This window comes from Hyaena hyaena, unplaced genomic scaffold (assembly GCF_003009895.1).
Source record: "Hyaena hyaena isolate Hyena2069 unplaced genomic scaffold, ASM300989v1 scaffold_745, whole genome shotgun sequence".
In the NCBI taxonomy this organism is placed as follows: Eukaryota; Metazoa; Chordata; class Mammalia; order Carnivora; family Hyaenidae; genus Hyaena; species Hyaena hyaena.
This window is the reverse complement of record NW_024081376.1, coordinates 109,304-181,392: the sequence shown is the minus strand read 5'-3', so window position 1 is coordinate 181,392 and position 72,089 is coordinate 109,304. Positions and strand designations below refer to the sequence as shown.

Here is a 72,089-nt window from a genome sequence, read left to right as displayed (position 1 = left end):
AAAGCAATTTGGGGTGTTACTTTAAGCCTAATGGAAGAGCTCCTTGCCCCACCCCTCTGATGAGCCAAGGTCTCCTGGCTGACAGTCCCAAGGCTTAGTGATAAGTTTGCTGTAGAGAGAAATGCCATGCTGCATGGGAGGGGCCTCCCAGCCACAGCACCTTCTCTTCTAGTGTGTGGCAGAGGGGATAACCTGTCAGCATACCACATGGCCATGTGGTTTGTGTGGCTTTCCTTCAGAACAGAGGTGGCCCCGGCCTCCATACATTTCATTTCCCAAGTGTATCTGTGTGTGTTTGTATGTGTGTGTGTGTGTGTTGGCGGTGGTGCTGTCATGAGTGCCAGAGCCAGTTTCTCTCTTTGAGACAGCTCAGATGGGCCTCGGCTGGGCTTCCTGCCTTGCTGGAAAGTGGGAGGTGAAGCCTCAGAAACATACTTTGTGGTATCAGTGCAGATGGAGATACATTGTGTGTGTGTGTGTGTGTGTGTGTGTGTGTGTGTGTGTGTGTGAGTGTGCGCTGTGCCCTGGACAGTCCTGTCTTCTGAGATAGGATGAGTGAGCCTCCACTCTCGAGCCCATTTCAACGGACAGGAAAAGTTAGAGAAAGAAGAGCACACTTCCAGAGTCAACAGCTAATAACAGGGAGAATCACCGCAATGACAAGGCTACATACAGGTGTATTGACCAACAGCTCAGTCCAGCCGTCTGGCCATCCTCTCCAAATTGCCAGCATGTACGTAGTTACCTTGGATCCGTCAGATCGAGCTGAATGCACCCGCTGAATACCACAGGGACTCTCAGTTGCCACTATATAGAAGGATCACCCAGCTGAGCCCTACAAAAAATTGTGAGGACTAATAAAATAGTTGCTGTTTAAACATCTTAAAAAACACATAGTGAAATGCACACTGATTACAACAGCCTCCCAGGCTGGCTTCCCACTATTCCATTTTCACTGCTGCCAGAGGGCTCTCTCCAAGCACTGCCCTTTGTGGGTGGAAGTTCCCTGATAGTTGGGGTACCGGGTTCAGATTCAGCAGTCAGGCATGAAGTCCCCACATCTGCCCCTGTCCTCCCCTTCCAGCCTGTGCCCTGGGCCCCACTCAGCCCACATTTTCTGGGCCCTGTGCTTCTGTGAACCCGCTCCCCCTCTACCCTTAATCCTATCGGCCTGGCTCAAGGTCCATTTCTCTTCTCCACCCCCCTCTGGCCTCCCTGGCCCTGCCCATACCAGCCATTTTGTACGTGTCCCAAGGCTGTCCAGGTCTGTTATCTTTTTGTGATAATCACATCTCACAGGTGCCTAGAACTTTCCAACTGACAAAGCACTTTCACAGGATACGCTCATGTATTCCTCATGGCAACCTTACAAATCAGGGATCACTCGCCCCACTTTGTAGATAAGCCTCAGAGAAGGTAAATGCCGACTCTGATTCTAAATCACCCTGTTCGTGGAAGCTGGACTTTCTTTCCGGGTCTGACGTTTCCTAACTCACGCTCTCTCTTCTGTCCACATTGAAAATTCCACAGGAGAGTCCTGTGGGCACAAGGGGGGTTCCTGAGTCCCAGACAGGAGAGGCACTTGGCTCTCTGGCTCTGTCAAACCCTTTTGGAAAAACAAGTCTCTCTAAAGACAACCGATGCAGCGATTTATCATCAAGCTTCCAGAATTAGAAAGAGGAATTTGCATGCCTGGATGTGGGTTGTTGGTTTTAGGAGGTAGATGGCGGTCAAGAAAGCAAGGTCACTTTCTTGCCCTCTCTTTTCTGTTGACTGCTCCCTACCACCCCTGTAAACTGGGAGATCCCCTGCCTCTTTGGATGGAGGAGGGAGAGTTGAGGTTTCCTCTGCCCGAGGGGCGGGTGGAGAAGGAACGAAAAGGCTGTGTGAAAGGGGAGGACGCTCTGTGTCTTTCCAAAGATGCGAACGGGGAGAGGGACTGCGGTGGCCTGGAAAGGCACCCCCAGGACTGAACCGCCTGGGAGGACAAGATGCACCAAGGGTACATCTGGGTCCTGACGGCGGTACCGCAGCGCCACCTGCTGGCACATAGGGAGAACACATGTGCTGTCTTGAATGGGGCGCTGGACAGGATCCCAGAGCACCTCCTAAGCCAGAACCGGGGCCAGGTGTTTTTTTGTTTTGTTTTGTTTTGTTTTTTCTAGAAGAGAGAGAGAGAGAGACAGCGTGAGCAGGGGAGGGTCAGAGAGAGAGAGAGAGTCACAGACTCTGAAACAGGCTCCAGGCTCTGAGCTGATAGTCAGCACAGAGCCCGACGCGGGTCTCAAACGCACAAACCGCGAGATCATGACCTAAGCGAAAGTCGGACGCTTAACCGACTAAGCCACCCAGGCGCCCCATGGGCCAGGTGTTTTTGCACAGTAAGTGGCCAGATCACTTTGCTAATCTTCCCACCAATTATGCCTAGCAGGAGATATGGAAGAGGCTCAGAGAGAGCAGCTCTAGAAGAAGTTGGTTCCTTGCTGGGATGAGTCAGAGCTGGTTCCAGCAGTGGCTCCTCATGTCCTTCTCCAATGCCCTTAACCCACAACAACCTGTGTCCCCCTTGCCTCCTGGGTGATCCTCTGTGTGTTCTCCCACTGCGTCATTTTGCGGGCAAATATAAAATGCCTTACGATAGTGTAACTTACTGAGTACCTGCTCTGTGCCTGAGGCTGCTTATTAATTTTTGAGTATTCTCACTAAGCCCACAGCAACACTGAAAGGCAGGGATTATCAATCCCATTTTACAGAAGAGAGACTGATTCTTGACGAAGTGGAGTAATGCATATAAATTCACCCTGCTGTGCAAAACAGAACTGGGATTCACAACCTAAAGCCCTTAAATCCCTGCTTTCCTGGGAGGAACTCTTGATTTTTATCATCATTGTCTTCAAACAGCCTATGCTTTGGTAGAATAAAAAGTTTTGCAACCAGAAAGATCCCCCATAAGACAGTAGTAAGTTTTCTACCAAATTCAGATTCATTCTCTCTTCATGGCTTAAATAAAAATGGGCATTGTTATTGCCACCATTATCAACATCATGTATCCCACAAACAAATAATGAATGCTGTCACTGTCATTTTCATAGTCCAGCATGAATTGTGGCCACTGTCTGCCATCAAGGTCACTCTCATTCCCATCAAGGTCACTGTCACTGCTATTCTCTGATTTCTCTGATTAGGGTGGGCTCTTCTTATCCTTGCCTGGAGGCCTGGACCCTTATTTTCTAGTTCTGCCCATTGTTCATGTATTTATTCATTCATATATTACTGAATATTTATTGAGCTCCAATTATGTGTCAGGCACTCTGATGAGTACTGAAGATATAGTGGTGAAAGGCTATGCTCAAACAGAGCCTGTAGTCTGGAAGGTAAAATAGGTAATAACCAAGTAAACCTTACAAGTATTTGACCACAATCTTAATAAGCGCTCTGAAGGCAGGACTGGGATACTATGGTAGCAGTAAGTCCCCTGCCTTAGTCTTGGGGCTCCCCTCTCTGCAGCCTCCCTCACAACCTCCAGCCCATGCTGGCTATGCACTATGGGAAATCTTCCAGCCACGGGACCCTCTGTCCTGGGTCCTCAGTGACATTTCCAAGTTCCTGGGATTTCATTGCTTGCTTTCAGTTGCCTCATAATTTGTATTGTTTTGTGAGTCTTCCCGAATTATAGTTTTTAAATCAGAAGAAAAAGTGCCCCTTTACAATCTGGGTTCAGAAAATTCATGTTATACAGTCTTGAATTACTCTCCAATTGTATCATATAGGTGTTTGTGCCCTTCAGACTCCATTGAGGAGGATCTCCACTTCCATCCAAGAGAGGAAGGGACTAGATTTACCTGAAACAAATAAATAAGAAAATATATAAAATGATGGTTCTCAAAATACAAGACACCAGGCAATGAAGAGCAGTGTCCCTGTCATGGGAAACAAATGAGGTGAATCCTACAATTTTCACATCTTACTGACTTGAGAAGTTCTCCAGGCTATAGCACAGAGAAGGGGAACCCAGCCAGAGCCCAGAAAATTCCCTGAATTCAGGAGATGGAGTTAAAAGCCCAGGGAAACCAAGGTGGCCAGAGTTTTCCAAATATATATATCAAAGAAGCAGAGAGCTGCCCATGGAACTCTGAAGATCCACACAGGGTTCCCTTCTAGCACTCAGCAGAGTACTGGTCAGGGCATGAGTATGAAGCTACTACCTGAAGCTGAGGAAGGGGAACATCTGAAAGGAATAGAGAGCAGCGGAGAGCATACTCAAAAGGCTGGAAATAGTGATTGTTCCCACCAGCAAGAAAAATTCATAAATTATAGTGCATTGGGTAGACTATTTGAAAGGTGTTGTCTGAGTAATGTGAAATAATTAGCCCTATGTGAGGCACTGCCCTAGACCTACCTAACAAATCATAAGAAGAATATCCAGGAGCATCTGGGTAGCTCAGTTGGTTGAGCATCTGACTTTTTATTTTGGCTCAGGTTATGATCCCAGCGTTGTGAGATAAAGCCCTGTGTTGGACTCTTGCTGAGCATGGAGCTTGCTTAGGATTCTCTCTCTCTCTCTGTCTCTCTCTCTGTCTCTCACTCTCTCCCCCCCCCGCCCCACTTCCCCACTCGCTCTCTCTCAAAAACATTTTTTTTTGAAAGAATGGCCAAAAAGATTGATGTTTTCAGTTCACCTAACTGAATCCCAGACCAAGGTACAAGAATATGCATAGAAATACCAAAATATTCAGCTGCCAAGAAAGTAAAATTCACAAACTGTGGCAATCAAATATTAACAGGCATGAAAATATTATTAAGAACAAGAATAATCAATCGAAACTGACCCAGAACTGACACAAATTATTAGAATTAGCAGAAAAGGACATTAACAGTGATTATAACTATTTTATCTATTATAAAAGTTAAGTAGAGACATAGAAAATACAAGAAAAGGCCTAAATCAAACTTCTGCAGATGAAGATTACAATGTCTGAGATTAGAAGTATACTGGGTTAGATTTAACAGCAAATTAGACTCAACAAAAGAAAAGATTAGTGAGCTTGAAGCCATAGCAATAGAACTTATTCAGAATGAAACATAGAAAAAAGTTTTTTTAAAAAAGAGGATCAGTAAACTGAGGGATGACTTTAAGTGGCCTCAAATATATGTAATAGGAGTCCATGAAGGAGAGTGGGGGGTGGGGAAAGAAGTGGACAGAAAAACATTTGTAGAAGCAATGGACAAAAGTTTTCCACATTCACTGAAAACTATACACCTATTGATCCAAGAGGCTTAACAGATCAAAAGCACAAGAAATGTGAATAAAACTACATCAAGGCACATCATAATAAAAATATTCAAAACCTGGGGCACCAGGGTGGCTCAGTCGGTTATGCGTCCAACTTCAGCTCAGGTCATGATCTCGGTTCTTGGGGTCGGGCCCCACGTCAGGCTCTGTGCTAACAGCTAGCTCAGAACCTGGAGTCTGCTTCAGATTCTGTGTCTCCCTCTCTCTCTGACCCTCCCCTGCTCACGCTGTCTCTCTCTCTCTCTCAGAAATAAATAAAAATATTTAAAAAATATTCAAAACCCAAGATAATGAGAAAAATCTTAGCTGTCAGAGGAAAAAAGACATTATGTGCAGAGGAACAAAAAAGAAATGAGTACAAAAGATTTCTCATCATAAAGGTAATCAGGAATACACTGGAGCCAGTCTTCAAAGTACTGAAAGAAAAAAAAAAAGGACAATTTAAGGTTTTATACCTAGCCAAAAATATCTTTCCAAAAATGAAGGTGAAATAAAGATTTTTTTTCAGAGAAACAAAAGATGTGAAAATTTGACATCAGCAGAAATGACAAAATGCCTTTGATGGGTGAGCTCATTAGTAGACTAGACATGGCTGAATCTCTGGGCATAGGAAGACACATATATACTGAAAGTAAACGGATGTAGAAAAACATACCATCCTATCAATAATCAAAGGAAAGAGAATAACTATATTCAGACAGAGCAGACTTAGAATAGGGGATGTTATCAGGGATAAAGAGGGGGCATTACACAATTACAAAGGTGTTGATTCTCCAGGAAGACATAACAATCCTTATGTGTGTGTACCTAACAAGAGACTGTAAATATATGAGGCAAAAACTCATGGAACTCCAAGGAGGACCAGATGAATCCACTATTATAGTTGAAGAATTCAGCAGCCCTCTATCAGAAATGGACAGATTTATCAGGCAGAAAATCAGTAAGGACGTAATTGAATTCAACAGCACCATCAGTCAACTGGATATCGTTAACATCTGTCAACAACTTCAACCCACAATAGCAGGATATAGATTTTTCTCAAACTCACATGGAACATTCACCAAAGTAGACCATGTTCTGGATCATAAAACACCCCTCAGCAAATTCGGAAGAACCAAAATCATACAGTGTCTGCCCTCAGATCACACGATGGAATTAAACTAGAAATCAGTAACTCAGCAAGGTAGCCAAGTGCACACTGAGCATTTACCAAGGTAGAGCATACTTTGCACCACAATACAAGTCTCAATAAATTTAAAAAGCTTCAAGTCATACAAAATATATTCTCTGATTACAATAGAATTAGATTAGAGATGAGTAACAGAAAGATAACTGGAAAATTATCAAATATGGAGAAACTAAATAACCTATCATTAAAGGAGGAATAACAAAGAAAATTTAAAAGATTCAAAAATTTGTGGAATGTTGCTAAACCAATTGTTAAGGGGAAATTTATAGCATGAAACACCTATATTGGAGAAGAAAGATCCTCAAACAATAATCTCAGCTTCCACCTTAAGAAACTAGAAAAATAAGTAGAATAAAGGGAATAAATAATAAATATCAAATAAACGGAAATCAATAGAAAACACAAGAACAGAGAAAACTACAACAAAAACATTGAGATGATCAATAAAATTCATAAACCTCTAGCTAGACTCACTAAAAAGAAAAGAGAATATACAAACTATTAATATCAGGAATAAGAGAAGTGATATCTTTATAGAATCAACAGATTTAGAAGCCTAGTTGGTTCATAGTATAAACAATGTTATACCAATAAATTTGACAACTTACCTGAAATGGACAAATTCCTTGAAAGATACAAGCAACTCACTTAAAAAACTAAAGAAGGTAATCTGAATGGCCCTGTATCTACTAAAGAAATTGAAGTTTATTTAAAAAGCTTCCCACAGTGAAAACTCAAGGCCCAGGTAGCTTGACAGGTGAATTCTTCCAAACATTTACAGAAGAAACAATACCAGTTCTTTTTTTTTTTTTTTCTTCTGTTTTTATTTTTTTTTCTTTTTTACAAATAGTTTATTGTCAAATTGGTTTCCACATAACACCCAGTGCTCATGCCCACAAGTGCCCTCCTCCATGCCCAGCCCCCCTCCTCCGCCCACATCCATCAGTCCTCAGTTTTTGTCAGCATTCAAGTGTCTCTCATGGTTTGACTCTCTCCCTTTCCCCCACCATTTCCCTCCTTCTTCTCCCCTTAGTTCCTCAGTTAAGGTCCTCCTAATCCTCCTATACGTGCAAACATATGATATTTGTCCTTCTCTGCCTGACTAATTTCGCTCAGCATAACACCCTTAAGGTCCATGCATGTTGCTACACATGGCCAGATTTCATTGTTTCTCATTGCCATGTAGTAGTATTCTATGGTATAGATAAACCACATCTTCTTGATCCATTCGTCCGTTGATGGACACTTCGGCTCTTTCCATGTTTTAGCTATTGTGGAGAGTGCTGCTATGAACATTGGGGTGCATATGCTCCTATGCATCAGCATTTCTGTATCCCTTGGGTAAATTCCTAGCAGTGCTATTCCTGGGTCATAGAGGAGTTCTATTATTAGTTTCCTGAGGAACCTCCACACTGTTTTCCAGAGGGGCTGCACCAGTTGAAACAATACCAGTTCTACACTAAATCTTTCAGGAAATTGAAGAGGATGAAAGATTCTCCAAATCATTCTATGCAACCAGCAGTACCCTGATACTAAAATCAGACAAAGACTACAAAAGCAACTACAGATCAAATCCTCCATGAAAATAGAGTACAAACTCTACAAATGTAATCAAATCATCCAATGGTCCATATTAAAAAATGATACATCTTTATCAAATGGGGTTTGTGCCTGGAATGAATGTGGGGTTGGTTTAATGTAAGAAAAGCAATCACTGTAATTATATTATATTATATTATTATATATTTATTATATATAATTATATAATTGTATATTTTTCTATATAATATATGTTGTATATTAACAAACTATAAGAGTAAAACCCTATGATCATCTCAAGAGATTCTAAAAAAGCATTTAATGAAAATCAAACATCCATTCCTGAGAGAAGCTCTCAGCCAACTAGGAATAAAATTAATTTCTGCAACCTTACAAAGGATATCTATGAAAACCTACTTAATGTAAAAAGACCAACACTTCTCCTCTAAGATCAGGAACAAGACAAAGATATCTGTTTGAACCACTGCTCTCCAACATGGTACTGAAGGTTATAGTAAATGTAATTAGGTAAGAAAAAGGAAAAAAAGAAAGTCATCCAAATTGAAGAGTTAAAAACTATCTTTATTCACAGATGTGACTGTTTATGTGAAACATCTGATGGAATCTACAAGCAAGAACTAGAAAGTTAGTTTAGCAAGTCTGAAGATTAATAAACAAAAACCAATTGTATCTCTAGGTTAGCAACAGTCATAAATTGAAATTAAAGTAACATTTACAGTAGTATCAAAAATATTGAACACTCAGGGATAAACCTGACAAAATATATGATCTTTACACTGAAAGCTACCAAACATTCCTTAGAGAAACTACAGGGACCTAAATAAACAGAGAAATAAGTGTTGTTCATCAGTCAGAAGATTCAGAATTGTTAAGATATCAATTCTTTCTAAATTGATTTATATAGAAAGAATAGATTTAATTTGGTCTAAGATCTGAGATTTGATCTGAGATTTGATATCGTCTCAATCAAAATTGCCACAGGATTTTTGTAGAAACTGAAAACCAGATTCTAAAATTTATATGGTATTGTAAAGGACGTATTATATGGAAATGTAAAGGACATAAAATAGCCAAAACAACTTTGAAAAAAAAGGAAAGGAGAACAAATTTGGAGAACTAACACTATCCAGTTTCAAGAGTTATTATATAAACCACAGTAATAAACCAGTGTAGTATTGCATAAACATATAAAAATAGGTCAATGGAATAGAGACTTCAAAATAAAGTACATTCACACATATATAGACAACTGATTTTTTTTAAAAGGTGCAAAGGCAATTCAGTGCAGAAAAGACAGTCTTTTCAGCAAATGATTCTGAAACAGTTGGTATGCATATGCAAAAGTATGCTTCAATCCATGCCTCATATTAAAAAATTAATTCAAAATGCACCATACAGCTAAGTGTGAAATCTAAAACTATGAATCTTCCAGAAGAGACCATAGGAAAATCTTTGTTACCTTGGGTTAGGCAAAGCCTGACCCATGAAAAAACATATTGATAAATTGAACTTCATCAAAATTAAAAACTTCTCTCTTAAAGATGTTGTTAAAAGAATACAAAGGCAAGCAGAAACAGGGAGAAAATATTTGCAAATGTATTTTTAGTATAGGTTTTGTATCCAGGATATATAAGAATTCCTGAAATTCAGTAAGAAAACAAACAACCCACTTTAAAAATAGACAAAAGATTTGAATAGAGAATTCTCCAAAGAAGATCCATGAATGGCAAATAAGACATGAAAAGATGTTCAATATCATTAGTCATTAGGCCAATGACAACTAAAACCTTGGGGTACCTGGTTGGTTCAGTTAAGTGTCTGACTCTTGATCTAAGTGTAGGTCATGATCTCACAGTTTGTAGGATCAAACCCCATATTGGGCTATATGCTGACAGCATGGAACCTGCTTGGGATTCTCTCTCTCCCTCTCTCTGCCCCTCTCCTGTTTGTGTGCGTGCATGCATGTTCTCTCTCCCTCAAAATAAATAAGCCAAAAAAAAAAAAAAACCACACTAAAAACTGCAATAAGATACCACCATACATGTATTAAAATGGCAAAAAAAACTGACCACATCAAGTGTTGGTGAGGATGTTGAGGCAACCAAACTCTTGTACACTGCTGGAGGAGATGCAAAATGGTACAATGACTTTAGAGGATAGTTTGGAAGTTTCTTGAAAAATTTGATACACCTAATAATATGATTCAGCGATCCCACTCCTAGATATTTTCTTAAGAGATGAAAACATATGTGCAAATACTTGTACACAAATGTTAATAGTTTTATTTCTAATAGGGCAAAAGACTGGAAACAACCCTAAAGTCCCTCAGCAGGTGAATGGCTAACAAATTGTGGCTAACAAATATGTGGCACACCCACATAACGGAATATTATTCAGCAATAAAAAGGAACAGTTATTGATACACATGACAACATGGGCAAATCTTAAAATCATTATGCTGAATAAAAGAAGCCAGACAGAAAAAGAGCACATACTTAGGATGCCTTTTTATACAACTCCAGAAAATGCAAGCTATTCTGTGAGGGAGAAAGCAGTGGTTGCTTGGGGGGAGGAAGTTGTACAGGCTGAGTAGAAGAAAGGGATTCCCAAGGGTCACAAGGAAACTTTGGAGACAGAAGGAATGCTACACAGCCATGGAACAAGATGAGAGGAGACTAGAAAGATGCTGATGCTAAGAGTAATAGTAATGATGCTGTCTATCATTTGATGGGCACTGACTGTGTGCTTCATGTCTGTTAACCCTTGCTCCTGTCCTATGTGGAAGCTGTTATCATTTCATCTTAGGAGGAAATGAAAGTGATGAGGAGCCACGCCAGTCAGAGTGGCTAAAATGAGCAAATCAGAGAACTCTAGATGCTGGCGAGGATGTGGAGAAACGGGCACCCTCCTGCACTGTTGGTGGGAATGTAAACTGATACAGCCCCTCTGGAAAACAGTGTGGAGGTTCCTCAGGAAACTAACAATAGAACTCCCTTATGACCCAGCAATAGCACTGCTAGGAATTTACCCAAGGGATACAGAAATGCTGAGGCATAGGAGCACATGTACCCCAATGTTCATAGCAGCACTCTCCACAATAGCTAAAACATGGAAAGAGCCTAAGTGTCCATCAACAGACGAATGGATCAAGAAGATGTGGTTTATCTATACCATGGAATACTACATGGCAATGAGAAACAATGAAATCTGGCCATGTGTAGCAACATGGATGGACCTTGAGGGTGTTATGCTGAGCGAAATAAGTCAGGCAGAGAAGGACAAATACCATATGTTTGCACGTATAGGAGGATTAGGAGGAACTTGACGGAGGACCAAGGGGGAGAAGAAGGGCGGAAATGGTGGGGGAAAGGGAGAGAGGCAAACCATGAGAGACTCTTGAATGCTGACAAAAACTGAGGACTGATGGATGTGGGGGGGAGGGGGGGATGGGCATGAAGGAGGGCACTTTGGGGATGAGCACTGAGTGTTATGTAGAAACTAATTTGACAATAAACTATTTGTAAAAAAAAAAAAAAACAGTTACTAAAGAAAAAAAAAAAAAAGAAAGTGATGAGGAGCAAGGGCTCATACAGCTAATAAGTTGTGAAGCTAGAATTTTAACCTACATCTGTATGATCCCAAAGCTCTTAACATGAAACTGCCCCCCATTCCCAGGCCAGTAGACACATGTGAAGACATGCATGTTCACCTGTACACATACAAGACCGCATAAACACACGCACGCACACACACTCACTTTGCATATACACATATGTGCTTGCATACATGCATATTCATATGTATTTGAATACGTGCACACAAAATGATCACCCATGCACATACACACATGTATGCAGACACCTATGTCCCCAGAAGACACTTACATATACACATACACATTTGCATGACACATCCAAACACACACATTTGCACATACACATAAGCACACACACTTAGGTCATGCATCTAAGAATCTATATTCTGCTCTTTTGGTTCTGGTTTCCAACTGCTGCAAACCACTGCCAGCCTCTCCTAGTCCAGGCCCCAGGAATCTTCAGGACACTGAAAGTTCTGAGACCAAGGTGAAATTATGCTCAGACCCCTGATCTGGGAACTGCATGCAAGTCAGGGCAATCAGATGCATCACATTTTCTCATGAAAGAAACTTCTGACAGGCTTATTAACCTTTGAAAATACCAGCTCTCTGTCCAAAGGACTTCCGGAATCCAGATCGAACTGAAAAATAATCTTGTGACAGACCACCCGGTTATGAGCTGATGGGAATTACTTTCAACCCAGGCCAGCACGTCCCTCTGACAAAATGTTCCACATACCAAACCTGACAGCAGCCGGCTCTGGGGAGCAAGAGAGCCAAGTGTCAGCTATTATAGATTGTATCCCTGATGGCCGTGACATGGGGTGATTACTCTAGGCCTCCGTCATTGTGGGGGCATCTGGGATGGCAGGAAGGAGCTGGCCTAAGTGCCTTTGACATTTATGTCACTGTGCTATAGGACAGAGGGTCTGCCTGTTATCACAGACAGATGTAGCCTTGGCCTCTGGCAATCATTTTCTGTCTTGAATGCTCAGTTTGGGATAGAATTATAGTTGAGCGGGTGCTGTCAGAAGCAAAGAGACAGAGTATCGTGTGGAAATTTGGAGATAAACTGATAACTCCAGGGTTGGAGGAAGTGACTCATCCACTCCCACTGTTTCAGGGTGGAAGACAGTCTTCCTGCTTGCTCTTTTTTGGGTCACCTTCTGGACTCAGAAGACAGTCTGTATCATTTCTGGAAGTCTCCGTGTTTTTCCTTACCCCAGGAAACACATGTGAAACTACTTTTCCACCATAATAGCTGCCAGGGATCCCAGAGTGTACCTTGTGTTTGCTTTGAATAAGTTGGATGGCCTTGGGCAAACCCAACTTTGGAGCCTCAGGTTATATGTATAGAAAATGGTCGTATTGGTGCCTGTTCCGTCTGCCTCGCCAACATGCCATGAAGACCAGCAGGACTGATGAGAAGACAGTGCCTTCCGAACGAAGGGATGGCGGCTGTGCTTTGTCACATCTTTCCACATCCTCACCATGACTCAGGGTATTTCTTCTCAGATGCAAATTTGCTCAGGCTTCTAGGCACAAATGTTTTCCGTCTTCCTCTAGAACTATCAGAAATAACTTCCAGGCTTCCAGATCCTGGTTCCTCTTCTCTTGCATGGCTGTGACTGTCCCACCGCTCGGTGGCCTGCTATTCCTTCAGGTTCTGGTATCACGGTCAAGTGTACAGGCCCCAGCAGCACCATCAAACTTCTTGTTCCTGCAGCTACCAACACAACCCAGCTTTTTCTCAACTAATGACTGCTTTCTGTTGCTCGGAGAAAAGAGGCAGAGAGGAAGGAAGGCCTTCTGGTTCCTTCCACAAGACCTATCCACACTCAACTCACCTTTAACTTCTTGCTTCCTGGTACAAAGACTGCTTCCCATCAGTGGCCAGTGTCCCCACTGAGTGTCTTGTTCTCTGCAGCTTCCATGGGAGCCTCCCATCATTACTTGTCCCTTATCATTTCACTTCTTGCCTTGTTATCCATCTCTTCGCAGTGCAAAAAGGGGCTTTGGCCATGGAGTCTATGTCTGTAGGACCATGTTGGGAATTTGGACCTGAACTGGGGCAGGGAAAATACACTCTGGGTGAAGATATAAATGGGACAGATGTGGTCCTTGGGGAAGAGGATGTTTTGAAGACCTGTTGAAGTTTCAAGTGTTTGCTGGAGATTGCAAGGGCTCTTGGATTTTCCAGGTGGTCACTTTTCTTTCTCAGGCCCTGTCCTTCCTCTTTCCATCGCTCTACATCCCTCTTCCAGTCTTCTGCCCCCAGATCCTCATCTTGAAGAATTCTAAAATTCCAGGGAAAAATCCCAGTCCCTTTAGGAAAACAATGAAAATTCAGACCCCCGTAAAATCACTGACAGTTGAGTAATTGAAATGTCACTATACTTTTGCTTTACAAATAATAATACACACTCTTGCTCCACAGAGCTGGTGATTCCAGATTTGACCTGATGAATCCTACCACTGGATGCATTTAGGGTGTTTTAGGACTGTCAGAGGGCCCGCCCTCTCCATTTCCTAGGGAGTGAATAGGACCTCACCTAGGCCATTCTGTTTCTCTTGCCAGGAACTTGGATTTGATGGAAAGCAAGTAGTTGGAATCAAGACATTCTGACAAGAGCCTCCTGGAGAGATTTCTCTTGAGTTCTTGCCTCTGGGAACCGTGGAGCTTCCATCCTTCAAGGCCTTCCTGCAGCTTTGGTATTCAGCTTTCCCTTTAACTCTGTAAGATAGTCAACATCTTTCCCAACACCTCCATCTCTGTTTTGACAGGAAATATTTCTGTGGCTTATAACCAGATAACCTTAACTGATAAGCTTTCCTTCTGAGGATCTTCAGACAGGCACCGACTTGCTGCCACGCAGCCCATCTTGCACCCATCCCATTTACGAAATGCCAGACATCAAATCCTCAAAGTCCTTTATCCTCAAAGTCTGCAAGGTAAGTGCTCTCATTATACCCATTTTGTAGGTGAGGAACTGATATTCTGAACAATGTGGGCAACTGTCCAAGGTTAAAGGTAGAACTAGGAAACTTGGTTAATACTTGTCAGTAAAACTTATTGTGGCCCAAGTAAAGGAGATTAATGAAAGGGCCATGGGAAGGTCTCTGGCCAAGACAGCACCTTTCCTCATCTCTTTCTTTCTCAAAGCACACAGTCAGCCATCTCTGCTTCTGCTCCATCTTCCAGCCTTTTTCTGTTCACTGACTTTCTCTGCTCACTCATCAGTGAATATATTGCCAAGAAAGGCAGCTCCAAATCTAACTATAAATAGTAATTAATTTCAGGGTTCTACCACCAACTACAGTTTCCATGTTTCTTAGTTTAAATAGTAAGAGAAAATATGGTGCTTTGACAGCTGAGGTAGGCTGAAAAATATCCTTCCTTCCCCAAAGATATCTACCAGTAATCCTTAGAACCTGTGAATGTTTTATAGAAACAGGGTCTTTATAGAAGTGATTAAGTTAACTATTTTAAGATGGGGAGATTATCCTAGATTATCAGGGCAGGTTCTATCAGAGTGAGGGAAAGGAAGATTGGGCACAGCCAGAAGAGGTTAGGTGAAGGTCAAGGCAGAGATTGGAATGATGCGGCCATAAACCAAGTAACGCTTGCAATCACCAGAAGCTGGAAGAGACAAGGAGTAGATTCTCCCCTAGAGCCTCTGAAGGGAGGATACTTTGCTTTCAGCACAGTGATACTGATTTTGAATTACTGGCATCCATAACTGTGAGAGAATAGATTCCTGTTGTTTTAAGCCACCAAATTTTTGTAATTTGTCACAGTGGCTACAGGAAAGGAATACGGCAGCTAGTGGATTCATTCCCCTTACATTAGGTGTCCACTCATTGTCCAAACAGTGTTATCCAGGGGGATGTTGATATGAAAACATAGCCAGTGAGGCCTATCCTCTCAGCAGTGCCTATGAGAATGAAGTAGGTGGTTGATTCTTAGAGAAAGGGCATGGGCTGGGAGACACTTGGATGCATCTCACTGACACTCACTGACACCTGCTACCTGCTGTGATGTAGGTGTGAGCAGAAGTGTGGGGAAGCATAGGGCAGCAGCCATGCCTGAATGCAGCACCAAGCCTAGGGCTCTCTCCTTCCCTACCCAAACAGGGAGTCTGTTCAGAAACAGAGGTCTTAATACGCAGTGGTAGAAAAGAGGTAAGGTTAGAAGATAAATCTACCTGTCCAACTAACTCAAACAAGTGTTAACATCCTTCTTTAGCCAGGCCTTGGGATGAGTTCTTAGCACAAGATTTGCACATCCTGGACAGCTGGAAAGAAAATAACAGGATCATTTAATCATTCATTCAGTCATGTATTTAACAAATGTTTGCTGTGTATAGACATGTACCAGGTTAGGTGACATATGTAGAGTGATTATCTTCATGGGATGAGAAAAGTAAGCAGATAAATGAGCAAAATAATCACAAATTGAGAAATGGGTTATGAAGTAATGAGGTAAGGTTCTCAAGACAGAATGAAGTGTATGAGTTGATATGAAGGTGGTGGTGGCAATCAGTTATATTTGGCATGGGGGATGGTGTGTGATAACGTGGAACGGGTAAATCGAATAGGCAGTTGGATTTAAACCTGGGGCCAGGAGAAAAGGTTTGGACAGGCAATGGAAATCGGTTAGAGCCATGGAAACGAAGGAAAGGTCCAGGAAGAAAAAAAAAAAACATATAAGGGAGATGTTGTAAGTTTTATCTTTGGCTGTACGCATACAGAGGACACGAACATCTTCCACATGTAAAGAAGCGGATTACAAGAAAATTGTAAAGGGGCGCAGTCTCGCCTTCCACCTCTCTCAACCGGACTACACTTCCCAGAATGCCGCGCGAAGCGCGCGAGACCCGAAATGGCTCACAGCCGCTTCCGGCGCCGACGGCCCCGGACAATCATGGCGACACTCAGAGCGTCTGTGTCGCTGTGGAGCCTCCTGACAGGTTCTCGGAGCGCCGAGCGGGTTTGTTTCCGGGCCCGAACTCGGCCCCAGCTCGGCACCCTGCTCCAGCCGCTGCCCGGGCCCTGCGGGGCGGCGTTGCCATGCCGTCGGCTTGGCTCTGAGGCGGGTAAGTGACCCGTCAGATGTCCCCGGCGCGTATTTATGGGAGACCCAGAACCTGCTTGTGGCTGAAGAGAACCACGCGGACCCCACCCCCTTACGCCAGTCTCCCGCTTCTCTAGCAGTGCACTCTTAGGCCCAGCCGGCGCCGTCCTGTACCTTGTACCTGCAGGGTCTGTCATCGTCTGCCTTTGTAATTCCTTCTCGCACTTAACTAACGGTGCTTGAGATCGGCTCCTTGCTATGTTCGGCACGGTGGTATGTTTAGGGGATACGGCCAACTAAACGGGTTTTTCTTCGAGGGAACTCGTGGCTCAGGGGGGGAGTGGCAGTGCAGTGTGACCCAGGCGGTGGATAGGGGAACGCACATAGGTGTAGCACTCTAGGTGGGAAGGGTTCCTGGAGGTTGTGACGAGCGCCGAGACCTGGCTAACCGTGCTATAGTGAGAAAACAGGAAGCATTTCAGGCAGAGGAAACAGCATAAGCGAAAGTGAGCAAAATGAGACTGAACACAGTTAGTTTGGAAACCCGTGTTTTATGTAGGATTGATAAGGGTTGGTTATGGCGTTGGCTCTACGTTTAAAAGAAATCAGTGTTGGGGCGCCTGGGTGGCTTAGTCGGTTGGGCGTCCGACTTTCGCTTAGGTCATGGTCTCGCGGTTGGTGGGTTCGAGCCCCGCGTCGGGCTCTGTGCTGACTGCCGGCTCAGAGCCTGGAGCCTGTTTCAGTCTGTGACTCCCTCTCTCTCTGACCCTCCCCCTGCTCACGCTGTCTTTCTCTCTCTCTCCTAGAAATAAATAAAAATCTTAAAAAAAAAAAAAAAAGAAATCAGTGTTGCTTCTCAGGTTTCTGACTTGCGCAGTTGAGTGGAGAGTAATCCCATTTATACCAAGACAGAGAAGATCAATTGTAGGAATAGGCTTTTGGTGGGGAAAGGGGGAGGTGAGGGAAGAAGAGGCAGGAGTACATAAGAGGAGCTTGGAAGGAAAGCAGAATTAAACGTCTGTTTGCGCACGTTAAATTTGAGGTGCTTTTGAAATTCGAGTGTAGGTATCAATCATATCTGAAGTGAGAAACATTTGGTAAAAGTGGTAACTCAAGCCGGGGGGACTGGGTGAGACTGACTGAGGAGAGAATAGTGCTGAACACGTATTGTCTGCCTTAAGTGGCCTGGGTGCTAGAGATGAGTATGACAGGGTTCTGGACTTTGGAGGAGCACAGTGTTTATGGGACGCAGTGAGTAAGCAAACTACCTTAGTTTTTTTTCTAAATTATGTTGGCAGTCATTGGTGAGTTTCAAGCATGCACGATCTTGATTACATTTAAAAATTTGTTTTATTGAGATACAATTAACATACAGCATTGTGTAAGTTTAAGGTGTGTAACACAATAATAGTATGTCATGAAATTTGTATGTCATGAATTATTACCATAGTAAAATTAGTTTACATCTTTTCTTTCCTGTAGATATAAAGAAAAAAAATTTTTTCCCTGTAGTAAGAACTCTTAGGATCTACTTTCTTAACAACTTTCATATATGCTATCCAGCAGTATTAACCATATCATGTTGTACATTGAATCCCTAGTTCTTATTTATCTTTTAGCTGGAAGTTTCTCCCTTTTGACCACCTGCATCCACTTCCCCCTCCTCCTACCCCTTCATCTGGTAACTCTAAGACCACAAGTCTGATCTCATTTTCTTTTTTCTTTTAAAATCTTTATTTGTTTTGGGAGAGAAGAGAAAACCTATGAGTTGGAGAGAATCTAAAGCAGGCTCCTTGCTGTCAGTGCAGAACCAGACATGGGGCCCGATCCCAAGAACCATGAGATCATGACCTGAGCCGAAATCAAGAGTGAGATGCTTAACTGACTGAGCCACCCACCCAAGCACGACCTGATCTCTTTTTCTGAGTGTTTAAGATTCCTTGTACAGTTGAGATCATACAGTCTTTCTCTGCGTGACTTATTTCACTTGGCATAATGCCTTCACTGTTCATCCATGTTGTCCCCAATGGCACAGTTTGCTCCTTTTTTATGGCCAAATATTCGATTATGCATGCACACATGTACATACACACACACACACACACACCACAACTTTATTATCCATTGATGGATATTTAGTTGTCTCCATATTGTGGCTATCGTAAATAATGTTGCTGTGAACATAGGGGCTCATATCTTTTCAAATTAGTGCTTTTGGCTTTTTTTTTGGTAAATAGCATAGTGGAATTAACTGGGTCATATAGTATTTCTGTTTTTAGTTTTTTCAGGAACCTCCATACTGGTTTTCACAGTGGCTGTACCAGTTTACATTCCCACCAGTGTTGTACTAGAGTTCCCTTTCCTCCACATCCTTGCCAGCACTTGTTGTCTTGTCTTTTTGAGTCTAGTCTTTTTTTTTTTTTTAATGTTTACTGATTTTTGAGAGGCAGAGACAGTGCGTGAGCAGGAGAGAGAGAGGGAGGCACAGAATCCCAAGCAGGCTCCAGGCTCTGAGCTGTCAGCACAGAGCCTGACTCGGGGCTTGAACCCACAGACTGCGAAATCATGACCTGCGCTGAAGTCAGATGCTCAACCAGCTGAGCCACCCAGGCGCCCCATTTTTGAGTCTAGTCTTTATGACAGGTGTAAGGTATTATCTCAGTATGGTTTTGATTGGCATTTCCCTGATGATTAGTGATATTGAGCATCTTCTCATGTGTCTTTTGGTTATCTGTATATCTTCTTTGGGAAAATGTTTATTCAGGTCTTTAGCCCATTTTTAATCAGATTATTTGTTTTTTTGGTGTTGAGTTGTATTCTTTAGATATTTTGATACTAATCCCTTATCTGATTTATCATTTGCATTCTCCCATTTAGTAGGTTGCCTTTTCATTTGTTGGTGGTTTTCTTTGCTGTGCAAAAGCTTTTTATTTTGATGTAGTTCCAATAGTTTGTTTTTGTTTCTCTTTCCTGAGGAGATGGAGTAGACAAATGTTGCCGTGGCTGATGTCAGAGAAATTACTGCCTGTTTTTTTTTCTAGGAGTTATGCCTTTAACACATTTTTAGCTTATTTTTTGTGCATGGTGTAAGAAAGTGGCCCACTTTCATTATTTTGCATGTAGATAACCAGTTTTCCCAGTATTATTTGTTGAAGAGACTGTTTTGGTTTTTTTTTTCCATTGTAATAGTCTTGCCTCCTTTGTTGTAAATTAATTGACCACGTAAGTGTGGGTTCATCAGGGATATTGGCCTATGGCTGTATTTCTTTTCTTTTCTGGTCTTGGTATCAGGATAGTGCTGGCCTCATAGAATGTATGGAAGCTTTCTTTACTCTTCTACTTTTTTTTTTTTTTTTTTAAAGTAGGCTTTATGTTTAGTGTAGAGCCCAGTGTAGGGCTTGAACTCATGACCCTGAAATCAAGACCTGTGTGAAGATCAAGAGTCGGCTGCTGAATTCATTGAGCCACCCAGGTGCTCCTATTATTTTGGAAAGTTTAAGGAGAAAGAGTACTAACTCTTCTTTACATGTTTGGTGGAATTCACCTGTGAATCCATCTGGGCTTGACTTTGTTGGAGTTTTTTTAAAATTGTGATTTAACTTTATTTTACTTGTAAGGGGTCTGTTCACATTTTCTGTTTCTTCCTGCTTCAGTTTTGGAAGATGGTTATGTTTCTGGGAATTTACCCATTTCCACTAGATTGTCATACAGTTTTTCATGGTAGTCTCTTATAATCCTTCGTATTGGGTGCTGGTTCTTCTGTTTTAATTCTAATTTTATTTGAGTCCTTGTTTTTTCTTGATGAGTCTGGCTATAAGTTTATCAATTCTGCTAATCTTTTCAGTGAACCAGCTCTTGATTTCATTGATCTTTTCTATTTTTTTACTCTCTTTCATTTATTTCTGCTCTAAATTTTTTATTTTATTCCTTCTAATGTTGGGTTTTGTTCTTTTTCTAATTTCCTTCAGGTAGAAGGTTAGATTGTTTATTTGACATTTTTCTTGTTTCTTTGGTAGGCCTGTATTCCTGTAAATTTCCTTCTTAGAACTGCTTTTGTTGTGCTCCAAAGATTTGGGGCTGTTGTGTTACCATTTTCATTTGTCTCCGTATATTCCTTTTCGATTTCTTTGTTGACCTATTGGTTGTTTAGGAGATTGTTGCTTAGCCTCCATGTATTTGTGTTGTTTTTTTTAAAAAAAATTTTTCCCCTTGTACTTGATTTCTAGTTTTATACTGTTATGGTTGGGAAAGATGCATGATATGATTCAATTTTCTTAAATTTATTGAGACTTGTTTTGTAGTCTAACATGTGATCTATCCTGGAGAATGTGCCATGTGCACTTGAAAATAATGTGTATTCTCTTGTTTTTGGATGGAATATTCTGTATAGATCTCCTGAGTACATCTGGTCTAACGTGTCATTCAAAAGCATTGTTTCCTTATTGATTTTCTGCCTGGATGTTCTATCCATTGATTTAAGAGTGGTGTTAAAGTGCCCAGCTATTATTGTATTACTGTTAGACATAATTTATGTCTATTAATATTTTACTTTATGTATTTAGCACCTCAATGTTGAGTGCATAGATATTTACAATTATTATGTCTTCTCTTTGGAGTGATCCCTTTATCATTATGTAATTCCCTTTGTTTCTTGCTACTGTCTTAGTTTTAAAGTCTATTTTGTATGATGTAAATATTGCTACTTTGATATTTTTTTACCTCCCATTTGCATGGAATAGCTTTTCCCATCATTTCACTTTCAGTCTCTCTGTATCTTGAGTTCTGCAGTGAGTCTCTTGTAGGTGGCACATAAATATTTTTTTTTTCTTAAATCCATCTTCTACCCTGTATCTTTCGTTTGGAGAATTTAGTCCATTTACATGTAAAGTAATTATTGATAGGTATTATACTTATTGCCATTTTATTAATTGTTTTCTGGTGGTTTTTGTAGTTCTCTGTTCCTTTCTTTTGCTCTCTTGTTGTTTGGTGGCTTTCTTTAGTGTCATGTTTAGCTTTTTTTCTTTCTTTGTGTGTGTGTGTGTGTGTGTATGTGTGTGTGTATTACAGATTCTTGATTTGTGGTTACCAGGGGTGCATATATAATATCATATATGTATAGCAGTCCCTATTAAGGTGATGGTTGGTTAAGTTTGAACACATTCTGAAAGGACTATGTTTTACTTTTTTCCTCCATGTTATATATATATATGTATATATAGATGATATCATATTTTACATCTTTTTATTTTGTGTGTCCTCTAGTTTTTTTTTAAATTTTTGTAGATATAGGTGATTTTACTGCTTTTGTTTTTTTTACTTTTTTTTTTTTTAAAAATGTTTTATTTATTTCTAGCAGAGAGAGATACACACACACAGGGTGAGCAGGGGAGGGTCAGAGAGAGAGGGAGATACAGACTCTGAAACAGGCTCCAGGCTCTGAGCTGGCAGTCAGCACAGAGCCCGACGCGGGGCTCGAACCCACGAACCGCGAGATCATGACCCAAGCGAAAGTCGGACGCTCAACCGACTAAGCCACCCGGGCGCCCCTGTTTTTTTTTACTTTTTTTTAACTTTTTTTTTTTTTTTAACAAATAGTTTATTGTCAAGTTGGTTTCCATATAACACCCAGTGCTCATCCCCACAAGTCCCTCCTCCATGCCCATCTCTCCCCTCCCCCCCACACCCATCAGTCCTCAGTTTGTTCTCATCATTCAAGAGTCTCTCATGGTTTGCCTCTCTCCCTCTCTTCCACCATTTCCCCTCTTCTTCTCCCGCATGGTCCTCTGTTAAGTTCCTCCTAATCCTCCTATACGTGCAAACATATGATATTTGTCCTTCTCTGCCTGACTTATTTCGCTCAGCATAACACCCTCAAGGTCCATCCAGGTTGCTACACATGGCCAGAGAACTCAGAGCTGGACCCAAAGGTATGCAGCCAACTAATCTTTGACAAAGCAGGAAAGAATATCCAATGGGAAAAAGCCTCTTTAACTGCTTTCGTATTTTAACTTCCATAGTGGTTTTCTAAGTGATTAATCTTCTTTACTGTATGTTTGGTCTTACTAGTGAAATTTTTTCCTTTCACAGTTTTCTGAATTGTAGTTATTGTCTTTTATTTATTTATTTTAACCACTTAAGGAATTACCTTTAACACTTCCTATAAGGATGATTTAGTGGTGATGAACTCCTTTAATTTTTGTTCATCTGGGTAACTCTTCATCTCTCTAATTCTGAATGATAGATAATTTGCTAGGTAGAGTATTCTTGGTTATAAATTTTTTTCTTTTCAGCACTTTGACTATGTCCTGCCGTTCCTTTCTGACTTTCAGATTATTTGCTGAAAAATTTGGTGATAGCATTATGGGATTTCCTTTGTATGTAATTGTTTTCTCTTGCTGCCTTTAATATTCTCTCTTTATCTCAAGTTCTGTCATTTTTATTATGTGTCATCGTTTGGACCTTTTTAAGTTCATCGTGTTTGGGGATTTTTGTGCTTTCTGAACTTGGATGTCTTCCCAGATGAGGGTAATTTTCAGCGATTACCTCTTTAAATAAATTTTCTACCCCCTTGTCTCTCTCTTTTTCTTCTGAGATCCCTATAGTACTATGTTATTGTGTTTGATGATGTTATAGAGGTCTGTTAATCTATTCTTACTCTTTGTTATTTTTTTCTTTTTGCTCTTCGGCTTGGTTGCTTTCCGTTACGCTGTCTTCCAGATCACTGACCCATTTTTCTGTATTCTCTTATCTGCTGTTGATTCCTTCTAGTGTATTTGTCCTTTCAGTTACTGTATTCTTCAACTCTCATTGGTTATTTTTTATATTTTCTATCTCTTTATTGAAGTTGTGAATTCATCTATTCTCCCTCAAGTCTAGTTGAGTATCTTTATAATTGTTACTTTGATCTTTTTATTAGGCATATTCCTTATCTCTGTTTTGTTTAGCTATTTTTCTGTGATTTTTGCCTTGTTCTTTCAATGTGGACATATTCTTCAGTCTCTTCATTTTTTTCTAACTCTGTTTGTGTATTAGGTAGATATGTCTCCTGATCTCTAAAGTAGTGTCCTTGTGTAGAAGGTCCTGTGGTGCCCTGTAGCACAATCCCTTCTTGTCAACAGACCACAGGGTCCAGGTTTGTCCCCTGTGTGGGCTGTGTGTGTCCTCATTTTGTGGCTAGGCCACAATTTCTGTGTGCATCCTGGTGGATTGGGCTGGCCCTTAGCTCAGTGGACTGAATGTCCTGCTTCATTTACTGTAGGCACGGTGGGCAGCGTTTGCTGTCTGTACTGTTGAGAGGCCTGGCTGCAGCTGCCACAGGCTTGCTAGTGGATAGCCTGGTTGTTTCCAGTTAGTCGCTGGGACGGCTGTGGGCCCACTGAAGGGGGCAGAGTTTGTTCCCCATGCAGCAGCTAAGAGGCCTGGCTAGCAGGAATTGAGTGAATGCTGTTGTGTGGAACTGTCTCCCCCACTTCCTGTGGCAGGAGTTGCTTTGGAGGGGTGCCTACCAAGGCAGGTGGGTTGGGTGGGACAGGTCCACAGGACAACACTGAGGCAAGGCACATGCTGCTAGCAAGATAGACAAAGGGTGTGTTAGAACTGGCTCCCTCAAGAGTCTGGCTGTCTACGCTTGGGGAGGGCAAGAAAAATGGCACCACCATCACTTTTGTTAAGTTTCCTGCAGATTCCTGTCTTTCTAGCACATGTCCTCAGATTAGTCAGTAAATTGCTTTCACATATGCCCCCGGTGCTTTTCCCACTGCTGCTTTTGTGCTGTGTCTGGGGTGAGTTATTTAACATGCTGGGTCTCAGTTTTTTAACCTCTGGCTCTCTCAGAGTTTAAAATCAGCACCACCTCATTTTCAAAGCCAGACCTTATGGGGACTCCTTTTTCTAGCGTGGGTTCCCCAGGGCTGGGAGAAGTTTATTCTGAGAGTCTGATCTTGCTCTGCTGTGCTTGTGATGTCCTTGTTTTTGGTTAGTTGAGCCAGGGGTTTGGTTCCTGTGTTTCCACCCTTCCTACCCTTTTGGATGTGGCCTTATTTCTACAACTAGCTGTGAGAGATCTGTTCTGCCAGCCTTCAAGTCATTTTCAGAGTTTGTTGCCATACATATAATTGTTGCCTCGGTGCATCCTTGGGTGAAGGTGAGCTTAGGATCCTGCCACTCCACTGTCTTCCCTGCATTTCTCCTCTGATTTCTTTCATCATTGTCTTTTAGTTTTCAACACAGAGCTCTTTCACCTCCTTGGCTAAATTTATTCCTAAGTATTTTGTGGTTTTTGATACTGTTGTCAGTGGGATTGCTTTCTTTCATTTTCATATAACTTACTGTTAGTATAGAAATGCTAGTGATTTTTAAATGTTAATTTTGTATCCTGCAACTTTATTGAATTTGCTGATTAGATCTAATTGTTTTTTTTTTTTTAATTTGGTAGCGTTTTTAGGATTTTCTACATACAAAATCCTATTGTCTGTAACCAGATACAATTTTACTTATTCTTTTCCAATTCTGATAACGTTTTCTTTTTTTTTTTTCCTCCTAATTGATTGGCTTGGACTTGCAGCAATATGTTGAATAGGAGACATCCTTATCTTACTCCTGAACTTTGAGGAAAGGCTTTCAGTCTTTCATGGTAGCTGTGGCCTTTATTATGTTGAGGTGTGTTCCTTCGCTACCTAATTTGTTAAGAGCTTTTATTATGAACCAGTGTTGAACTTTATCAAATGCTTTTCTGCATCTGTTGAAATGATATGATTTTTTTCTCTCATTCTGTTAGTGTGATGTATCACATTGATTTGTGTATGTCAAACCATCCTTGCATCCTAGAGATAAATTCTAATTGATCATGGTGAATGGTTTTTTTCATGTGCTGCTGAATTTGGTTTGCAAGTATTTTATTGAGAAATTTCACATCTGTGGTTATCAGGAATATTGGCCTCTGGCTTCTGGCAGTGTCCTTTTCTAGCTTTGATATCAGACTAGATTGGGTGTGTTCAGGGTGGTATGGCTGTAGAGTCTGGCTTTGGTATCAGGATAATGCTGGCCTCATAAAATGAGTGTGGGAGTGTTCTCTCCTGTTCAGTGTTTTGGAGGCATTTAAGAAGGATTGGCATTAATTCCTCTTTGAATGTTTGGTAAAATTCACGATCTGGTATTGGGTTTTTCTTTGTTGGGGGATTTATTATTGCTCATTGAATCTCCTTAATAGTAATTGGTGTGTTCAGATTTTCTGTTTCTTCCTCAGTCTTGGATTTTTTTCCATTTCTTCCTTTTCCTATTATTCCTTATCCTAGCAGCATTCATAGGTCATGTGGGCCAGATATCTTACAGTCATTCCTGACTTCTCCTTTACTCTCCACATCTAGCCAAACAACAGTAGTAACAGCAAGAGCTTTGTTACTTACTATATGCCAGTACTTACTGAGCTAAGTACCTTACGTATTTAGCACATTTAATCCTCACAATCCCAGAAATACCATACTTATCTCCATTTTACAAAAAAAAAAAGTGTACTAACACAGAACATACTGCCTGTTATATCTTATAAATCTCTCTTTAATCCTTTATTTCCCACTGCCACTACTCTGATCAAGGCTATCCTCATCTCTTGCCTTAGCCTCCTAATCAGTCTCCCTGACTCCATTCTGACACCACTGTAGAGCATTCTCCACAGAACCAGTGTAATCTCTTAAAAATGTAGTCAAAACAATAGAAAAGAGTAAAACTAAAACCTGGTTATTTGAAAAGATAAGAAAATTCACAAACCTTTAGCTAGACTAAGCAAGGTAAAAAGAGAAAGGACCTAAATCAACAAAATTATAAATGAAAAAGGAGACATTACAACTCATACTACAGAAATACAAAGGATCCTAAAAGGCTAATGTGAATAATTACATGGTAAAAAGTGGGCAACCTAGAGGAAATGGAAAAATTCTTAAAAACATGCCCTACCAAGACTGCTGGTGTCCCTAAAAATCCCTGGGATATGTGGATGGAGGATGATCTTGGCTGAAGATTCTGATTTTAGAGTCACCAGCATATAAAAGTGATTAAAGTTATATTGCTAGGATATCATCCAATAAGAATATAGGAAGGGAGAAGAGAAGGATTTTTAGGGACACCAGCATTTACAGGACTAGCAGAGGAAGAGGTGGCTGGGAAGGAATGGTGCTTTTTTCCTCTCTCTCTTTTTTTTTTTTTCCTAATGGAGATGGCATAGGGGAAGTTAGGCAAAGGGATAGGCAAACTGGTAAGGCAGAGATATCTGGGTCTCCCGTCCTGTCCAAGCTTCTTCCATGAAACCCACATGGCCTTTTCAATTCCATGTCCAGTGATCTAAGCCTGTGTTTCCTAGTTGCAGCCCCTTAGCTTGGAATTTTCTTCCCTTTATTCTCTGTCCTGTTCAGGCCCCTGGGAAGTCTTCTTTGACCCTGGCATGCCCTTCTCTGCTCCAGGAGCATGTATGTGGCACTTGCACTGGGGACCACCAGGACAGACTAGAGCTGATACAGGCTCTAGAAACAAACTTTGGTTTGAGTCCTGACTCTGTCACTTAATAGCTAGTTGTCTTTAAGGAGGCTCTAGTATTTTCATTTATAAAATTGAGACATCCACACCTATCTTGTGGGTTGTTGTAAACACTCCTAAAAATGTATGTAATGCCTGACGTATAGGAGACAACTAAGTTATTACTACTTTACTTACTTTTAAAATTTTGCTTCTAAGTAATCTCCACATGCAATGTGGGGCTTGAACTCAAAACTCTGAGAATAAGAGTCCCATGCTTTACTGACTGAGCCAGTCAGGCACCCCAGATTAATTAGTTTTTTATATTGCTTTTCCACTAGATTGAGTGCCTTTTTCGCAGTATTCTTATCACTGTAAATGCTCAGTAAATGTTATCCAGGAAAGAATGAATGGATTTCATAGGGATTAACATTATGCATAATGAAGTAGACATTTTGTTCATCATTTCTGTTGTTAACTTTTCTGTTTTGAGGTCTTGTTGGCTCGTCATTTTTACCATCTTCTTATTTATTAAAATCCATTTTAACAGAATCTGGTAGCTCAGGGATCAAGAAACCTACATTTATGGATGAGGAAGTCCAAAACATACTCATCAAGATGACAGGCTTGAATCTACAGAAGATTTTTAAACCAGCTATACAAGAACTGAAGCCACCAACCTATAAGCTGATGACCCAGGCACAGTTGGAAGAGGTATGTGAATGCAGACATATTGCAGGATACTTTTCTTTAAAGGGTTAAATGAGATTTCCAGAGGCTCCCTTGGTGCTAAGAGCTGCTCTTCCATAGGCGCTCATGATGGGAGTTTCAGGCACAGACTGAGAAGAGAAATGGGAGCAGGCAGGCAGGCAGAGAGAGTGGCTGAAATTAGGCAGATGAGGGGTGGGGTGGGCACGTAGGTCAGGCCTGGGTGTCCAAGCAGAGCCTCTCTTCTGCTCCCAAACCTGCTTGAGCGTCCTTCGTTTGTCCTGCCTGCTTCAGCTTCCTTCCTCAGAAGCTTCTGCTGTGAGCTGCTTTGAGGCTGATGCTTTGGTGGAATTAAGAGATCCTGCTGAACTGCATCTTACTCTAGGCACCAGGGTCCTCCTGGAGTCATGCATATTGAATGCTTTCTGGAAAATGCTTTGGTGTATGAATGTGTGAAGTATTATTGCTCTCTCTAGTTTAAAAGTAAGTTACAGTCAGAGCAAAGCATTCAGATATCCAGTAGTATATCACATGAGTAAAAGGTCCCCCTGGCACTTCTCAGAGGTAATCACTGCTAACAGTGTGGCATGGAGCAGTGTGGTCAGTGGTTAAGAGCATGGGATTTGGAGTTGAGTTGCCAGGATTCAAGTCCCAGACTGCAACTTCTTAGAATTTACTTAACATTCGTGTGCTTTTATTTTCTCTTCCATGAAATAACAGTATCACCTAGTTCAGAAGGTAGTTGTGGGCATTAAATGAGCCAAATACTTTGAGAGTATGTGAACAGTATATGATACATAGTACATACACAATAAATGAAATTCTTCTTTCATTTCAAGCAGATTTTGTGGCCTGGCTCTGTCTCCGAGCATCCTTTGCTGTATTGAGAATGGTTGAGCCTATAGGTGGTGCTCTCAGCCACACCACAGAGGCAAAAGCCAGGGCGCTGGGGACTTTTCACTCACCCAGTCGTGGCTACAGCTTCTTTTCTTCTTAGTCCTTGGCATTTTTTATCAGTATCTGCTTTTGTCAGATGATGATTCTTGTCCATAACCTTGTAGCTTTCCTTAAGAAATGTTTTATTTCATTAGGCTACAAGAAAGGCAGTTGAGGCAGCTAAAGTGCGATTAAAAATGCCACCAGTTCTGGAAGAACGAGTGCCAATAAATGACGTGTTAGCTGAAGATAAGATTTTGGAAGGAACAGAAACAGCCAAATACGTGTTTACTGATATATCATATAGCATACCACACCGGGTGAGTATATGTCTAATTGCAAAATGATCTTTATTTGAAATATGTGGAGTTGGGCCTGAGGGATGAGGGTCAGCATCATTGTGACCCAGCTGTCTCTGAATCTTCCAAACCAGAATTCCTGTGATTGGGTGAGACTCTTGTGGAAGATCCAGCCCAGCATAAGGAAGAAGAAATGAGACTAGTCCCACATCATCATGTTACCATGTCCTTACAGATTATGGACACAGTATATTCCAGATTGACTGCAGAGAAAGGTGTGCTGAGACAGGACTAGGGATTTACAGACAGAAACCCACCCCCAAACCACAAATAGGCAGAAATCTTCAAGGCAGTGGCAGAAGAGGATTCTTCTGCCCAAGTTAGACTGACTTCCTAAGCTGAAACATTTGGGGGACATGGAGGGTTTCTTTCCTGTAAATTCTTGAGGATGCCAAAAAACCCAGACTTCCCAAAGGATACTCACTCTTAAGAATTTGCAGCAAGAATGACAGGTTTCCCCAGATAATTCTCAGATACTGCTGTTGCTTTTGGTGTGGTTTTTACTCTAGCTCCTTTCTCCTTAATGGCCAATTCCAAAAAAAACACTCTGGCACTTATAAAATAGGTCACTTTTGTGTTTGACTCTTTTCAAATAAGAGTGAAACAAGCGATTTACAGTTCAGCCCACATAGCAGTACTATGTAATGCTAGGGTTGGGGGAAGGGCCACACCACATTAATCTTTTTATCATACATGATTATGGTCAGGAGACATTTGAGCAATGTCCATGTCTGTACATCAACCACATGTATGTCTGACCTGATCAGAGTTTCATTTTAATTAAAAATTTTGCTTTGGGGTGCTTTAATGTATGTTTGCAGTGCTTTGAAGGCTGTTTAGGGGAGTGTTTTATAACCTGAAAGGGAGAGAGGAACTTAGAATTCAAATGACCATAATCGTTTTGAGAAATAATTGTTATTTAGGCATCTGCTGTTTTTTGTTTGCAGTACTTGATGAAAGTTTGATTATATTATCCTCAAAACACATTCAGAGACTCTCACACTCTGAAAAGTTGAGTCGGTACCATCTGATTAATTTAAAAATTAATCAGATGTATATCAGTTATCTGTGATGTGCAGAGTTCTGTGTAAGTCACTGGGTATTGCAAAGAATTGTAATCCATAGCTCCTGCCCGTCTTCAGTTCTCTAACAGTATCTAAGCAGTGTCAGGAATCTTGTACCTGATAAATTGCTACCTGAGCAACACAGACAGTGGGTGGAATTCAGAGGGAAACGATCTCATGGCCTGAGATTTGGTAGTTGGAAGAGTGAAGAGGCCGGAGGCAGGTGGACAATCTCTCTGGCACATTTATGTTTCCTTCCAGTATGAGGAATGAAAGAAGTGTGGAATTAAGATTCCACATTCTTGGGTTTGTTCCTTTTATCCCAGGGACTTTAGAGGTAGATCACAAAGTAGTAACATCTGTTTCAGTGAGACTTTGGGATGGGGAAATGAAACAGTTCGAAAGGTCTCACAGCACTTCTTTCCTCTGAAATGGATTTAGGTGAATCTCTGACCACCTTTTTTTAGTAGAACCATCTTATGTATTGAGCTCACTTTAGGACCATGGTTGGCAGTTAGTAAATACTTTCATTTTAGATTTCTGATTGTCAGAGGCAGAGCATTGATTAGTGAACTAAGTATCAAGTCTTGCCAAGTCTTTGAGGTTTAAAATTATCATTGAAATCGTATATAATTGCATTCTATGTCTCCCAGTTGCAGTTTATATTTTGATTGCAAGGTATTCTTATAATGGTGCTTAATGGAACACTGAAACTGAAAAGAAGTCTTCACAAACTCATCCTTGATTATGTTTTCTATTTCAGGAGCGTTTTATTGTTGTCAGAGAACCAAGTGGCACGCTACGGAAAGCCTCTTGGGAAGAACGGGACAGGATGATACAAGTTTATTTCCCAAAAGAAGGCCGTAGGGTTTTGACACCAGTAATTTTCAAGGAAGAAAATCTTAAGGTAAGGTGACTGTGGTTTCATAGAGTCAGTGGTGATGGTTTCTTTGTTGAACATTGGCTCTGGTGCTGCAGGGCATCCTGCTTGGATAAGCATAGATAGGCTTTTTTTTTTTTTTTTTTTTTTTAATATAAATCTAAGTTAACATATAGTGTAGTATTGGTTTCAAGAGTAGAATTTAGTTACTCCTCACTTACATATAACACCCAGTGCTCATCCCAACAAGCACCCTCCTTAATGCCCCTTGCCTATTTAGCCCATCCTCCCACCCAACACCCCCAGCAACCCTCAGTTTGTTCTCTGTATGTAAGGGTCTCTTATGGTTTGTCTTCCTCTCTGTTTTTGCTTCTCTTTCTTTATGTACATCTGTTTTGTTTCCTAAATTCCACATATGAGTGAAATCATGATACTGTCTTTCTCTGACTGTTTTACTTAGCATAACACACTTGAGTTCCATCCACGTTGTTGCATATGGCAAAATTTCATTCTTTTTGGTTACTGAGTAATATTTCCATTGTGTGTGTGTGTGTGTGTACACACACATACACCTTTATCCATTTATCAGTCAATGGACATTTGGGTTCCATAATTTGGCTATTGTTAATTGTGTTGCTATAGACATTGGGGTGCGTGTGCCCCTTCAAATCAGCACTCCTGACAGATACATGTTTCTGATGATGTCTCCACCACTGTTACCTGTCTTGCAATTGGTGTAGCTGGGATTTGAATCTAGTGTGAGTTATGGAGACTATATTATCTCTGCCTACCTCTTACTGGGGACAGATGTGGATGACCACATCTGTCATGGCATCAGGACGAGTGTTGAACTTTCATGTTTTTCTCATCTAATTCCAACTGTGCTGTGTGCTTTTAGATCATGTATAGCCAGGACCGGCATGCTGATGTCCTCAATCTCTGTGTTGCCCAGTTTGAGCCAGATTCTGCTGAATATATCAAAGTGAGTATATTTTATAGTTTCTAAAGTATGGACTTAAGTATGGTTATGAATAAAATTTTTACAGGGGGAAGAGAAATACCTGAACATCTAGGGAATACCTAAGTCTACCAGATATTTTATCCTTACAGCAGCCCTTGTGGATGAGAGAATTTAAGTTTGGAGAGTTAAGTAGCTTGCTAGAGTTGCACAGCTAGTAGGTGGTTGTTTTAGGACCCAAACTTGATGGCAAAGCCTATTCTCTTTTCATTTTGTCATAAAGGAACAGAGTCATTTACTAAAATTTGCCAAAATGTCACGTGTGTATCTTACAATTCAGTAAGTAATCATGTAGTGTCTTCTGTGTGTAAGAGAGTATTGTGGATAATATACAGGATGACATGAACTAAGATAGGGTTGCTCTGTCAAAGCTTGCAGTCCTGAATTGACTTTGGAGAAGGGTGCTATGTAAGTATGCAGATAATTATCACCTTGGGTTTAAGATGTTAGGTACTAGAAGAAGACTACAAAGTACTCTCAGGAGGGGCTTCATAGGGGTCTTGAACAGGGTTCTAGAAGGGCAGCGAACAGTGTGAAGTTGAGTGAGAAGAGATGTTTCAGGCAGGGAGGCGAACAGTGTGAAAAACAGGCAGGAAACTGCTTGCAAATGGCCAGTCATCTGGTTTGCTTGTACATACAATGTATATGTATGAGAGGTGTTCAAGATGAAGCTAGAAAAGTAAATAGTAAATGGGGCCGTATGTGACCTCAGATGCTAGCCTCAGGAATCTAGACTTTAGGAAGTAGGCCTTTGAAAGCCTTTTGAACACAGGAATGCCTTATTTATCATAGTCCTCAGTTTGCAAGATCAGTCTGGAAGAACTGAAGGAACATTAGTTAATAAGATGGAATGGAGCAGTTGATGGAATAGGAGAAAAAGGGAAGACTAAAAAAATATTCTTGATTTTCTTTTTTTTTTTTTCTCTCTCTCTTCCTCTAGTGACCAAGATAATGGTGGTCCATTATTTCTAGTGGTCTCCATACGTGTAATAGGTGCTTCGTAACTAGTGCTTGGCTGCTGAAAAGTAATTGATCTGACTGTAAATGTGTGGCAGGCTTGTTCCAGGCTGCCAGAAAGTTCTACAGTGGAGGGTCAGTTTAAACCAGAGCTATTGGTAAATGATAGCAGAGGCATGTATCAGTAGACCTGATTTACAGATACTTTTTTGGGCAATGTTCATGTTAGTAAATGTGCATCCAGAAATGCTTCTTTTTATTTTCATGTTTCTGAAAAATTACATTTTATGTGGATAGATTCATCATCAGACTTACGAAGATATAGATAAACATGGAAAGTATGACCTTTTACGTTCAACAAGACACTTTGGTGGAATGGCTTGGTATTTCGTAAATAAGAAAAAGATTGATGGTTTACTGATTGACCAGATTCAAAGAGATCTGTAAGTACAATCTTAGTAAGTAAAAGAAATTCTTACAACTATTACAGTAAATCTGTATTTAAATGATTTTTCCCCATTGATGACATCGTATTGTCCAGTAAGAAATACCTTTCATTTACCTCATTTACTTATGGGTTTGTTTTTCTAGCACAACTCCGTTTTTTCAAGTTTTTGCTTTTGTGTGTGTTTTTTAAAAAATGTTTTTAATGAGAGAGAGAGACAAAGAATCCAAAGCAGGTTCTAGGCTGTCAGCACAGAGCCCGATGCAGGGCTCGAACTCATGGACTGTGAAATCATGATGTGAGCTGAAGTCAGATGCTTAACCGACTGAGCCACCCAGGCGCCCCTGCTTTTGTGTTGTTTAAACATGGCTAGATTCTTTGAAAGAGTACATGGTAGTGGATCTGTATTATATACCTTGGATACTGACTTATCCTGGGCCTCACCAATGTTTCTGGGGATCAGTGAACTTTCCAGACACTCAAGGGATTAAATAGGATATATAAAGACATAAGCTCTGACAGGTGCTTGTTTTCTGGTGGGACTGGGGCTTTTCAGTAAAAGTCATTTAATTTATGAAAATACTGTTGCTTTTGATACCCCTTGCTTTTGCAAGATTTTTAAGATGTTAAAAAAATTGGTTTTTTTTCCAAAGTTGCATGAAACAAGGAATGTCTGTTGTATTTTAACATGCATATATTTTAACTGGTGTGCGCCCAAGGTTCTAGCTGAAACAATACTTTATTGCTTCTGATGAAACTGAACATTGTTTTTGATTATCAGTTGGATTAGAAATGCCAAGATGACAAGGAAAAGAAACCAGCATGGCTGTAGTAAGGTCAACTCTGTATGAAAAGTCCTTGACTGACTAAAAGGCTGGTCAAGATGGTTTAGGGATTACTGCCACCTTGAGACTATAAGGAGCTTTGACTCAGAGTATCCTCCATGCAATCTAAGTCCTTCACATAAAGGTCCTAAGGCATTTGGAACTAGAAGGTTCCACAGGCATTCTCTAAGAAATACAGCCCATATTTGGAACCAGAGCATCATTTCTCATAAAAGCAGCATTCCTAATGGTCGATGACTTTGGGCCAGCCCACTACATCCAGTTCATAGGGCAGATTACCTTCATCCCACATAAGCAGGGGGCTCGTTGGCAGTGATGTCTCCTGTGAGTGAATTTTCTTAGAAGGTTTTTAAGGTGGAATCATTCTGAAGTTTTTTTACTATAAACACATGTTTTGTGAAAAATTTTAATGTGTAACTGAAAATTAAAGTTCATTATTAAAGTGCACGATTATATATTTTAGTAATACTCATTACCATATGTAAGCTTTACATTTGAAGCACTTGTATACTGGGTTGGAGTTTTGAGTACTTAATCTTTTGTGCTTCACATTAAGTGAAACCATTCCTATGGGGTTTCTGATGGGGAATGTGCTGCAAATCCCAGACTGGACAGTAGAGGGTGCACATCCTCACTGAATGGAACACAAGGCAGAACTGGATTCCGCTCAATTATTGCAGACTCAAGTCCACTGTTGGTTTGTGGTTGAGATTCTTTTAATATCTGTTTGAACATGGAAACTTATTTGCTCTTATCTTCAAATATGGGCTGGGGGTTACGCTAACTTGTTTAGTAAGATGCAGGCATTATACTTTAACATGAATGTAAGAAAGCCCTAAACAGGAATCTAAATATGGAAACCCATTTAAGCCCTTTATAGGACCACATGCCTAAGCTCTAAACAATTTTATTTTTTATGGGGAATTTTATTGCTATGTTTATTGGATTTTGTTAGATTATAACAGACAATACATTTGTAATGAATGTGTTTGAATTTTTTTCCCTGGAAAGTTACTATACGAACAGCTCTGGTTTCTCATTTCTCCCAGAGGATGGCCTTGAGAGTGGATGGGCCTTGGGATAAGCCTAGAGCATTTCTCTAAGGTCACCATGGCTTGAGAAATTCTTTACTCCCATGGCCACTCCACTCTATCCCCTAGCTCAGATGTAAAGCAGGGAAAATTAATGAGATGGCTGGGAGAAATACTGAAATAAGATGTCTTTATCCCTCCCCCCAACTGGAGGCAATAACTGACTAAGTGTACACAGCATAACCTCAAAAGCATAATCATTTTAGAAAGGTGGTTACTCCCTCAGCTTAATGTGACAAATGGTGGGCAAGTATTGACTATGTGAGAAGACAGTGACTGTTTGGTTTGGGGAAGGCTAAAGAGGTTTTTATGCTGATGGAAGTTGTTTACACGTTTCTAAAAAGGTAGTACAGGAGCGCCTGGGTGGCTCAGTCGGTTAAGCGTCCGACTTCGGCTCAGGTCATGATCTCACGGTTCGTGGGTTCGAGCCCTGCATCGGGCTCTGTGCTGACAACTAGCTCAGAGCCTGGAGCCTGTTTCGGATTCTGTGTTTCCCTCTCTCTCTGACCCTCCCCTGTTCATGCTGTCTCTATTTCAGAAATAAAAAAAGGTAGTACAAATGAGAAGACTGCCTTCTAGGTTGCTAAAGTAGAACTTGACATTCCTTCTGACTCAGGTGCATAATTTCAGATTTGCTTCGCTAGGATGCTATTTTTTAACTAATGGGTTCCTATGAATAGACAGGTGGCCTGGGAGTCATTCCTTGGACTCCTAGGAGGCCTCTTGTAGAGGCATTTATCCATTAATTCAGAGTCTTAATGAAAACTTGTTAGCGGAAGAGGTCACTGCTAATGAACTTAAAGGCAAGTGGCTTTGAGCATCCCCTGACCACCAGCCTCCAGCTTATGTGGGATGAAGGTACTATTCCTGCCCTCTGAAGGGGACATTATTAGCTACTGGTGAATTGGGCTGGCCTGGCAGCCGTCTCCTGTTAAGAATGCTGTTTCTATGAGAAGTAATGCTCCATTTCTGAAAAGAATATAGTCACACTTAGAATATATTCACTTTCATAAACTGGGTCCTGCCTACCTCAGTGTGGAAATGAAGCCTAAATTGGCCCATTTTCTGAAAATGCCTTTAAAAATATAAAACCTAAAGGCTTAAAAATTTTCTGGCCTGAGAAAAGCTTGAAGTGGAATTTTAAGTTGGCGCACATTTTTATAGGACTGTGAAGCAAATGAAAACTGACTGACTGCAGTAAATCCTTTCCCTCTAGTTTGGATGATGCCGCCAGCTTGGTCCAGCTGTATCACATGCTCCATGCAGACGGCCCGTCAGCTCAGGAGGCCAAGGAGCAGGCTGCTGAGGGTGTACATTTAATTAAGGTAAAGGGACTTATTTCGCCTGGCTGTTGTGTGGTGCTAATTGAGTTGGAAAGAATTCTTTTTTTTAATATCAGACGATATAGATTTATTTTTCTTAATTTATTGTCAAGTTGGTTTACATATAAGAGTTGGGAAGAATTCTGAAGTGGGTCATACTGCATGGTAACTAAACATTTGTGGTCTTGAAACAGTTGACTAGAGTCCTGTAGTTCTTCAGCCTGGATAACAAACAGATGGGATGGGAGTGGGGGAGCTGCAGGCTCGAGTCCCGAGTAGTTCAGATAGTAGGGCAGCAGCCCCCTTGTTCTTTGAGGTAATTAAGTGAACAGCAGGGCAGGGTGGAGTAGCAGGTAGCACATGTTCCCAGTGTACCTCCCCATCCTTCAAGGTGGTCACAGTCCTGTCCAGAAGGGGAGAGGGTGGTGCTTGTATATTACTAAGTCTTAGCTGCATTAGCACTTTGGAGCTACGTACCTCCCCCAACCATGGCCTTAGATTTCTCTGTCTCTGTATAATTTTCATGTCTTCTAATGCTCAGGCTAGACATGGTTTTGTGGATCTGGCTTCTCTCCCAGTGTTATTTTACGCATACCGCAGAGCAGTTCTAAGGATAAAAGTGACCAGTGACGACGCCCTATAAGAAGTAGAGAGAAACTATGGTACTGACTCTGGTTTTGTGTAATTGGTCAGATAAAGCAAAATGCCTTTGGGGAAAATAAAGTGGTTTTGAAATCTGATGATTTTCATTTTGATCTAGCAGGAGATATTTTAGGATTCTTCTGGTATTTAGAATTACTATGGCTTGAACTGTGTTGGATATCATTTTTTGTAGTTTTATTGGTTTATAATCAGGAAAAAATTGTGAAACTTGTAAGACTTTAAACTGAGACTTTGGTAATGCAGAAATGGAAAACTTTATAAATAGTACATGTTCTATTGCTTAAAAGAGTTTCTTTTTTTAAATTTAAACAGGTCTTTGCAAAAACAGAAGCACAGAGGGGAGCATATATAGAATTAACACTACAAGCTTATCAAGAAGCATTCGTTAGCCATTCTGCAACTTCCTGAATTTTTTAAAATAAATTTCATTTTACTAAATACAACTAGCTTTCTCTCTTAATGTTGAGCTGAATGTTTAAAAATGTCAAAATGAAAATTGATGTGAGTTCCTAATTGTTTTTTCACAGTGCCTCTAACAAAAATACAAAGAAAACCTTGTTACTCCACTGATTTTCCTAGGCCACAAGGGTATATCTGAGTGCCTGGTTATGAATCTCTCTCATTAGAGTGGATGGTGCAGTATAAAACAACAAAAAGGTACTTACATCTTTCTGTATTACCAAATAGGTAGTTTAAACAGACCCCAGCTTAATGAGGTTTCTGGGTTTCAGATCCTGATTCTAGAAGCAGGTAGGTACTAGACAAAAATCAAGGCATAATCAAGTATTAAAAACTTGGGGATGAAATCAAGAACGGTTAAGAGAATGTGGGCTGGTTCCTAGGTGACGTGTAGTTTTAGTTCAGCCTTCTAAAACTATTTAGAAAGGAAACTTTTGAGCATTTTCATTAATTCAAAAGATTTTATGAGATACGATCTAATGACAGTATGAAAAAAAATCAAAGCCCACATCTGTTTTGCTTAACAAGAAGCAGTGATTTAGATGCAGCACATAAACTTCCAAGATGAGGCGAACACTGTGCTCCCAGTGGGCCACAGCCTTTCCATATAAAAATCTAAGGAGTTTCTCAGAGTCCAAAGTACTGTGGTCAGGGTGGTGGTCAACACCTGTCCGTAATAATGATCTGTGTAGCCAGGTTCATGGGAAACATTACAACTCAGTCATCCAAAATATCTTCATCCAGGTTGATGTCTGTTGTGTCAATATCTTCTAATTCCAAATTATCCAGATCTACTTCTAGTTCAAGTAAACTCTGCCAAGAAAGAGAGTTATTGGTAACTTTTTGATTCCTGATCCAAAAAGAACCAAAGCAATAGTCAAGAGGGGCCTTTTTGTCATTTCAAAGCCACTGCTCTGAAAGTGATTATGTCATTGAAATGCAGCGGCCTGCACATCTTGCGGCCATTCATGGGGAGAAAGGAGTGAGCCTGGGGTTCCCATGGAAAGTTTGGGTATTAATGTTTGTACCTTTTCATCTTTGTTGGCTGTGTGGGAGGCCACAATAACTGGAGTAGTAGATGCAGGTTTCCCATCAAGTTCCTGAAAGCCCAAATGGAGAGAACATAAAGATGAAGGAATTTGTTTAGGATTAGGAAGTGGGAGATGGTACTTAAAATAAATCTTAACCAGATTATCTGATTAAGATATTCTACTGACCTGTTGAGCTGCAGGTCTCGAGGGCTGAAAGCCTTTTGCCTCTTCCATAACATTTCTTTCTTCATTTGGCTATCAGAATAAAGCAATGATGAAATGAAATAGTCTGAAGTCCTAATTCATCCACCAATTTGGCCTAAATCCCAGATATTAGCTCACAATCCACCAATAATGTATGTAAATTCTAAACGAGGCCTGGTTCCCTGGCAACTCACTGTGATAAGTGGGTACTGCTTGGCCGGCCACAGATCAGCGTGTGTTTCCTTCACCCATTCTTCCACAACAAAGGCTTCCTTTAATCCAGGAAAAAGGTTTTCATACTCTGTTGGATCAGCAAGGGATTCTGCTGCTTTCTGGTTGACTTTTGAAAGATTTTCTCTCCAGAGTTTTACCACCCTATGTAGGTATCATGAAACCAAAGGGAAACTGAGTTAAGTGTGCTCTAGTTTTTATGTGAAACATTTGTTCCTAAAATTAAAAGTGTGTACCTTGAAACCTGACTAGGTAAGTAAGTCCGGGCCAGGAAGGCAGCTTCTGGCAGTCGGCCAGTTCTAATCAGGAGTTCTAAGCAAGCATCAAGCCTAAAGATTAAAAGGAGAGACACTCATTACCAAGAATAAACAAAGAAGTATAGATGTAGTATTGCAAAGTCAGCATTCCCTCCCCAACTTCCACACATACACTTCATTTTTGTCACTGAGCCATTAACTTGTGACCACCAGTGTTACGTAGTCACTGGACTCCAACAAGTGTGAGGGGTAGGACAGGTTGATGACCATTTTCAATCTCCTGATAACCTATTTTAACAACTCCTAAGAACCTGAGGGGGCTTTTCAAGACCAGCTAAAGCAGCTAATCAAAAACCACACGGTAAAAGCTTTCAGGGAATATGGGAGCAGAAACTCGCTTTCACACGTGGGAACATGGGAGGGCAGTGTCTCCAGTGTGGGGCAATCCAGTGGTGCCCAGCAGGACAATGTCCTAGTGTCTATTTCACTTTTTTTTTTTCCTAAGTTTTTTGATAAAGTGGATACTGTGTTTTAGAAGTCCTAGGTTTTTGAAAAATAAAATCAGAACAAAAAGCATAGGTTTTTAGATTTTAGAAAGGTTAACACAGTATATATACCACACATTACCTAATACCTGTAACACCCTCAGCATCAAAGTTATAAACATTAATATTTTGCAGGAACACATGAATACTAAATGTGATAAAAAAACAAGTGGCATAAAGGCAACTAATAATAGTATTTCAGAGTTCAGGTCAGGTTTTGCCATCAAGTGAGTTATAAAAAACCTACTTTCGGGATATTTTGGGGTTTCTGAATTATGGACCTATTCCTACACAGACACAAATTTACAAACACATGTATTATAAATACATACTGGGGTGCACAAAGTTCTTAAAGTATGAGGTTTAAATAGTATGCATGGCAAGGTTAATGAATACTTTGTGTTTTATTTCATAATATGGCCAACTAACGTTGAGATGATCTGGTTTGTGCTGACTGCTACACTTTAAAAAGTATATGACATTTTTAATGCTTTTTTAATGCAGTTGGACTCAAATCTAGAAGTAACTGGCATCCTTAACTCCCTTTATTACTGCCATGGGAGAATTACCCAATTTGGGTAAAATTACCTGCCTTTTGGGTACTATGGGAGCATCACAACAGCCTCATGCCATGGGAAAATAAAATGGCTCAGCCAAGGAGAGGCAGGACTTTTGATAAATGGGTTTCACATTTCTCTCAGTCCAAGCCTCCCTGAACAGCTCATTTTGCTCAAACATTTCGACCTAATTGGTAAGAGCATCCCTTGCTTAAGGTAAGTGCCAGCACAATAGGACGGTCCTCTGACCACTCCTACTAGCCAGGGTCTAGGCTAGGCGTCCATCTGTCTCCAGGGTTAGTTCCTCCCTCAACCACCCTCAAAGTCAGTGAATCAGCGCAGAAATCAGTGCTTTAAATTACTACACCCACCTTTTAGATCTTGAGTTAATACTTACTTGCCCTGTAAAAAGTAGCTCATGAACGCCACATTATTCTTGCCATCTCTCTCCGCACCCTCTGCTAGTTTGTTCACCATACTAGCATTTCCAGAGGCGGTGGCCAAGAGCAACAGACCCCCATAATCTTGCGCATGGTGCAGGCACTCCTGGGCGAGGCCAAACTGACATTTACTAATGGCAAGTTCGGCAAGTTGTTTCCACTTCTGCTCGGACTGTAAGAAAGAGTTCCCAAGTTAACACATCTATGGAAATAAACACTTGAGTTTTTCAACATCAATATTCTGTTAACTTGAGTATTACCATGCTGATAATGGGAGCTATTTTACACATATACTGAGCTGTGCTTGTTAAGTTGGTTCTAACAATCAAAATAAGAATGCAGTGTAATGAGAAAATGGAAGTTATTCGCATATACAAAATTAATTCAAACAAATCAATTTTAGTGATGCATGAATAATCATCAACCCAAGTAATTTTTATTTTGTAATTACCCAGTAAAATACTAGCTAATTGGGAGTTTTAAGGTAATTAGACTAATTATTTTAATGACTAATTTAATACCATTTTTTGAAAGAATTATTTCATATATCCTTAAATATTTAACAATGTTATCTGTCATTTGTAGCTTCTCAGAAATCAAAATGCAACACATTTAGATCTTAACATGAAATTTATTTAAAACACCTGAAATGAATTTACCAATAAATACTACACTTAAACCATGGTTGGGGGGGCCCTCAATATATAACAGTTCATTAAAATGTCATTAAATTGTGTCAAAATATTAAAATCTTTCTTAAAAACCAACAACTTTCTCACTAATCTGGGATACTGGCAAATTAGTGCTTTGTCTGTCTGCATTCAGAGAGTTCCCAGACTATAATATCTAGTATTTTACATCTTTTGGAAAACATCTCATATAAGCTATGAAAACACCTTTTCCTTTCTTTTGAATATTTATTTTTGAAAGAGCACAAGTGCACAAGTGGGGAGGGGTAGAGAAAGGATGGGGGTCGGGGACAGAGGATCAGAAGCAGGGTCTGAGCTGACAGGCTGACAGCAGCAAGCCTGACATGGGGCTCGAACTCATGAACCACAGGATCATGACCTGAGCTGAAACTGAACACTCAACCAACTAAGTCACCCAGGTGCCCCCAAAATACTTCTTAAACATATCAGAATGCTAAGAATATCTTCAATATAATCCATTTAATTTATGTAAAGACTAACAAAATGCATTTTTAAAAGATTAGAGAGAGGCAATAATGTCACCAAAGACTCACTAATTTGCACTTCAGAAAACTTTAATAAAGAGAACTTACACTAAACACATGTAAGTACCCACTAACCTTTGCATTAGTTATGAAAAATCATGACTTAGTACATACCTCTGCTTCTACTGCTAACTGGTATGCAATTTTTAGTTCTCCAAGCTGAAGAGCAAGTTCAAAGCGATGCTCAGGATCTGTGGATACTGTAAGAGCTTGTTGCTTGAAGCCCTAAACAGAGAATATGGGAAACAATGTGTGGTTAGTCTGTATGTGTAGATTTATAGTGCCCAAACAGCAAATCATTATTCATCCATCTTCCTCTTGAACTAAGAATACCCTGCTGACATAGAAACCCCATGGCCTAAACAAAAGCAACAGAATACTCTTTAATGAGAAGACAGAAAAATTAAGGAGTCATTAAATTAATTGGTAAGAACCAACCCAGCAGATAGATTTCAGTCCCACAATGCTGTTTTCTAAGCAGTGAAAGCTGACTGATGCTAGCTAGTAAACTCATGTAAAACTGGTAAAATGAGAAATTCAAAAGTAAACAACTGTCAAGAACAGGATTTTGGAAAGGTGACTGAACAAGAACCATTTCATTAAAATAAAGGCACAGTGGGGCGCCTGGGTGGCTTAGTCGGTTAAGCGTCCGACTTTCGCTTAGGTCATGATCTCGCGGTTCGTGGGTTCGAGCCCCGCGTCGGGCTCTGTGCTGACGGCCAGTCAGAGCCTGGAGCCTCTTTCAGTCTGTGACTCCCTCTCTCTCTGACCCTCCCCTGCTCACGCTGTCTCTCTCTCTCTCTCTCTCTCTCTCCTAGAAATAAATAAAACATTAAAAAAATTAAAAAATAAAAAAAAAAATAAAGGCACAGTGGTGTAGACCTAGCTGTTCATAGTATACTAAGCTGGGCTTAGAAATCATCTAGTCCAGTCCCTCAAAGAAAAAGCAAGTTAAACGTAAAAGCTTCCTTTCAGTTTTTCCTAATCTGTAGGTCATTTGGCAAACATTTTGCTTCCAGGTCCTAATGCCAATCAGGTATCCTTACCTATAACTTTACTATTGGTCTTATGTCCACTTTATTTATCAGCCAGCATTCCAGAGGGCAGGAAATCTAAAACGGTCTTCCATTTTCCACTGAGTTACCAAAACAGGCTTTTAAACCAACTACTGTAATTACCAGATTCGCTTCTCCTCTAACAGTACTGACAGTAGTCTACACCATATATGGGCAAGTTCACTTCTATGGATGCAGTGTGTTAGACAAAGCTCAGACTTCAAGACACTTCACTGGAATGAGGGAGAATGTTCAGTTACAGGGTGGTCAAGATGGAGGAACTGGGCAACTTTCCAAGTTCTGTCTGGATCTTCAGGATGGCTCTATCACTGTGTTTAAAATGCTTTAACTTCCCAGACTATCCAAGCTGTCCCTCTTCTCATTCATCCATGAGTACATTGTAAACAAGGCATTCTGAATAATCTGCATACTCCTTTTCTTTCCTAGCACTGGTGTAAATAAAAATCCAAGAACAGAGTATGTAAGACCTGTGGAACTCATTAGATATAGGCAAAGCAGATGAAATTAGATGGACTAAATATACTTTTGTTTTCCCCCAAATCCCCACTGAAATGACACTAAAGGGACTCTTTTGGGAATAAATTCTTTTTTAAAAAATGTTTATGTAGAGAGAGACTGGGGGAGGATCAGAGAGAGAATCCAAAGCAGGCTTAGCCCGGTCAGTGCAGAGCCCTACATGGGGCTCGATCCCAGGAACCATGAGATCATGACCTGAGCCGAAATCAAGAATCAGAATCTTAACCGACTGAGCCACCCAGGTGGCCCTACGGTATAAATTCCTAAGGACACAGAAAGAGGAGACCTCTGTAACAAAATTTTGGAAGGTAGAAAACTGATAGAGGAATTTAAACAGTTAAAACACTAGAGAAAATTAATCCTAAATCAGGAGTGAGGTCAGCATAGAAACAACTTCATTCACACATCAGGATCCCCACAGGCATCTCATGGAGGGCAATGCTAAAATAAACAAAACTGCCTGAAAGTCTATGTAACAAGCAGCTAAGAAACAGATACCCCAGGTCCCCACTCCTCACCTCCCCCAACCTCTGGACACACACAGAAGACACCAAATTTATTCCTTGAAGAGAGTAAACTAGAGAGTCTCCAGTCTGAGGGATACCTTACACACTTTTCAACAGGAAAACAGGCAATTATGAGAATAGAGACTGAGCCTAAATGAAATACCAGATATTGAGACACCAGCCTGTTTTCTACTCTACACCCAGAATGATGGTGATTTAAACCCAATCTTACCCCTTGGGATGTAAACTAACTAGCCCAATGCATAACAACTAAAATGTCAACTCCGGGCAAGCCATACGTCAGCTAGAACAGTACCTGATGCAATGTTAAGCGCTCATTAAATTCCAAGATGAAAGTATGGACATTGAGGATCCCTAATCAAATGGCCCAGCCACATCCATATTGTGAAGTCCATACCCAACAAGACCACTCACAAATTCAGGCCTTTTACCTATTTCTTAGACCTCTACTCTTAAATGAGGGCCCAAGGATCATCAGATGCATGAGGAAAATCTCCATCAGGAAAGACAGATCAAAATGAACCCATAACACAAAGGAAGCATACCATGAAGAGGAAAAAGAAAACCTCAAAACAACAATAAAACCTATCATTCAGACCCTCAGAGAAATAAACTTTCATCCATACACAAGAATAAGATTTTAAAAGTACAATAATAAGAAAATGAGACTAGTGCGGGAGGCCTAACATTTCATTAATAATTCCACAAAGACAGAACACAGAAAACTAAGGAAGGACATCATCAGAGAAATGATTCAAGAAAATCTCTCAGAAATTACAGACATCAGTGTGCAATTAAATAAAAAGAGCTCATTTAATACTCAACAAAATGAATTTGTTCATAATTGGCCTCTACAAGGCCCACCATAACATTTCAGAACAACAGGGACAAGGCCCAAAAAGGTTCCAGAGAGAAAAAGAGCAGGTACCAAGATCATTAATATAAACCAATAACACTTCAACAATAACTAGAAGCTAAAAGGCATTGGAACAAATGCCTTCAAAATTTTGGGAGAAAATTACCTCCAACCCACAATTCTGTATCTAATTAAACAGTCAAATATGTTTTAGAGGAGAACAAGGGCAGTTTCAGATAACCAACATTACAAAAAACTTTACTTCCTATTAATAACCCTTCTCTCAGAAAACTACTGAAGGACACCCTCCAGCAAAATAAGGGAGTAAACCAGGAAAGAAGAAAAGGGATATAGGAAACAATTAATCCAATTCAGAGGCAAAGGCAAGGCCCAATCTGATGGTGAGGGGATATCTATGATGATAGGAGATTTTGAGGAAATCTGGAGAATCATCAGAATCTAGGGAGAATTAACCATAAGTACACAGAAAAACAAGCAAAGAGGGAAAAAAAAGGCAATTAACTCCAGGAAAAACAAATAATTGCAGGAAGGGAAAGCTACACTATATTATTTGGCTCAGCTGTGAGCAGTATTTACATAGCCCTAAAAATGTAAACACCAAAACTGACCTAATCAAAATCATCGAACTATTGTGGGAGGAGGACTGAAAAGTGGCATGTATGTTGTAGAAGTACGAGGAGAGACAAAGGTAAACCCTCACGTTCTACAGAGTGGGAAGTCACAAGAATACCTAAGGCTGAGTAACAGCAATATGTTATCTAGAGATGTGGAAATAAAGTCCAAGAGAATCAACCAGAAGAATTAAACTTCCACTTCCTTTAGGAAGTAGATATGATAGAGGGAAGGAAGTGCTGCTTTTTTTCCTTGAGCTTTGCAGAACTTTACACTTTGTGTACATACAACTTTGATTTTAAAACACTCCATTCAGAAAAAATTGTATCACCAATGGTAAATTTTATGTTATATATATCTTACAATAAAAAAGAAAGAAAGAAAAAGAAAAGCCTGCTAGGATATAAAGAGAAAATGCAGGGCAGAAATGAAAATACTGATAGAATGGAAAAGAAGTCTACAGAAAGAGAAGACTGATAATCATTTCCAACAATTAAAGAAGGTACTAAGGGCATTTAGAAAGGACAAGGAAGAATATAATAAGTGACTTAACTTTATAGGAGAAATTCCACTGCCATAAGGAAATCAGTGGCAATAAAGAAACACTTTTCAAATCCATACTAACATTCTTTTAAATTACTGGTTTAAAAAAAAAAAAACAGCACCACAAAAAGAAACAAGCAGAAAGACAAAACAAAATCCTTTTACCTGCTTTTCCAGGAAGTGTGCAACTCTGGTCCTCTGTTCTTTTGGAATGGTAGGAAGAACTTTGTCAGCCATGCTGAAGTCCCTTCTCATGACAGCTGTCTGGTACTCCAGCACTGAAACCAACAGAGAGTAGCTAACGATGTTCAGTTCTTTATCCCCCAGATAAAGCCTGTTGTCTTTAGGAATATAGCCCAGGAGATACATTGTTCTGTAATAGAAACAGACACTAATTTAGGAGTAGGCCCAAATTATCAGGTAAACATATAAAAACACACACACATCCACACTACGTCTCACTCAAAATCTTTTCACTTTGATGCAATTTTGATCAACAACAGCCAATCTACTAAAACTCTAACACTAAAAAATCAGGCCTATCACTGCTACAAGCCAGCAATAGATTTTGTTAAAAAAAAAAAAAAAAAAAAGCATAATTTTAAATTTAGGATGCTTGAGACAAAAGCAAAGTAATACTCAGTTACCTATCCAAGTGGGCAATGGTCACTATTTCTCCTCCAACATAATAATTTAATCTGTTCACAGAACTCGTGTAAATGAAGCAATCGCCTACCCACAGCCCTGTTTTCACAATTTCCTGAATCTCACCAAGAACCTGCAGAGAGAAAATAGTCTATTATTACCTTATTCAGCATTAGAAATCCTGTCAGTAATAAAAACTGAGTATGACTGGGGGTGATAAGGTAGAATCTTGCATTTCTTAAATGCAAAGTAAAATCCTACTTCAAGAAAGAAAATATTTCCTTGGAATTTCTATCTTCTTTTTTCATTTAAAAACAGATTCCTGGATGAGTATCTATAATGTAAAATCTCACTGCTGAATCAAAGCTGTGATCTAAAAAGTACTGATCTAAACTTCTCACACACATGGAACTGGAATGGGAAGTATTTCATAAAATCTTCCAGGACCATCTCCACGATAGGTGATTTATCTTTACCATTTGAGAGCTCATTTAAATCACCAGGTAAAATGTCTTAAGACCAAAACACCTTCTAATTTCCTTACTGAAAGATATCAAAGTCATCTGAAGATTTCATAAAATCAAAATATGAATATCTTTTAAACATGTATATTTTCAAACTCTGATCTTTGAGGCAAGGCTTTAATCTTCACATTTCACCAGACTTCCTTAAATGTTTATTTTTCCCAAACCTAACTTAATAGAATGTTAAAATCAGTGAAGTTCTGTTATACAAATATAAATCATTTAAAAACAGAGGCAAAGTTGTGCTGATGTGGTCACCTCAAAGGCATCTTCAATGCCATCTTCTGTAACTCCTTCATGTGTTTCCTGTGCAGCCAAGACTTTTTCCGACAGATACTTAAGGATAAAAAATGACTCCTCGGTGGCAATACAGACCAGCTCTCCAGAGTCAGACCAGAAAATCTACAACATGACAAATAAAAGACAAATAGTTTTGGATTTCTGAGTAGTATGACAAACTGCATATGCTTTGTTTCTTACAAGATTCGTCTTGTATTAGGATAGTAAGTATGCATTGAACAACTGTATGTAATGCATAGTGGGTGCATACATATGTACAGATACATGAATGCATATATACACGTGTGTGTGTGTGTGTATGCACTGAGAAGGTGAGCTGGGCAATGCTGTGCTATTTAGTCTAGAAATGGAAAGACTAAAGGGAGACAGGAAGGAAAATGTCAGTGAACAGTGGATATAATGTAATTTAGGAGCAGCAGCCTATTTCCTATTGCTCTACAACAGTGTTTCTCAGCCTTTTTTTCCCATTATCACCTGCTCCCACCCACCCAGGAATGTTTTTAGACTTTTTTTCCTAACCATCCCCTACAAAATTTTAATGCCACAGCTACTATGTATTATACATATATATAATTATATAATACATGTTATATATAAAATTACATAACATACATTATATGTAACATATATTACACACACACTGTATATATGTACACATACAGTATATATTTGCATAACATATAAATACATATGAATACCTATACTTTATAGATAAAATTTTCTTCACCCTCAGCAACCAATTTTTGCCCTAGTGGGTACTAGTGCCCACTGAGAATACATGCTATAAAAGACAGAAGCAGAGCCCTACAGAGGTGGATTTGTCTCCAAAGAATTTTGTCACAACAAAAGCTGTCAAAGAAGCAGGTAGTTCTGTAAGGTAGAAAATTTTGTCATTGGAGACATTTACCTAAAGTTTAAAGAGCATCATCAGGGAAAGTATGAAAAGGCTCTCTGAATGGTGTGATGCCCCTAGGTCCTTCCAACTCAACAACTTTCTGATTTCTTGTCAGAAGACTTTTCAAAGCAGGCTTTTCATACTCTGTCAAACGCCATTTAAAATATGAATAGCACTTGGCATTTGTATAACTTTACCTGCTTTTCAAAATACCTGTCTACTACCTCTTTTAAATACTGCATGTCTGATTTTCTATGCAATCCTGAAGTAAATGACACTGTGTCGAACACAGTGGAAGCAGGACAGCTGAGTACAAGGACATTTTTTTGCCTCAGGGACTCAGAGCTGCTCACAAAGTGGAACATTCCAAAAGTAACAACGAGGGAAGACTCACATGTTTGGGCTGAATTTCAATTCTGCGTATGAGTTCTGTATTGTCCCAGTCATAAAAAGCTAAGCCGTTTACAGATCGGACTCCCAACAAGAAGCCTCCGTAGATACCTGAAAAGAAAAAAGATTTTTGTTTAGATGTTTCGAAGCCATTGCAAAGCTTCTAAAAATGTAAGATTTATAAATAGCACTCACTTTCAGCTCCAAAATCTGGCTTAAAGGATTTTTTTTCCTTAAAGTTCTTAAATATCTTCACAACACTGTTGCTCTCTCTTATGGCATATCTGGGGGCGAAAGGAAGGCAAACACGGCACATTATATACCAAACCATACCTCCATCGAAGGTCATAAATATCTTCTGATATATTTGAGTCATGACTTATGAGTTTCATACTATTACACAAATTATTAGGGTTTACAAATTCTTTTAGAAACTGAGAAAAGACCCAACATCCCTCAACAGATGAGTGATTAAACCAACTGTGGTATATTCAGGCAATGGAAGGGGACCAATTACTCATGCAGCAACGTGGATGAATCCCAAAAACACTGTGCTGAACAGAAGCCAGACACATAGACTGGATACTGGAGGATTCCATTTCTATGAAACTCTAAAGACAAATCTAATCCACATGGTGAGAAAAAGCAAATCAGTGACTGGGGCCAGGGAACTGTTAAGGGAAAATGAGGATTTTGTGGGGATGGTAGAAATGTATGGTCTTGATTTTGCTGGTGGTTATAGATTGTATACATTTACCTAAATTCACTGAAATGTTCACTTAAAATAGTACAATTAATTTTGTAATAAATTATACCTCAATAAAGGCAACTTAAAAAGTAAAGAAAAACTTCTGAAAGTGGCTCAAGAAGTTAGCCATGTTTGGCAACAGCTTAGAACACTGTGTATATTCAGGCATCTTGAAGAGGTGGCTGTTCCTGGATATTCAAGAGTACCTAAGGAAGTGATCTGAGGAGTGTTCCTACCAAAATAGGAAAGATGCTGAATAGGACCTTAGCTGGATAAAGCTAAAAAGAAAAAGAAAAAAAAAAAAAAAAAAAGAACTATCAAAACAGAGAGGTATGGTGAGAGGTAAGGCACAATTCATGAACTCTAATTTTGTTTAAGATAACAAAATACATTTAGTATATGGAACTGTATAAATATGCATTTAGTATATGGAATATATGAGTATATTTAGGAAATTTACGAAAAGATCAAAACAAATTCCTACTCTCAGAGTACTTTATATCTTACTGTTAAAAAATTTAAAAACATGCATCTTATATGCAACACTGAGGCTCAGGTTACTCACTGTTGAGGGCAAGGGCAATTAAAAAAAATAGGGAGGAAACAAAACTAAGAAAACTGTGGAGATGTACATCACCTGGGTGGTAAGAGGGAAAAAAACCAAACCCTGGTGTGTATTACGAGCACAAAAAGCAATCAAAAAGGTACCACTCAGTAACCAGAATCTAGTGTAAAGAATTATAAATTATAAATAACCGGTATGTAGCACAATAATTCAGAGTTAAAAGATTTTTCCTGTGTTTAATAAGAATATTTTATGAACACTCTAAATTCAGACAGAATTTGTTTCTTAAGAATGGAGGGTGGGTAACATCACAAAAAATAGGTTTTAAGAAAGATTCAGTAAAGTCCGCATCAAGACGACATCAGACTGTAGTCTCTCCTAAGTAGCTCAGGATCCTAGCAGCACCTCAGGACACCATGTCACAGGGAAAGGCTAGTTCCTCTTGAGCCCATAAGCACCAGGCCCTCCTGTAGGCTCCATCAAGGAAATGAGTGCTGGGCCCCCAGTTTAATGGGATTAGTAGATCAGCCTGAGTGAGCCTGCTGAATACGGAACACAAAAGGCAAAGGCAGCTCTGGTGAGAACTGTTCTTGATAGGGAGAAGCACAGCGACACCAAGCCTTGGGAACAGGATTCACAAAGCCACACACAGATCACCCATCTGCAGTCAGGGCCAGCTGGCTAGCACAAGCCGAAACTTACTCTGAAGAATCATGGGCCCACGCAAACTCCTGGGCAGACCCAAAGCTCTTGTTTCTCAGTGCCATTGCCGTGTAGATGATATACTCGCCATCACCACACACCACAACAAACCTGCAAATTATGGAGGTCAGGAAGAGAGGAGGATCAATGAAAGGTGAAAGTTATGAAACAATGATTCCTCTTCGTAATAAAATATTTCTAATGACAAATGCTACTTCAGTTGACTTTTATAACTGAATCTAATATCTTCTGAAGTTATATATTTCTTCAAATACAGAGCTAGACATAAATATTCTAGCCAACAGATCCAAAAACATATCATGAACATGGAGATTTGCTGAAACTCTTACCACAGTGGCCTTCTCTTTTAAGCAAAGGAGACCTGGGGCAGGAAGACAAGAATGGCTGCAGATGTACAGGAGGAGGATTCTAATAATTGAGCTGATACTTGTTGAGCACAAGATGCCTAGAACTTTGCTCATCACATTACACCATAAGGGCACTATTTGCTGCAAGACTATCTTAATTTTAAATACATCATTCCAATGAATAAAAATACTCATTTTTAATGACTGTTAAGTTTATCAAAATAGAGTATTTTAACATTTAAATAATCAGTAATAGGATGCTGCACAGTCAAGTAAAATTTTCTCAACAGATATAAAACAACTCTCTTTAAAGTACTGAATTGGGTATACTGGCTGCTATTAGATTGCTAATGGTAAACTGCAAAACTTTCAACAACAAAAAAGTTGTATGATATTACAGGGAAAAATACATAATGCATTCTTAATCTTCCTAAGAAAATTACACTACAAGTAACTGTGAATGCCATTTACTGAACGAGGCAGCAAATGTGGTTTACAGTTTGTCTTTTTCAACACTCCGCACAGAATTGTAAGATGCCCAGATCTATTGTAAGTGACTTTTAAAGATCCACAGGTTTAAACTCATGCTTGAAACTCCTCTCTTAACAAGATGTTGGATGCTTTCTAAGTCATAAGGAACGAAACTGAAGGTTCAAATTATAGCTAAGAAGCAGAATAATTCCCAGCCCCCAAACTGTTTTTTTAAATATAATTTATCGTCAAATTGGCTTACATACAACACCCAGTGCTCATCCCAACCCAAACTGTTTCAAAGGACACAAACTTCAGAGTCTGCTTTTCTTAAGTCAGTAAGTATTTAGACCACCTACTAAATACATGTTACCTGCCCTCAGAGACGCAAAGGACACGAACCCAACACATTTAAAATGAGTAAATATAAAGCTATTTAACTGTTCAAAACTGTGTGGTGGGACAAAGCCAGTGGGGCAAACATGCTTTCACCTTGCATGCCACCTTGATCAACTGGTACGGCCACCTGTGGCCGTGCTGAGGTTTGTGAGGCCAGGGCAAAAGCTCACGAGGAATGCCCACCCTAGAGTAGGAGTGGCACATGCTGTGGATCTGCAAACCCACATATCTAACAACACAGAAGCTCAGAGAGAGATTGTGGTGATGACTTACCGCCCATTAGGGTTGTGCTGAATGGTTTGAGGGTATATTTCACAACTGCCCATATCCTTAACTGCCAGTGGCAATCTTTCTCCATCTTTAATTTCAGCATCTCCCATTGCTTTTAGGTTGGCCTGCTGGACTTCTGAATGCTTGGCCCAAATTATCTTTCCATTGGCATCCATGGACATGGCAGGTTCCTCCCGACCAAGCTGGAAGAATAACAAAAGGCTCGTAGCAATAAAAAGAAAACAAATAAAACCATAAAATAAACACTTTCTATTTTTGTTTAACAGAGGGCTCTTTCCTTTCACTTTAAATCTCCAGTGTTTAATCTCTTGTGCTTAATGAAAGAAGAGCCAGTTTAATAAAACTGGTGATTTGGAAGATGACTGTACTAAAATAAAAGGAAAACTGTTTCCACTGTTTATTCATTCAGAGAGAGTATAATTAGAGATTACCTTAACAATGATGCTCCCTTCGTCGTAGCCCAGAGCGACATTGTTGGACCCTCTTAGACTGGCCACACACCACACCCTCTCCATTCCATAATTTAATGTGCTCTCAAGGCGATATGTGCTTGAATGCCAAATACGCACAGTTCCTGAAAAGAACAACGTGAACACTTAACGATGAATTAGGTCAGGTGAAACAGCCACAGGGAAGTCCTTTTTTATTAGCTTCCTGGCAGCTTTGATCTATAGTCTGTAGGTGCCTATCAAGTAACATAAATAGAAAATTATACTTAATAAATGTGATTTTCCATGTGAAATAATGAATTTTGCAGGCATAGTGCCTACTATGTACCTGCAGATGCTTTCTACACATGATCTTTTCTGTTCACTATAATCCTATGAGGTAAGTATGTCTGTTCCCACTTCACAATCTGCCCAAACCACACATTCATGAAGTGGCAGTGCCTGAATGTGACCCCAAGTTTTTAGACTCCAAAGCACCGACAGGCTTTTTCAGTTTTTCTCTAGGACTTTTGGGTGTCAACAGACATTAAGATGATGATGACGATGAAGATAACAATGTCCCTTCATTCTTTTATAGGTCAAGCATTCTGCTCTAATGAAAACAGCAAAATTTTCAGAAGCCTCCAATTACAATGACAGGCATGACCTGGTTTAAATATCTACTTTGTAATGAAAAGCACAGGAATAAATATACATTTCTAACTTACCGTCTTCTGAACCTGTGATGATGATTGGCAACTCAGGATGAAAACTGGCGCAAGATACATTTTGGGCATGTCCCTCCAGTGTCTGTACACATGTTTTATTCTGTAATCAAGACAGCAAGACACAGAAAACAATTTTTTGTGTGTGAAAAATAAGTAACTCAACTTTAATTTTTCCAGTGCACAGATACATTATAAATGAGAGCAGTAATGACAATCTAAATAGTACTTGATACAGAAATTTTTGAAACACTATTATCTTGTTGTGTGCATACTTTCTCTAACTCTTTGATACTACAAGGAAATGTAATCGTAACCATCATATTTAAAGAAAAAAACACACACACCTCAAAATATCTGGTTTTCATCTGAATATTTTCTTGACAAATTCCTAAGTCAGTCTTTTAATATTTTTATTCTGTACTTGAATAAGGTTCTAAGTAAGACTGATTTTCTAGGCCTCATTTTATTAACTGTATGGAAATTTTGATGTGAGAAACAAAAAACAGAAACTCAACCTGTCTCTTAGAGATAAAAAGCACAGTAATAAGAAGTCATAACTAGATTTACAAAGTCTATGTGGCAAATGGCTATAGCATGGCTATGTCATGATATTCATTAATCTGCTAGTTTTCAATTATAAACAAAAGTTTACCAGTGAGGATATTAGAGAATGTAATAATTCATTTTAATCACACATTTAAATTCCTAATTTCTACTGTTAAATGAAAAATAAATATGATGGCATTTTATTTTTAAAAACTCGACAAGCATTTGTTTTCATTTTTATGGAGAACTTGGGGATCACTGTTTAGGTGTAAATACTGAAGCCTGAAGTTCTTTTGTTATGAATGTAGTTCAATAACCCAAGTTTTAACTGTCCTGTAAGAAACAATGAAATCCATGTCTAATATACGGCAAAGTGTGGTTATGAAAAAAACTGTACCTGATAGTCCCATATTTTAACAAGACGGTCATCTGCACCTGAAATGAGGTATGGTTTGTCGCCACCACTGTAGTAATCAATGCAATTCACGCCTTTCTCATGTCCTTCCAGAGTGAAGTTTGGGGAGGAAGACCCCAGCTGCCAAACCTTTAGAAAGCAAGAGCATCTGACCGTCACTTGTGGCTTTTCACAAGTCAGCTCCACCACACTTTTGACAGGTTATATAAAACGCCAAAGCACAGGGGAGGAAAACTAAAGAATGTACTTTTTTTTTTTTCACCCACTTGTTTCTGTTGTTTCTTACTTTACTTGAATTTCTAGGGGGCAGAATAACTATGGCATTCTCTGAAAACACCAATTTCCAGGCTTCATCCATAGAGATTTTTCTTTATCCCTTGAGATTCCCCAGAAATCTAGATTTTTAATAGACACTCCAATAGTCCATAAGCTATAGTCTAAAGAATAGTACTTTTGGGTAAGAAATGATTTTATGAGAATTTTAACATAAAGGTCATCAAAGTGAATTTTAAAAGGTCTATTAAAAAATTTCCACTTAAATAAAAATTTAAAGTGTGGAAAAGTAGTCAAACATTATTACTATAGCACTAGTATTGAGCTTCATCTTTACAAATATTTCCTGAGTGCCTATTACACAGGAGGGGAGGGTGAAAATGTGTAAACAAATGTTTACCATTGACTGGAAACAACAGATTCTACTAGAGCCAAAGATAAGACAATTTATGTTTTCAAGAGATACCTAATTTAGTGAAGAAAGTCTGAAACTAATTTCAAAGTTTCCAACCTTGCTCAAAAGCAAGGGCAATCCAGCAAAAGGAAAAAAAAGTAACGCCAAAAACCCAAGATATTCAGAGAGGTATCAATTTAAAAATAATTCTCACACAAATAACATGTAACATTTTATAGAAGTTAAACAAAAATGTTACACAGATGTAAGCATACACACATAAGCAAAAGTTAATGCAGTATATAATTTTAAATCTATGCAGATAGAGATATTTTAAAAATCATAATGGAAAAAGAAGTATGGTTGCATTCCTGCAACAGGTATTAAGCATCTAGTACAGGCGAAGCACTGTGTTGCTTGCACCAGAGTGTCTGTTTGAGGGAGTGGAGGTTGACACATTGCTCCTGCACTAAACATAACGTTTTGAGGAATAAAGATTTCTGTAGATACAGTAGTTATCATTCAAAATAAAGGCCATAATGGAGACAAAAGGAATGGAAGGAATGGATTGAGCAGGACTGCTTCTATCCAGAGGTGAAACTGATGTCTGAAAGAGCTTCTCAGAGTAAATAATTGTTACTGAGCCTTGAAAAAGAAGTAGTTCTCTAGAGGAAAAAAAAAATCAAAAGGGAGAAAAGAGAGTACTGCAAGCAGAGGTTACAGCCGAATATGGTTCTGTGAACATTCATGGCATCTCTAAAGAATGGTGGATAGACCAGGGTTATAGGAGATGTCTCATCATATTAGCTGTGGGTAGTCTTGGGAACCCTTGTAAGTCCACACTAAGGTATTGGAACTTTACCCTCAGATAGGGAACTGAAAGATGAAATCCATGTTTTAGATAGATAATTGGCAGCAGTAGGGAGAAGCGGAATAAGAAAAAGAGAATGGAGGCATATGAAATTTAAATGTAAAACAGATTAATAATCAGCAGACATCAACAATGAATATACTAAAAGGAAACAGGAAATAGAAGAAATACACTAAAAGGAGAGGGAAAAGAAGCATGAGAAGATTCTGGCATTTTTCTTATTTTGGGTTTGCAGTGGTTTAAAAGTCTTTCAGTTTAGTGCTTTGACATGGAAAAACACTCCTTCCATTAAGAGCACCAAGTTGCTACAACATTCTTGTAAACAGAGTATGTCCTTCTGGATCAAAGTGAGAGACCCTATTTTGACTTCAATACAAGCTTTTGAGAGAAACTTATAAGCAGGAATAACTTTCTGGGCAGCCAGTAGTAAAATACCTAAAACAACTACATTTCACCACCATAACTGATATAAATAGTGGACACCTTACCTTGATGGTCCTGTCCAAAGATGCACTGGCAAACTGATTGTTATCTTTAGGATTGATCACAATCTGCATAACATAATGGGTGTGTCCTTCAAACACTTGTGAGCAGGACCATTTTTTATCCCAGTCCCAGAGCTTAATAAGCATGTCATCTAGGCCAAAAGAAAGTCTCAAGTTAGCTACAATTGAGATTTCTTTCACTCAGAGATAAAATGTGGTCTTTGTGCCTTTTAAGGTAGCAAATCTAAGAGAAATTATACACTCCGTGACTTAAAGAAGCAGAATCAGAACTGAATACATTTTTCAAAATCCTTATTTATCCTAAGAATAAACTTAACTCTCCATAGACGACTAGAGATATTACTAATAGCAAATACAAAAATTTCATGAAAAATTTTAAGAAAGCCTTGATTAGAATCTAAGTATGACTGAATAACAAGGTCAGTGACTAGTGAATAAGCATTCCTCTTATATGATGGCTTAAAAAAGCTTTCAATTACTTCTCAATTTTAACTTAAAAATGTTTCAAAGAGCTATTACCAATTCAGTGCAACTTGTTTGAATTGCCCTCCAAAAAGTCCACTGTTTTAGATATAATACCAATGAGCACTCTCGCCCGAAATAAAAAAAGATAAAACTGAATAAAGTATATCGCAATCTAGCAAAAATCTCACCTACCAGCATGTAAATTAGCTTTCTGTTCAGAAGATGTTTAATCATCTAGACCTGCAGGCCTTCCCTGACAGGAACTGGAACAATTGCTATACAAATCCTAAGTAGAGTTGATATTTCATTAAATACAAAAGCAAGCAGCATTGATAGCACGTTACTGGATTTAAATAGTTTAAAGGCTGCTTGGAATTAGAACCTTACTTGTAACAGCAGTGAAAGAATTGCATGTCTCATTGAATGAAAATGAAGTACTCAAAGAGATGCACACGACCAAAAGGAGTCACTTCTTACCGCTGCTAGTGAGAATGAAAGGCTGGGTTGGATGAACAGCAATACAGCGGATATAGTCTGAGTGTGCTTCAAACATATGAACTCTTTCCAGAGTGTTGTAATTGAACACTCTGATCTGCATGTCATCCTAGAAATGGAAATTTAGAAATCATCACTGTTATGAAGTAAACTGCACAAAAAAGGTGGAGTATAGGCTCAAGGTATAAAGTCCAAGCTTCAAAACATTACACTAATTAAAAACTCAAGAATTAAATCATTCACATAATCACTGATGATTAGAGATTCATATAGTTACTTACCGCTCCTGTCACAACCCAATTCTTTCTTGCAACAAACTTTGCAGCTCGAACAGGAAGGTCACACACTTCAAATGTTTTCACCAATGTCTTTAAAATTAATAAGAATATACACTTTGAGTTATGAGAAAATAACTGAAGAATCTATTGTTATATTTAAAACATCTAATTATTTAGATCACTTCTAATTTAAAAATATTCTCAGGCTAAAATACAAAAGTTCAATCAAATAAAAAAACAGACCAATCATCTTTTCAACAGTTTCAAAATTACAATACTTACAAGGGTAAAAAGAGTGCAAATGTCCACAAGATGAAATTCCAGATCCTCTGTGCTCGGCCTGCCCTTCCCTTTCTCTCTAGCCTGACCTTTGGCTACTCCCAGCCTTACCTTTCCTCCTCCCGCTCCCTCTGCCTGAAAATCCACCCATAGAACCTTATACTCCTCTTTCATAACATAGCACCTTCATAATTATGTTTAATGGCAATCATTCCTGCTAAGCTCCCTGAGGGCAGGAATCTTGCTCACCACTGTATTCTCAGAGCTTAGAACAGTGGCTGGCAAACAACCAGTGTGTAAGAACTATTTGTTGAATGAATTGGCTTAGTTTTCTTTTTACTTATTTTAAAGTTTACTTATTTATTTTGAGAGAGAAAGACAGCATGAGCCAGGGTGGGGCGGAGAGAGAGAATCCCAAGCAGGCTCTGCAATGTCAGCACGAACCCCAAAGCAAGGCTAAAACTCACAAACTGTATGATCATGACCTGAGCAGCAAGAGTCAGAAGCTTAACCGACTGAGCCACCCAATGCCCCTGCTTAGTTTTCTTTTTAGAATTAAACCCATCAACTCACAAAATAAACAAGATACAGTTGTTTTGTACACCTTAGCAATATGTTTCCATACAAATGCTATTTACCTCTCTTTAGTGAAGCGTAAGAACACAGTGATTTAGATGTTTCTTCAAGCTGTTCAAAATGGAATAAGTATACAAGATAAAAGTAGAAAACTAGGAGACCCCCCTCCCCAGAAAGAACACGGATAAATCCATCTCTTTGTCCTCCTGCTTTGATGCTTTATTTCTTAAGATTCTGAAAATCAAACTATCATTTTGCAATCTCTTTTTGTACCAGCAAGTAATGATAAACAGTATAATTTTACTGATGAACCATGTGCACTAAATAAAAAAAACAGAAACCAGTAAACCTGAAGCTAATGTAACATTGTATGTCAACTATATTAAGACAAACAAACAAAAACCAAGATTAAAAAAAAAAACAAAGAATAGAGACTGGTTCATAAGAACTGTTGAGCCTACTCTTGGCTTCTGAGGCCAGACTTCAAAGATTCTTCACACAAAGACAATAAACGGGGGCATCAGCTCCAACCTGTACAACCACTATCAGCTGATTACAACACAGACAGTGAGAGCAGACAGAGCATGCAATCTCTAAGGTGACAGACAAGTCCACAAAAGCTCATGAGTAGCCAGTAAATCCAGGGATCTGCTGAGCAGTACACGTAAAGCAGCTGCAGAACAGTCAGGGTTCAGTCCATGTCAAGTGCTGTGACTGATACAAATGACACAACAGATGGTCTCCACATTCTAGAAGCTAAACAATCTGAAGAAGAAATGTTATACACTCAACATACACTCAATGTAAGTCAGGAAAATACTGACTAATAATTGTATGGTACTTTACAGGTCACACACACAATTTTATCTAATTGGATTTAATCCTTTTGATATTCCTATGGCAACAATATCATCTTCTTTTCAGATAAGTAAACTGAGCCTTAACATGGTTAAAAGGCTTGCCCACATCACTTAATTGGCAGGATGGCTCCAAATTCTAACAGTGATTTTTTTTAAATCATTGCACTCACCACCTCAAAGACATATTTGAAATTCAAGTACATTTGAATTTACTTTCAAAAACTTTTTGCCTCTTTCAAGAATTTTGCTCTCAATATACATGAGTGACAAGTAGCTTCCGTTGGTGATAAATAGAGGGGGAAAAAGCAGGGAGAACCAAAGAGATGAACCATTCAACAAAGACTTACTGAGTATCTACTATAAGACTGACTGTCAGATATGCATGTGAAGTAACAGTAGGAAATAAGGCTAGGATAATCCCAGACTTCCATTCTTGAAGAAAAGGAGGAAATTAGACAAGTTACCAACAAGATGAATTATGAAAGTGGAAGCAGGTGGCGCTGCCAGAGGGCACAAAAGAGAAACATGAGGCAAAGTGGGTGAAGATAAAGCAGTTATGTTACAGTAAAACCTAGAGAAGGGTGAGGGAAGTACACCTGGGACTTAGAACATACTACAGTGAAATGACAGAGCTGAGAAATGGCTAAAAGGAGCAGAGAAAAGATTTAGGAAGTATGGTGCGGACTCAGGGAGGCACCAACATATCTGTTAAGCATAAAATCACAAAGATTTTAAACATGTGAATACAAGAATAGATAAAACAGATGGAAAAAAAAAAAAGAAAAGCAGTTAGCATGCATATTATCTGCATTAAGACAAATGGATTCATAAGATGAAGAACTGAAATTACAGAGGTGAGAAATCCTGATACAGTGAAATAGTGATAAATAGAATGTTTATTTTTCATTAGCTCAAAAAGTAATTATCGAGTACTTCCTGTGTGTCTGACAATGTTATCAGCAGTGGAATAAAGCAAAGAACAAAGTGTTATTGTGTAAAAACCGTCACTGATGGGGTCTTGGTTTAGTGTGCAGTCATTCTGTGTCATTAGAGTGACATACGACTAGAAGGGTGGTTTTAGGTTTATTCCTGACCTTGATTTCCTAAGACTTTTTTTTGCCATCTTAAATTACTCAATGCGAATTCTGTCTGGCTTTCAAGAACTTAAACTTAGATGTTGAAGGCAATTATTATATAAGTAGACACAGAACTGTAGGGAATAGTGCTGACTATGTGTTCTGTATTTTGAAAGAAAAAGATCAGGAATGGTCAATAAAGATGGAAAATGAGACAAACCAATTTGAAGGGTAATTATTTACTCAGATGAAAAAGAGCAAAACAAGCATTCAAGGCAGATAACCCACATAATGCATATTTTCATATGTGTAACCAAAAGCTGACTACAAATACTTCTCCAACATACTCTATAATTCATATGGTAGACTGAAAGTTATCTACAAATAATTATATCCAGTACTTGGGAAAAATAAATAAAATTAAAAATCCCATTCTTGGGATTGTTAGAATATTCACTCAAAAGAAAATTAAGTACTATTAAATACTTTTTCTAGTGCAAGTAACCTTATATTGGTGGCAGTTTCCTTAGTTTCAAAGAAAAGTTAATACTACCTACATCAGAATTTAACATTTAAATATTATATATGGCAAGACCAAACATTTTATCCCAGTTATCACCCTGTCAATGTTAGTTCCTCTTTATTGAAAATACTTTGTACCAATTTATTTGAGAAAGCAGTCCGCATATAGCTAGTGGATTCTATTTCTTCTCTTTCATTATAAACACTGTCTAACACACTATTTCTAAAAAGTCCTTAAAAATTCCTACCTGTGTTTCATGATTCCACACGCACACACTGCCATTGTAAAGACTTGCCAACATCCATGGCTCTGTAGGATGCAAATCCACACTCTTAACTCGATCTGATCGAGCAGTTAGCTTTCTCTTTATATCAAGTCGCAGAGGCTAAGGAGAAACAACATCAAAAACCCAGAACACATTAAAGTGCTATGCCAAATAAAGTATGTTTGAGATCTCAACTAAAAATAGTACATTAACAGGCCTATGAAACAATTCAGTTTTCACTTTGCTAAACTGTAGGCCCAATTTCAAGTCTAAAGCACCTACTTTTTCACTCATAAAAACATGAATATTTAAGGCTTTTAAATTTACAGTAGTGGTTGTCAAACTTTTTGGCTTCAGGACTCTTACAATAAAAAAATTTCCTAAAAAGCTTTTGTTTATGTAGTTTATATCTACATACTTACCATGGGAAACATTAAAACTGAAACAACTTAAAAAATATTTATTAATTCATTTTCAAATAACAAAAATAAACCCCATTACATGTTAACTTAAATGACATATTTTTATGAGAAGCAACTATGTATTCAAAATAAATTTAGTGAGAAGAGTGGTAGTGTTTTATATTTTTGCAGAACTCTTTATATTCTGTCCTTAACAGAAGAAAGTTGGTTTCTCATATTCGCTTGGGTCTTTAATATGTTGTGGTATGCTATTCTGGTTTATGTATATGAAAAAACAGTTTCACAAAGATATGTAGTTGGAAAAAGAGAAATATTTAAGTAACTTTTTCCAAATAGCTGTGAATATTCTTCTTTTATACACATCAAAACTTGACAAGTGGTAGTTTCTTAAAGGTTAGTTGCAATGTGAAAACTGAAACCAGAGCCCAACGTGGGGCTAGATCTCACGAACCATGAGATCATGACTGAGCCGAAATCAAGAGCTGGACACTTAACCAACTGAGCCACCCAGGTGCCCCTGATCTATTCTGTATTTTGAATGGATCTTTCACCCATGCATCATTTTGTAACATCATGCATTGGTTATGTGGAAAATTTTGGTTCAGTGAATTATGTGGATCTTCCAAATTTTGACACACTTCATTATACAGTATCAAAAAGTCACATTCATTAATATCACCATCTATTTCAAATGATAAGTCTTTAAGTATTAGAAATCTATCCAGTTCAATGACAGAAGCTTTCTAAAATTCTAATTTTCACTTGAAAGCACCAATTTTATTATCAGGAACAAAGACTGTCAGGGACCAGCTAACTTCTTTCAGTTTTTAGAAAACGTCTGCCAAATAATGAAGTCTGAACAAACATTGTTTGCTAGTCACTTCTTTTTTTTTTTTAAGTTTATTTATTTATTTATGTTTGCGGGGGGGGAGGGAGGGAGAGAGAAGACAGAGCACAAGGGAGGGGCAGAGAGAGGAGACAGAATCCGAAGTAGGTTCCAAGCTCCGAGCTTGTCAGCACAGAGCCTGATGCAGGGCTGGAACACACAAACTGTGAGACCATGACCTGAGCCAAAGCTGGATGCTTAATGAACTGAGCCATCCAGGCACCCCTGTCGATCAGTATTTCAAGTAAGCTTGTATAGCAGTATGCAACACAAGTATTTTGTGCATACTTTATTTCAATACACAAAATATTTAAAAGATGTATACACAAGTATCAAAATGTAATAAAACTAATACATTTTTCTGCTTTGTTAAGGACATTTTTTAAAATGTTTGTTTATTTTTGAGAGAGACAGAAAGACAGAGTGTGAGCAGGGGAGGCACAGAGAGAGAGGGAGACACAGAATCTGAAGCAGGCTCCAGACTGTCAGCACAAAGCCTGACATGGAGCTTGATCTCACGAACTATGAGATCATAACCTGAGCCAAAGTCAGGCACTTAACCTACCACTGAGCCACCCAGGCACCACTCATTAAGGACATTAACTCTTAACTTAAAAACAAAATTGTGTGGGGGCGCCTGGGTGGCTTAGTCGGTTAAGTGTCCGACTTTCACTTAGGTCATGATCTCGCGGTTTGTGGGTTCGAGCCCCGCGTCGGGGTCTGTGCTGGCTGCCAGCTCAGAGCCTGGAGCCTGTTTCAGTCTGTGACTCCCTCTCTCTCTGACCCTCCCCTGCTCACGCTGTCTCTCTCTCTCCTAGAAATAAATAAAACATTAAAAAAAAAATTTAATAAAAAAAAAACAAAATTGTGTGGTGATGAAGAATATACTATCAGTACAATTTGGTGACACTATGCCAGCAGTTCAGTTTTGTCTTCCATTACTTTTATACCAATGGTGCAAATTATCAACATAGTGAAAAAGGCCAAAAGTGTCTTACTATCAGGAAAACAGTTTTACTTTGTGAACCTCCTGAAAGAATGGGGGACTCCTAGGAGATTGCAGATCACATTTTGAGAAACCTTGGTTTACAGACTATCCAGTAAGCATATATAAAATATCCACTGAATCGTTATGTTGTGCCCATGTAATTAGTGTCCTATCAGAAAATATTAAGTGTTACTCATGAAGTCTTAGTAACCCTAAATTATAATATCAATCAAAACAGTATAGTATTGGTATAAAAACACATGGATTGATGGGACAGAATAGAGAACCCAGAAATAAACCCATGCATATAGTCAGTTAGCCTGCCAAAAAGAAGCCAAGGATACACAACGGAGAAAGGATGGACTTTTCAATAAACTGTTTGGCAAACGGGACAGCCATATGCAAAAGAATGAAACTGGACCACTATCTTATACCATAGTTAATATTACAAAAATTGACCCAAAATGGATTAAAAACTTGAATGTAAAGTCTGAAACCATAAAACTCCTTGAAGAAAACATAGGCAATAAGCTCCTTGGCACTGGTCTTGATGATTTTTTGGATTTGACACCAAATATAAAGGCATCAAAAGCAAAAATTAACAAGTAGGTCTACATCAAATAAAAGCTTCTGCAGAGCAAAGGAAACCATCAACAATGAATTTCATTTCATTTCATCAATGAAAAGACAACCTACAGAATGGGAGAAAATACCTGCAAGTCATATATCTGGATAAGGGATTAATATTCATAATATGTAAAAAGCTTATACAACTCAATAGCAAGAAAAAAAATAACCTAATTAAAAATAGGCAGAGGTTCTGAATGGATTTTTTTCCAAAGAAGACTACAGATCACCAATAGGTACATGAAAAATGTTCAACGTCACTAATCATCACAAATCAAAACCATAATGAGATATCACTTTACACCCATTAGAAGGCTTATTATCAAAACGACAAGAAATAACAAGTGTCAGTGAGGATGTAAAGAAAAGGGAACCCTTATGCATTATTGGCTGGAATGTAAATTGGCGAAGCCATTATGGAAAACAGCGTGGAGGTTCCCCCCAGAATTAAAAACAGAACTACCGTATGACCTAGCAATTGCACTTCTGGGTATTTATCCAAAGAAAAACAAAAGCACCAACTTGGAAAGATATATACACCCCCATGTTCACTGTAGCATTATTTACAATAGCCAAGACATTGAAACAGTGTTTAAGTGTCCACTGATGGATGACTGGATAAAGAAAATGTATCTAATATATGCATATTATACATATATTTCATTATATATGTATACATATTATATAAGTGTATATATGTATATATTACATATATTTATATATAATATTCCATTGTATACACATACAGGAATATTATTCAACCATAAAAAAGAATGAAACCTTACCATTTGTGACAACATGGATGGACCTTGAGAGTATTATGCTAAGTGAAATAAGTTAGAGAAAGACAAATACTGTATGACCTCACCTGTATGAAGAATCTTAAAAAAAAAAACAAAACAAAACAAAACCATACACAACAAACAGCTCAAGCTCACACATGCAGAGAACAGATGGGTGGTTGCCAGAAGCAGGGGGTGGGGATAGGCAAAATGGATGGAAGAGGTCAAGGGTACAAACTTCCAATTATAAAATAATCAAGTCATGGGAATGTAATCTGCAGCACAGTGACTACAGTTAATAATACTGTATTGTACATTTGAAAGTTGCTAAGAATGAACCTTAAAAATTATCAGAAGAAAAAAATTACTGTAACCACGGAGAGTGATGGATATAAACTAAATTTACTGTTGTGATTATTTCACAATATATACATATGCTAAATCATTATGTTGTACACATGGAATTAATATAACATTGTCAATTATAGCCCAATAAAAAACTTATTTCTTAGACAAAGTATTTTGTCAATAATATTAGCAAATACGAGGTGAATGTGATGTGAGATCAATACGGGTTATATCCATGTCCTTGAAGGTGTTTGGAGACAAATGGGAATGTTAAACATTTTAAGAATTTAAAGTTACAGGAACCTAATGAACCTAATTAGGAACCTAACTAATGAGTTATTTAGTAATCTAATACAAGAACCTAATTTTAATTAGAACAATTTTAAACAGGGGCACCTGGGTGCCTCAGTCAGTTAGGCGTCTGACTTCCGCTCAGGTCATAATCTCAGGGTTCCTGGGTTCGAGCCCCAAGTCAGGGTCTGTGCTGACAGCTCAGAGCCTGGAGCCTGCTTCGGATTCTGTATCTCCCCCTCTCTCTGACCCTCCCCTGCTCTCGCTGTCTGTCTCTGTCTCTCTTTCTCTCAGAAAGAAAAACATTAAAAAAAAGAAAAATTTTAAACAAAAATTAAAATACTCTTGATTCAGAAAATGCTAATAGTTTAAAACAGCGTTTTTCAACCTGGATTCATCTACACCGTACACAAGAATATGATGTGAATAACTATTTTCTCAATTCTCCCAAGAATACTTACCATTCTAAAAGTTATTTCATTATAAACAGTGAAACCTTTGGATATAGTCTTAATTCTCTCTTGGGCACAGATTGAGGAAGATCGATTTAAAATGTTTCCACTTCAACAGGTTTTATATAAACAACCTAAAAGTTTATTTGGCAAGTTGAGTTACCACTGAATCTTTATTTTTGTGATCTTCCAGAGTGATCATGAATGGAACAGAAATTTAAGGTTACTTTTCAACACAAAAGCAAGAACACTAGATAATTTTAGCAGAGATAATTTCCCAAAACAAAGCAAACAGCTCACAAGGCTTTTATTCACCTACTACTTCCAACCTTGTTATTACATTACTTCTACACATGCCTCTTCCACTTTTAGGAATAACCTAAATCTCTATACTTTAAAAGTTCTTTGGCTCTTCTCCACAATCACCAAAAAAGGTTTCCACGGTTATGCCTTCCTCTCCATCTCAAACTCTACTTTCACCACTATCCTCACATTCTTTGGTCATTCAGGGAAGCAGGTTCCTTTACTTCATCCTTTTCTCAATTCTGCCTCATTAATTAGCATGACAAATTTCAACTCGTTTTTCTGGTCCCTTTAAAGCCAAGAAACGTGAGTGTCTGTTGTGTGCCAGGAACCACAGTGGGGGCTTTCATGTAAGCCAGGACATTTCATAGTTTTCCTCTAGCAAATGGAGAAATCCTTATACACTTATACTTATAAACTGTGTATATTTTACCATATGGATGTTTAATGATGACTGAGTAAAAGTGATGCTCTGGAAAGTTGGGCCGGGGGACTAAGCAACCTAGAACACCTCTAAATACCCCTAATTCACAAATCCCAGTTTAAAAAGCACAGCTGAAATCTCTTGTTATACTTCTCCTAACACTGAAGCGACTACTTTGAATGAGACACTGTATTAGACACACTAGAATACAAAGACAAGTAAGATATTCATACTGCACCCTTCATTCTAAATGTCTCCCTCCATCTTCCAAAAACTGGATGCATTTAGGACTCCTCTTAAATGCTGCTGTCACCAATAAAATCTTTTTGGTTTACGTTAGCCAGAACTATCCTTTTCTTTTCTTTTTTTTTAATGTTTTATTTATTTCTAGGAGAGAGAGGGAGAGACAGCGTGAGCAGGGGAGGGTCAAAGAGAGAGGGAGTCACAGACTCTGAAACAAGCTCCAGGCTCTGAGCTGGCAGTCAGCACAGAGCCCGATGCGGGGCTCGAACCCACGAACCACGAGATCATGACCCGAGCGAAAGTCGGACACTTAATTAAGCCACCCGGGCGCCCCCAGAACTATCCTTTTCTAAGGGATCTTACAGAAGTTAATTCTAACCTTTAACATTTGTACACGTATCTCTTTTTGCTTTAATGAGCAGATTCCCCTTCAAGAAGGGTCATTGTTTACTCATATCTTTATCTCCATAGCATCTCCTATTTCTGGATATGGGGGTTTAAGGACACATGGTATAATCCAGGTCTAGGAAATTATGCTGCACTCAAATTTCAGTCCCACCACTCATTTCAAATACACAGTACTGGGCAAGTTTACTTAAAACTTCTCTCAGGTTCAACATAAGTAAAAGAGGCTTAATACTTTTATCTACATCTTAATGTTATGAGAATTAAATTCGGTGTTAAGCAGTTAGAATAGTGCCTGGCCTATCATAACCACTCCGTAAACATTACTTATAACTCACTCTGCCAGCTTTTGTAAGAATTAAGAGGCAAATGTTTAGCAAATTGCACGGGCACACAGTAAACAAGTGAAAAATAAATTCATATTTTGTATCTCATACAGAAGATTTAAAATGTATTAAAGAACGAAGGATATTTCATTAGAAAACATCCATTACCGAAAGCGCAGGAGACTCCCTGAGATCTTGTTCAGGGGTCCTTAATCTGGGGGACCCAACCAAGTTCATGGATGAGGATAGGGGAGGTGGTCTGTAGTGAACCCACTGAATTCTCTAAAACGCTGAGTGCTTCTCTACCCATTTTTCTAGAAGTATCCATAACTTTCACCAGTTTCCCCCAAGGACTCAATCTCTGCTGTAATTCCAACTCTCAATTAGCTTTATACAAACTTTTATTTTCAACTGCAGCACACAGAACTTGGACTTATTAATCCCAAAGGTCTTCAAGCTCCAAAATCTCTGAACCTACGCTTTATAACAAATAAAAAGAGGTGGGGGGATGTGCGGGATAATATTTAAATATAAAATATTGTCTTACATTTTTTTCAGAAATCATATTCTCACACTACTGCATTTTTTTCTTCTTATTACAACACTTTTGGGCAAAAGAACTTTGGGTATCTTTGACGGTGAGAATGACAATAAAAAAGTGCTGTCTTTCCTGACTGCCATTCTTACCAGCCACTATACCTGCAAATGCAGAAAAGCACGCCAATTTTATACCCCTCCTTTGCCCCCTAGAAACTTAAAGTGGGATGCCAAAGCATTCGAAATCCCACCCTGGACTCCACATGCACTTTATTTACCTCTTTCAGAGGGAATGCTTTTCTGTTTAAGATCGCAGCTTGTGGTCAGCACACACTACTACAGCAGCAACAAGCCCAACACGAGTGTAGGCTCAGTTGACCCCGTTTTAAAGGCAGACTGAGACAGTTTTGCCAAAGCCCAGGCACTGCGTCCCCAAACCACCTCAGATTCCTGGGTCCCACTGCCGCCTCCCTCACAAAACTCAAACTGGACCAGGACCCCGCAAGGCCTGAGGCGGCGGCCGCATCCGCAACCTCCACTCCTCAAGGCTGGTCTGAGACGAAAAGGCCCCGCTCCCTCCTGCAGGGCCTGGACCTACCATTGCTCCGTTGGTCAGAGCCCGGGAGCCCTCGCTTGCCACCGGCGACGCAGTCCCAGAGAGACCCACCGACCCTCTGACCGGCCGACTGACTGACGTGGAACTTCCGGGAGGCTACTCTCGCGATAGTGGAAGCCAGGGCGCGAGCGCCTGCGCAACCGCGACGCAGGGCTGACGTTTTCCACCGCCTTCCCAGTTTCCTAGGCAACGGGGCCTTCGAAACTGTGCGGAGCCGAACAGTTTGAGAAGGCGGGGTGTGGACTTTACCACCAAATGAAATGGTCTCGATTCCTGAGAGAAGATGAGAACTAGAAGCCGAGAGAGAGAAAAAAAAAAGATGAGAAAAACGAAATGCTTAGTCCCCTTGGACGCTAACGGCAGGGAGAGCACCGCCGTAGTGGAGTTGTGGCTTGAGGAGCGCTGTCCGCCTCTTCCGACTCTGGCCCTGATGGGAGGGATGGGGAGAGGAGGCGGAGCGCCGCTCCAAGGCCTCCGTACCCGCGTGGCCTGGAGAACTAGGCCCAGGGAATTCTCCGCGAGCCCTGGGCCCTGCGCCGAGTTAGGCTGGGAAGAAATGCCCAGACTCAGGGCTGGGCTTCAGGCCTGTAAGCGTGGAGGGAGGCCAAGAGCCTTCAGTCTGGAGCCCCCCAGGAGATGGGGACTCCAACCATGCATGATCACTTGTTACCGTTACTGAGTGGTCGACTGTGTTATTCATTTATTTAAGAAATATTTACTGATTTTCAGCTTGTGCTAGACATACTTTCCTCTCAAATCCTTCCATCAAACGAATGAAACCGAAGTTCAAAGTAGTGACAGGCCAAGGCCGCATAGTAAGTGATGGAGTCGGGATTTCATCCCAGATTTTTATGTCCTTAAAGTCCGTGCTCTTTCTACTACATCAGAGTATCTCTTCATAAAGGTAGAAAGGACATGAGCCACGGGGTGCAAAAAACTGCTAGAGCATTTGCCTGACACCATCTTCCTATATTCCTGCTTCTATTTTATTTTGTTTTTAAACACTGTGGGCCAAATAAATCTTGTTAACGTTTAAATGAGGACCTCTGGCCTGAGAGAAGCCTTGGCTTTTTTAAAGCTCTGTATTGTGAGAAAGGCAAAAAGTATGTGTGTGTAGAAACATATTCAGAGGGAGACATGGACCTCTGCGTGGCTTTTAGTGGAAGTTTTGCTGCTAATGTGATCTCTTTGTGGACCTCAGTTTTCCTCACATTAAAAATAGGTTGGGGTCGCCTGGGTGGCTCAGTCAGTTAAGCCATGGAACTTTGGCTTGGTCACCATCTCCCTGTTGGTGGGTTTTAGCCCCAGGTAGGGCTCTGTGCTGACAGCTCAGAGCCTGGAGCCTTTTTCAGGTTCTGTGTCTCCCTCTCTCTCTGACCCTCCCCTGCTCCATCTCATTCTCTCACTCTCTCAAAACTAAACATTTTTAAAAATTAAAAGAAAATAGGATAATCTCTAAAAATCTTTACATTTCTACTATTCTGTGTGGGGTTTTTTTTTTCAAAATTTTTAGTGTTTATTTTTGAGAGAGAACAGGTAAGTGGGGGAGGGGCAGAGAGACAGGGAGACACAGAATCAGAAGCAGGCTCCAGGTTCTGAGCTGTCAGCACAGAGCCAGACACGGGGCTCAAACCCAGGAGCCTGAGATCATGATCTCAGTCGGTTAAGTTGGACACTTAACCATCAGAGCCACCCAGGTGACCATATTCTGTGTTTTTGCAATATGTAATAGAAGAGTGGGTCTGGAACTGAATTTTAATGCCAGCAGTTTTATCTTATGAAATGTAAATTGAGGCTAATAGTGGAATACTTTGCTTACTCTATGGAGTAGATGGAGATCATGAGTTCGTTGAAAATTTTACGAATTCAAACTGTATGTAATTTGCTTGAAAGGTGGTGCCTCCAATATTTCTGATTCCTGGATACTCTTGCACTTGAGAAAGTAGAGACTTGGCACATTACCAAGTAATACAAAATAAAATGACATATACTCTCTATCCTCAAGGCACTCAGTTGGGGATACTTAAATCCTTAAATACCACCAGGCACCCACAGATTTATTTAGTATTGATGAGGGCCGAGCCCCCAAGTGTCACACTCACTGTGACTATACCTTTTCTCATTTTTCCCACTGCAGTTAACCAACATTAAGTTCTGCAGTTGTATACTATAAATTCATTCTTCTTTCAACCATTACATACTGAATTTATACTGTATTCAAAACACTATACTAAGTGCTGCCTGAAGATTAGACCTATAAAAATTTTGCCTTGAATTTGGTTGAAAGAAATTCCATTTTAAATAAGATTCTCAAATATGAACTAATAGATAAAATAACATTAACTACATGTGTGTATATTCCTAAGTTTTCAATCGTGGTTTTGAAATCTTTTGTTTACTCTCTGCTTTAGAGGAGACTGGAAGGTTAGGAAAATAGCTCTGGGGAGGAAAAGAAATATGGACAAGCTTAGCAAATTGGTAAAGGGTTTCCCAAGGGGTTGATTGCAATTGATCAACAGATCTTAAAGTCTTACCTGGTCAATTTCTAG

General features: G+C 39.4%; 2 protein-coding genes across 2 annotated transcripts; one reads left to right on the top strand and one right to left on the bottom strand.

Annotated features, from left to right (window-relative positions):
* Positions 1–16,531: 16,531 nt before the first annotated feature.
* Positions 16,532–37,948, top strand: MRPS22 (mitochondrial ribosomal protein S22). Its single transcript, XM_039218194.1, has 8 exons — positions 16,532–16,733; positions 27,768–27,931; positions 29,017–29,181; positions 31,048–31,191; positions 32,063–32,146; positions 33,437–33,582; positions 36,737–36,845; positions 37,818–37,948. Exons 1-8 carry the CDS (start codon positions 16,562–16,564, stop codon positions 37,911–37,913), a joined length of 1,080 nt encoding a protein of 359 aa, XP_039074125.1. The 5' UTR covers positions 16,532–16,561; the 3' UTR covers positions 37,914–37,948.
* A 97-nt stretch (positions 37,949–38,045) lies between these two features.
* Positions 38,046–69,643, bottom strand: COPB2 (COPI coat complex subunit beta 2). The gene is made up of 22 exons (XM_039218193.1): positions 69,523–69,643; positions 61,873–62,010; positions 58,315–58,401; positions 58,016–58,142; positions 57,056–57,204; positions 55,012–55,158; positions 54,069–54,168; positions 53,344–53,486; positions 52,895–53,094; positions 51,384–51,494; positions 49,564–49,652; positions 49,373–49,479; positions 48,042–48,185; positions 47,262–47,392; positions 46,780–46,987; positions 42,578–42,688; positions 41,187–41,401; positions 39,667–39,759; positions 39,394–39,574; positions 39,182–39,250; positions 38,993–39,064; positions 38,046–38,777 (listed from the first exon to the last, which is right to left on the bottom strand). Exons 1-22 carry the CDS (start codon positions 69,523–69,525, stop codon positions 38,682–38,684), a joined length of 2,721 nt encoding a protein of 906 aa, XP_039074124.1. The 5' UTR covers positions 69,526–69,643; the 3' UTR covers positions 38,046–38,681.
* Positions 69,644–72,089: the final 2,446 nt, after the last annotated feature.

Coding starts and splice junctions, on each gene's coding strand:
- MRPS22 (XM_039218194.1), top strand. CDS start 16,562: ATGGCGACACTCAGAGCGTCTGTGTCGCTGTGGAGCCTCCTGACAGGT. Junction 27,932..29,016: donor CCCAGGCACAGTTGGAAGAG/GTATGTGAATGC, acceptor TTATTTCATTAG/GCTACAAGAAAGGCAGTTGA. Junction 33,583..36,736: donor GACCAGATTCAAAGAGATCT/GTAAGTACAATC, acceptor CTTTCCCTCTAG/TTTGGATGATGCCGCCAGCT.
- COPB2 (XM_039218193.1), bottom strand. Junction 39,065..39,181: donor CGAGACCTGCAGCTCAACAG/GTCAGTAGAATA, acceptor TTGGGCTTTCAG/GAACTTGATGGGAAACCTGC. Junction 38,778..38,992: donor CAGCCAACAAAGATGAAAAG/GTACAAACATTA, acceptor CTTTCTTGGCAG/AGTTTACTTGAACTAGAAGT.